Source organism: Triticum urartu, chromosome 7A (genome assembly GCF_056163025.1).
Source record: "Triticum urartu cultivar PI428250 chromosome 7A, HENAU_Tu73, whole genome shotgun sequence".
NCBI lineage: Eukaryota > Viridiplantae > Streptophyta > Magnoliopsida > Poales > Poaceae > Triticum > Triticum urartu.
In genome coordinates, this window is record NC_141879.1 from 85,947,924 (window position 1) to 86,020,012 (window position 72,089).

Below are 72,089 nucleotides of genomic sequence, written 5' to 3' on the forward strand. Positions count from 1 at the left end.
AGTAAGGCCCTGAAAAGAGAGCTTGATGAGATCAAGAAGAGGAAAGCTGAGGAAGCCTTACACAGGTTCCCCCGCACATCAAGTGTGCCTTCGTCCACGGGGCCATCATCTGAAAACTCGGAGATAGGATCTGGAATAGCAAGCACACAAACCCAGGCCAGGAACCCGCCCCGTTCCATCACAAAGGGGCGCCCAAAAGAGATAAGGTACAAATTAGGATTGGAGATTCAAGCAAAACACAAGAAAACAAAGAAAGGGACGGGCAATCCGTAAGCAAAATTGGGGCGCTGTGACATGGTCCTTGCGGACATTTTGTTTGGTAACCTAGATGTTGTGAATTTTTTCTAGAAATGGGAGACTGACTCTTGAGGGGCATCAGAAGTTGCAGGAAAATGCATTGAATGGGTAACTGCAGTTACCATGTTGTGTGTACTTGATCTGCCATGTTATTTGTGTTTAATCTGCCATGCTATTTCGTACTAAATATGCCATGATATTTTATACTGAATCTATCATGGTAAATATACTAGGTCTGCCATGTTAATTATACTCAATCCACCATGTCAAGTATAATGGATCTGCCATCTTGTTTATGCTGAATCTGCCGTGTTCTTTGTACTGAATCTGCCTTGCTAGCTGTACTGAAAGATGCCATGTTATTTGTAATGACTCTACATCGCGTATATTTTCATGATAATTCGACACGCTTTAGTCACACATGCTATGTTGTGTGCAATCTATGGGAAACAAAGTTGAAAAAGTGTAACGTGCATCAACCGCAGAAAAGGTTACAGCTACATGATCAAAACTACCATGGTAGCCGGTGCAGTTAGCAATGAAAAAGAAGAAGCAAAACAGCCAAATGAAAAACGATGATGACTTTTAATAACCATGTCTGATGAACTACAGTTGCCATGTTTTAGAACATAGTGCATGCATTCGAAGCAGCAACCTGGTGGTGCAAACGATGAAACCATAATAATAATGATAAACATAAAATGTATGTACTATCACGCCTGAAATAGGTTCACATCCACACAAAATATTACAGAAAATATTCAAATGTCACTCACGAACCACCACTGTGTACTAGGCTACTCGGGGTTGCAGTCATAGCATAGCACACGGACATAGTTTTTGAGAAGAACAAAAGGTAGTACCTTACATTCCTCGGCAACAGAATGTAAGGTATGCATCCGGTGTGTAACGCCACGTGATCACTTGTACTTCTTGATGACTTTCTTGACAGCTTCCTCCACAAACTCGCGTGCTCCAGGCCACTTGTTGAAATCTTCATTCGTCAACCATTTCCATGTGTAAAATTTCCGGAGCTCAATGACCGTTGCAGCTGTGATAGCGAGAACAAGTCTACCTTCCCACTTTGCAAGGTATTCCAACGTGTGAAAGCCACAGTCCGTCCTGCACAAGAAAAAGAGTCAGGTGAACTCACAAAAAGGACAGACATAGCAATGATAAACTTCAATTCAGATGTAACAACAAAGAGGGGTGGGATTGATGTAAATGGCACATGAAGGGGGGGTAGGAAATTACGTGTTCCCTTGATTCGTAGTCGCCACGTACTCAATCAGGAAATGTCTGATCTGGACCTTTGAGTTTTCGTAGTGACGGCTCCATGTCTCTTTGACGTTGTTGATGAAGAATTCAGCATGCGAAGTAAGGTCTGCATCGGCTGCCGAACGCATTGAATCAAGCACCTCAAAGCGTTCACTAGTGCAGAATCGGGCATTAGCACCGGTTCGTAAGGCCCTTTAGTGCCGGTTCGGTAACCGGCACTAAAGTGTGGGCACTAAAGCCCCCCCCCTTTAGTACCAGTTCAGCACGAATCGGTGCTAAAGGGCAACCACGTGGCATGAGCCAGCTCCGGGGGCAGGGAGCGCTTTAGTACCGGTTGGTGAAACCAACCGGTATTATAAGGTTGGGGGGGTTTGGGTTTATGATTTCTTTTTCATTTAATTTTGTATTTTCCATTTAATTTTTTTTGTTTGCTGGTATTTTACGATACTACACATTGTACACGTTATGCATATATATATATATATATATATAAATAGAATTTCTAGTAGAACCGATCATATATATATCATCAAATGTCTCACAAACCACCATATTAATTCACACATACACACATGTATATATATACAATTAGCTAGCTATATACAATTTCTCCTACATGTTGCCTTCGGAGCCAGTGGCATTAGCCTAATTGGTGCCTTCAGAGCACGATGATAATTGGAAGTGGTTCATGGGGGCGGTAGCGGGTAATGGTATTCTCCGTTCGGATCTATGACCTGGTCGAGTAAAAATCCCGCTATTTCCTCTTGAAGTGCTTGTACGCGCTCCGTTGGTAGGAGCTTCTCCCGCACCTCTGTGAACTGTTAAGAAGGAGATCAATATGCATGTGTATTAGTTGTGTGACTAGATATCGATAATGGTGTAAAAATTGTGAATAGTGTTCTGACAAACGTACCCATTCCTGTCTTTGAGATCTGCTCCTTTCGGACGCCATCATGCGAATGTTCTCGCAAATGCAGTATGCACACAGATCAGTCCCCTGCGCCTGCTCAAGGGCCTTTACGAGAATGGAATTTGATCAGATAATAATTAATCAAGCATGATAATTAAAGAGATGGCAGCTAGCTAGCTAGCTAGTACTACTTAATTACTTACCTTGGGTCGAAACCATTTCAGCTTTCGTTTCCATTGGCCTGGAGTGACGCTGATGAACCTTGCCTAAGCCCTGCCCGCCGACAAAGAAAATGAATAAAGGGGTTATTAAATAGTTCATATCAAGAAATGACGAACTAAATAGGCCGAGATATATAGTTCATAATGATTGAAATTACCTGTTGACTATCCCATACAAGATGTTGTAGTCAGTTTTTTTTGAGTAGTGAGTCCAGTATTTCAACTGTTCCTGCATCAACTTTAATGATACACAAGATCCAGTGAAATCTGCATGCACACACGTTTGCATGTCTTAATTAAGCGGGCATATGTAAGCAAAACATGTAGCTAGCTAGTAGGCAAAAACAGAGAATTTGTAGTACAAGACAGTGTGACTCACTGGAAGTTGTAAGGAAGTAGTATATCTTCATTGCTATTGAGGCGCTTCAAGAACTCTAGCATGCTGTCCTCTACACTTTTTTCATGATATGCATCTAATTTCCATGTGTATTCATTAACGGTGTTTGGGTCAATGAACCCAATGCCATAGCGTCCACCTTTTTTCATTTCATACATCTTCATCCTGCATAATACCACAGAAAAGAATATAGTGAGATAATTACAGGTAATGATTGATCAAAAGGATCACTACAGCTAGCTTGAGACTTAAATTACAGAAAGAAATCACTTACAGACAATAGCAACTGACGATAGATTTGTCGAGTGCGTCTTGATTGTATAACTGAAACAGTTCAGGATACTCAACGGCCACAGCTTTCTCATGGTAGTAATGATCCTTCTTGACATCCACCTTGAGGGATTCTCGATTGGAAATCTTGGTAATGTTCATGTACCATTGATGCAATTCATACATTCTCGTTGGGAGCTTCTTGACCTCGTCTGGCTCGACCAAAGGTTGGCCCCAGACATATTTCCATTTTATTTCCTCCTCTGTAAGCAGAGGCATGGGCTCAATCTCGAGGAGTTGTCCAACAGTGATCTTGAGGATTTTAGCCTGCCTTATATGCTCCTCGGTTATTACCACACTGCCCAGCTGGTGAGCGTTAATGGTTTGCCCACAATAATATTGGGCGCGTGTACTCTTATGTGTTGTTGGCACAACAAGAGGGGGGATTGATTGCGCCGCCTGTTCTCCTAGCTGGGGAACGGTTTTACCGCATTTTTTGCCAGCTGATTTGCTCGAGCTCGAGCTCGCCTCTTTCTGTAGACGTGCTCGATTTAACTTCCTGAGGTGGCGCTCATAGTCTGTGTCAACAGGCTTGGGAGCTGGTGGTGCAGCCATACGAATGAAGTGGTCAATCTTTTCCTCGGGCACTTTCTCCCTTGGCGGCGGTGGCGGTTTCGGTGCAAAATGGGCTTCCACCTCGGCCTTCGATATGGCTGTGTTTTCCTCCTCGGACTTGTCGTAAGGCCTCTGCGGAAGAGGCGCGAGGCTGCTTGGACCATATTGAAATCGCTTGCCTCCGCCTGTACCTCCCGTACTACCTCGACTTGTACCGCTACGCACCATAGCCGCGGCGGCTCTCTTCCGTGATTGCTGAGGCGGCGGAGACGGCTGACGTGGCTGAGTTGGACAAGGAGTGGCCTGAAGCTGTGCCGGACTTGGAGGAGGATTAGCCTGAAGTTGTGCCGGACTTGGAGGAGGAGTGGACGTCTGACGCTGTGTCGGACTTGGAGGAGGAGTGGCCTGACACTTTGCCAAACTTGGAGGAGGAGGAGTGGTGTCGGTGTCAAAACCGGTGGATCTCGGGTAGGGGGTCCCGAACTGTGCGTCTAGGCCGGATGGTAATAGGAGGTAGGGAACACGATGTTTTACCCAGGATCGGGACCTCTTGATGGAGGCAAAACCCTACGTCCTGCTTGATTAATATTGATGATATGGGTAGTACAAGAGTAGATCTACCACAAGATCAAGGAGGCTAAACCCTAGAAGCTAGCCTATGGTATGATTGTTGTATATGGAGTTGATTGCCTACGGACTACAACCCTCCGGTTTATATAGACACCGCATAGGGTTAGGGTTACATAGAGTCGGTTACAATGGTAGGAGATCTTGAATATCCGCATCGCCAAGCTTGCCTTCCATGCCAAGGAAAGTACCATCCGGACACGGGACGAAGTCTTCAATCTTGTATCTTCATAGTCCAGGAGTCCGGCTGAAGGTATAGTCCGGCTACCCGAACACCCCCTAATCCAGGACTCCCTCAGTAGCCCCTGAACCAGGCTTCAATGACGACGAGTCCGGCGCGCAAATTGTCTTCGGCATTGAAAGGCGGGTTCCTCCTCCAAGTCCTTCATAGAAGATCGTAAACACCAAGAGTAGTGTCCAGTTCTGCAAAATAAGCTTTCACATATTGCCATAGAGAGAATAATATTAACACAAATCAAATCTGCTGACGTATTCCGCAGTGCATCATCACACTACAGCCAAGTCCTTCACTCGAATCGTTTTCACTTTTCCACCTCAGCGTGTTTTGCGAGGCGGCTTCCTTGGCACGTCTTGTCAAAGCAGAGATCGTGTGCCCCCCTTTTACGGGATTCTCATCAATACGGACGTGGGTAACCCAATTGTGCCCGTTAGCATGTTTTCTCGATTAAAGGCAAGTCCCAAACGATTATGGGGAGGGCTCCTGGTATTCAACCTCTTATAAAGAGACCAGGGCCTTACTCCTTTTCTCCAATCCCAAAACAAGTTCGCCCGTCGCCTCGAGTTCCAACACCCTAGGCTCCAGATTCCGGGCGCCACAGACCTTCGACAATGTCCAGTTCCGACCTTCAAGGCCGATGGATGCCCTCCTCCGTCACGGAGGAGGACGTGCTAAAGTTGAGAGAGGCTAAGTTCTTGACCGCCGAAATTTCGCACAGGTTGCCTGCTCAAAGGCAGGCTATCCCCAGTCCCCAGCCCGGTGAGAGCGTAGTGTTCGTGTCTCACTTCCTTCGGGGGTTAGGCTTCCCGATGGACCCCTTTGTGAGGGGACTGCTGTTTTATTACGGGCTGGAATTCCACGACTTAGCTCCGGAGTCCATCCTCCATATCTCCTCGTTTATCGTTGTATGCGAAGCGTTCTTCCGTGTTACCCCTCACTTCGGCTTATGGCTCAAGACTTTCAAAGTGGAGCCAAGGATGATCAAGGGACGACATGCAGCGTGCGGAGGCGCTGTTATAAGCAAAAATGCTGATGCTCCATGGCCCGAGGGCTCTTTTCAAGAGGAGCTAGGCTTGTGGCAATGAGAGTGGTTTTATATCACCGCTTCCCGGAGCACCAAGTGGGTGGCGCTTCCTGCCTTTCGCTCGGGTCCCCCACCACAGCTAGCGTCATGGGTTAACAGAGGGTTAGATTGGGGTTTGCCCAAAGACGTGCCCCTGTTACAGGGCCGAATTAAGGATCTCTTGGAAGGAGACCTCAGCTTGGTCAAGGTGACACAGGTCATGTTGATTCGCCGAATATTGCCCGGCAAACGTCGCCCCCTTCGCCTGTGGGAGTTTAACCCAGAGGGACCGCGAGCTCTCCAGAACTTTATGGGCGCAACGCCCGCGGAGATGTATAGACTGTTCTTTGGATCACAAGAGATGTGTCCGGATTTAACCAAGGACGCAGGCCTAAGCTGCAATTGCCCGGATACTCAAGTAAGCAACCTTGTGCCCGGACCTTCTATCCGTATATTTGTCATAAACTTGCCCCTAAAAGAGCCGTCCTTTTAAACAGGAGTGGATAGCGAAGGCAAAGCTGATCAGGTGTCCGGCTCCCCTTCCTGAAACGAGGCCGGATCCCGTGCTAGTCAGGATGCTAGAGATAATGCCTTTGGAGGGGGAGGACAAGGAAGCTATGGCCTCCTCGAAGGAGGCTGCTCCGAAGGGAGGAACCGACAATTCCTCTCCTAAGGGGAAGAAGAGAGCCGCCTCTGACGACCCAGAAACCATGTCCTCGAAACGGGGGAGAAAATCCTCGTCAGAGGGTCCGACGCCGGGGAGTTCCTCGGCCGGACTACGCCCTCAAGGGGATCAGCCCTCCAGCGAGCCGTAAGTGGAGAAAAGATTTTCCTTTTGAGGGATGAGGGAAGTCCTTGATTTATATCTGAGAAGATTAACCGAACCTTTATATTGTAGCTCGGACCTCAGCCCTTCTCAGCAGAGCTCGTCTTCGGGGGATCTCCTTCCGGAGATGATGGAGAGCGGGACGCCTCCCCCTGCCGTGCCGCCTAGCAAGGGGGGCGACCCTGAGGTGTCGTCGCGGAGGGTTTCTCCAAATCCGACAGGGGCGGAAGGTGGCTATGCGGCCCCCCGAGGTTCTCCGCGTCCGGCCTTCGAAAGATGTCATGGGACGAGCCCGGCACCGTCTGGTGCTCGGCCGGAGGAGCTAAAGATTCTGCTGGGGCGAGCTTTTATCTCAGAGGAGCACCGCGCATTGATGGACAGGGTGATTGAAAGGATTTCATCCGTAGAGAGCGGATTGTATGAGGCCGTCAAAAGTTTACTGACGGGTTTCGAGGTGCATTAGATAATGTATACTTTTGTCAGTTGCGCATGAGTAAAATGCGCCCTGTGTAGATAGTAGCCCCTGAGACTCTGCGCGTCGTCAAGAAATGACGGCACGCGGAGGATCATAATCCTAGGTCTAACCTTTCGCCTTTGAATGTAGGCGGCAGGGTGTCCGGAATTGAGCCGGACTGAAGATTTTGCCGAACTAAAGCGGCAACTGGACGTGGCAGATGCCGACATCACGCTTGTCAATAAGCGGCTTGATGAGGGTCAAGGTACGTAATTCCTCGGGCGGCATCAGGTAAGAACAGTTTTATGCCTGTGTCTTACGATGTGTGTGCTTGACGCAGATGGTGCGGCCGCCGTGGAGAGTCTTAGGGCAGAACTTGCCCGAGTTAAAGAACAAGCCAGCGAAAGTGATGCGGCCACCAGGAAAGCCCTTGAAGAGCTGAGAGCCGAACAGGCTGCTCATTGCAGAAGCAAGGAAGAGATGGCCGAGATGGCCGAAAAGTTAAAAAGTGCTACAGACCATTGCAGACTTCTTGAAAAAGAAGACCAAGCGAAACAGACGAACTTAGAGAAGGCCGTTACCAATGCCAAGGACGCGCGCTGTGCGATGAGAGCTGCGAAGGAGGAGCTGCGTCAGGCCGAACAAATTGCGGCTGGAAAGCCCTTTATGCTGCGAAGGAAATTTTGTGATCCAAAGTTTGCTCCGTTGGACCGGATGTGGAGTGTGGAGGATACCTATCTGGACTTGGCAGCGAGTGCTGCTGATGCGACCGAACACTTTCGAGATCAGAAAGATCGCGAAGTGGAAAAGCTTTTCTGGTCGTAGTTTCACAATCCAGAGCGTCCACTGGCCATGGATGATCGTTTGGCTCAATGGGCCGAACTGAATAGGTTGTCTGGACTCGCCATGAAGTACGTCATGGGTCACCTGTGGCCGGGGAGATCGGAGCCGAAGAGTTATTTCAGCTTGGTGCAGCAATTCCTTGACGCGGTGCCGCGTATAAATGCAATGAAGAGGTCAGCATGCATAGAGGGTGCTACGATGGCTCTTGCCCGTGTTAAGACATACTGGGCAGAGATGGAGACCACCGTTGTTGCGTCCCGAGATTCGGACAAAAGCTGAGTACCCTCCGAGCACTATTTTTAGGAAGTTCTTGAAGGCGCTTGTGTAATAGAGACGCAGTGCCCGAAAGATGCTATGTTATGATAGCATATGTAATTATAAAGTAATATTTTGATAAACTGTAGTGGCCTTTTTTATACTTGTGCCTCCAAGTATTGGGAACACCTCCTGTGCGGCCGTTTTAAGATATATATATATAGAATCTGAAAGATGGCAGTCGTTGGCTTCAGCCCCCACGCACATAGTGCGGGGGTGCTCGCAGAAGATGCATTTTCACACTTAACCCAACGTCTTGGTCCTACAAAGGAGGTGATAGCGCAGCGGGCCAGGCAACCGGACTATAATGCTTTAACACTTTCACTTAGCCATAGGAGTTTGACAGTGAGACTATTTAGGTAGCCCCTTGGTGGCAACTGCGCTCGTCCGAGTTCGGGGCGCGTATGTGCCTGACCGGGAAGCGGCCCTTCGTTAAAGCGGAGGAATCCGATAGATTCCGATAGGTCATCGAGTGGTTGACCAGTCTCACGCTACATCATGACAGTCAGTTTTCGGCTTTCTCTACTGAGGTGCTCGCCCGGCCGAACCGGGGCACAATCACAGTAGTTTTCCTGGTGCTACCTTAGCCGATAGAGCGGAACGTAAGGTAGCCGAACTCAGGAGCCGGGCAACCCAACATTTGACCAAAGACATGACTCGGAGCTGATGCATATAATGCCAAAACTCGTGACGCCGAACACTCCCTAAGGTGTTCGGTCTTTATGAGTGCGGGCGAAATGACACTCTTTACTAAAAAAAGCCCCTAGTGTCCAGGTACGTGCAAAAATTCTGACGTGGCCACATGCCAAGACGCCAGCCTCCTCCTTGGTTATATTAGAAAGAAAAAACTAGGGGATGTGTAGCAACAAGAGACAGTAAAAAAGGTTTATGCAGGGTCTTAATCTAAAAAGAATCCTTTAGGACGGGTCCCTACTGCACGTCTGCGCCTGTGTCTCCGTTGTGCCGCATCCTGGACGGGCGCCGCACGACGTTCATCTGTAAAAGAGAGGAACTGAGTTGAAAACGGGTCGTGCCGAAAAAGTTTAAAATAAGCAAAGTATAAAGTAAGATATATAAGATTGAGCTTTATTGTCTCTTATTGTATATGCGTGGAGCCCCTAGTGCGGGGGTATATGGCTTCTAGGCCTGCATCAATGATGATTTTGCACCGAACTCGTCTATCCGCGTTCGTGGTATTGAATGACCTATTTCGAAGTTTTTTTGGCCGGTGAGGCCATTTTGCTGTTGGGCTGTCAAAGCGGCTACACAGTCCTCCACTTGGGGAGGCGCACTTTAGTGCTTCCCCTTCAAAGAGATGATGCCTCATGGACCGGGCATCTTAAGCGTAAGAGATGCATAATGCGGTATTGCGTTAAAGCGAGCGAAAGCTTCGCGTCCCAGTAGTGCTTGAAAGTGACTTGAGAACGGGACGACATGGAAGGTCAGCTTTTCGCGGCAGAGGTTATCGGCAGAGCCGAATATGACTTTGAGCTGGAGAAAACCCATACAATGGGTGTCCGGACCAGGTATTACCCCTTGAAAGGAGGTTTTGCTGCGGCGGATTCTTGCTTGGTTTATCCCCATGTGATGGATTGTATCCTGATATATCAGGTTTAGTCCACTGCCGCCGTCCATAAGGACATTTGAAAACTGGAGTCGCCAATTATTGGATCGAGTATCAAGGCAGTCCAGCCTACATTCTTGACATTCCTAGAATAATCTAGCTGATCGAAGATGATCAGTTTTGACAACCAGTGGCAGGACCCTTTGGGGATGGGCCGTGTGGTGCGTACCTTTACGGGCGGCGCACGTTTTTTTATGTGAAGTGAGTTCACTGTTTTTACTTCTTGTGGGAAGTACTTTTGTTTCCTGGTGCTCTGCTTTTGGGGTTCGTCCTCGTCTTCGCTTGGTGTGTCGAACCCCTTGTGTTCGGCATTCAGTCTGCCGGATTGTTTGAAAACCCAACAGTCTTTGTGGGTATGGTTAGCAGGCTTCCCGGGAGTACTATGTATCTGACATATCCTGTCCAGGATTTTATTTAGGTTGGATGGATCGCCCTTGTTATCCTGGGGGCGATTTTTCCTGATTTTGTCGTGAGCCTTTGAATCCGGCATTGACTGTCGTGCTCTTCGGACTTTTGTCCTTAGTCCAGCGACGGTCCTTGTTGCATCGTGGTTTTCCGTTTCCATCCCTAGTTTCGGATGTACTTGGGTCGCTGGGGCTGCACCTTGCCAACCAGCTGTCCTCCCCTGCACAAAAGCGGGTCATGAGGCTTGTTAGTGCGGCCATTGTTCTTGGCTTTTCTTGGCCGAGGTGTCTGGCGAGCCATTCGTCTCGGACGTTATGCCTGAAAGCTGCTAAGGCTTCGGCGTCCGGACAGTCGCCTATCTGATTCTATTTAGTGAGGAATCTATTCTAGAACTGCCGAGATGATTCTCCGGGTTGTTGAGTTATGTGACTAAGATCGTCTGCATCCGGAGGGCGGACATATGTCCCTTGAAAGTTTGCTCGGAAAGCATCCTCGAGCTCTTCTCGGCTTCCAATTGTGTTTTCGGGAAGGCTTTTAAGCCAATGCCGGGCTGGCCCTTTAAGCTTAAGGGGTAGATATTTTATGGCGTGGAGATCATCTCCTCTAGCCATGTGTATGTGGAGGATATAATCCTCGATCCTCGATCCAAACCCCAGGGTCTGTTGTTCCATCATATGCCTCTATGTTTACGGGTTTGAATCCCTCTGGGAATTCATAGTCCAGGACCTCATTGGTGAAACATAGGGGGTGTGCGGTGCCCCTGTATTTGGGTGTGCTGGATTCTGATGATGGCTTCATAGCGTTGCTTACGGGAGCTTGCTTTCTTGGCCCATAAATGGACCTGACTGGTCCATGATGCGAATCCTTAAGTGGGTCGCATGCCGATTTAGGTGCGGCGCCGCTTGCCGCTTTATGGGCTCGTCTATCCGACCGTGTGGCTTTTTCATTTTTTGAATGCGAGGGCTCTAGGGCCTCTTCGTCGAATTCAGGTAGTAGCCTTCTTTTTGGATAGCTTTTAGTGCGGCGACTGTCGCCGTACTTATCTGTGGTATTGATTACTTTGCTCCATCTAATCCGGAGTGCATCTTCCGCTGTTTTTAGCTTCCGCTTCTGCTTTTTTTAGGCTGAGTGCAGTTGCAACGAGCCTCTCGTGGAGATTCTTCTGCTCCATAGGTTTATTCGGTGTGAGGTCGTCCAGAATGCCGTTTTCGTCGGAGGAGGGATGTTCGGTTTCTCTATCCGTGTTGCCCTATTCGGACGGTTGCTCTAAGGCCTGTTCGTCGTCTACCGGCTCGTCCTACTCTATGGCTGGGTTTTTGTCGAGGCGGGGCTTGGGTCAGCGTTTACGCCGACGCTTTGATTTATTTTCGGGGGGTCGATCTCCCGTCCCATCCCCTTTTTCCTCGTTGTCGGTGTCAAAACCGACGGATCTCGGGTAGGGGGTCCCGAACTGTGCGTCTAGGCCGGATGGTAACAGGAGACAGGGGACAGTTTGTTTTACCCAGGTTCGGGCCCTCTCGATGGAGGTAATACCCTACTCCTCCTTGATTAATATTGATGATATGGGTAGTACAAGAGTAAATCTACCACGAGATCAAGGAGGCTAAACCCTAGAAGCTAGCCTATGGTATGATTGTTGTGTATGGAGTTGATTATCGACTAGCCTGGCCTCGGTTTATGTAATGCACCAGAGGCCCAGGATAACAAGAGTCCTAGCCGAATACGCCGGTGGGGGAGGAGTCCTTGTCTTGATCACCAAGTCTTGTGGAATCTTCCTTGTATGCGGCAGCCGTCCGGACTGGCCCATGAGTATATGGCCACGGGGGTCCTCGGCCCAATCTAACAGATCGGGAGATGACGTGTTGAGTACCCCCTAGTCCAGGACACCGTCAGTAGCCCCCTGAACCGGTCTTCAAGTTAGGGACGCTCCTCGATTGTTCCAAACTATTCTTCATCTTCGGTTGCCGGTCTTGAAAACTGGTTCAACAAATCTTCTCATCTTCTATCTTGAGGATCGCCGAAATGCATTCGACAAGTTTACACGTCGGGTATCCGAGGAGCCCCTTTAAGTTTCCGGCCTTTATTAATGCCTTGACATTTTTATGCCACACCTCAGGTTTGAAGTTTTTCCCGGGAGGCAGTGTCCTCTTGCGTCCGAGCTCTAACGCCGGACTGCATTCGAGGTATCTTTTGCGGCCGAGTACCAATGCCGGACCGCTTCCGAGCTCCAACGCCGGAATGTATCCGAGCTCCAACGCCGGACTATGTCCAAGCTCCAACGCCGGACTGTATCCGAACTCCAACGCCGGACTATATCCAAGGTGTCATATCACCTTGGTTCAAAAAAATTTAAGGAGTTTAGCCGATCTTAATGCCGGAAATGCCCTTTATGGAGCCAGCCACTAGCGCCCGAGCTTTATGCCGGACTGCTTCCGAGGTGGTGCACCACCCCGACTATGGGCCGATTTTTTGTCAATATTTTTTATTGGTGCAATTTATTCTCTGCCGAGATATATAGCCAGTAGCCCTCAAGGTGTGTATCGGTCTAAAACCCGAGATGCACATGAAGGATGACATAAGACCGCTGATCCCAGTAGCCGTTGAGACTCAGGTTGATTTGCAAAATCGGCCTGAGGATCAAGTCCTAGCTCGGCAGAATACTTCGGGACACAAAAGCGGCGTGCTCAGTCCTCAAGACTCAGGTTGGGTGCGGCCAACCAACCTGAGGATCAAAATCTCCTCGGAAACTATATTGCACATAAAAATTTTCTGCATTGGACAAGCAATGCAGTAGCCCTCGAGACACTGGTCGGGTGGCAACACCAGATCAGGGGATCGATGTGCCCCTTTAATATTTGTAAATAATAAGCCCGAAGCCCAGTAGCCCCCGAGCCTTAATGCGGGCACGGGTGGCCGAATTAAGGATCAATATCCATATTAAAAATCACAAATTATGTGTAATGACTCTATGTATCCAAGTACTTTACGTCATTAATGCTCGGATCTGCATTGTACAAAACTTTATTGACCGACCATCGGCTTCCACCTCCTTGGCCAGTAGCCGAGGAGTGTTTGTCCTACTTTATGAAGCCTTTATGAGGGCAAAGATTTACGACAAACAAGGCAATCTGGCCACACGGTTTTATAAACAAAGGTACGCAGAGAGATATGTTATATTGCTGTTTAACAGAAGAAATGTATTCGGTTCCTTTCTTTGGGTTGTCATGCTAAGCATGATCATGAAACCTCGGCTCGAATGTAAGAGCAAAATATCGAGGATTTAGTTTGGGAGGCTAGTTAATAGCCCCCGGTAGTGTTCGGCGACAGTCGAGGTCAAGTCGTAAACACTTCGGCCAATGTTATGAATGGCTCGTTATAGTCATCGGATCGCTGACCAGTTTACGCTTATTGTGATAGTCAGTTTTCGGCTTTCTCCACTAAGGTGAGCTGGAAGCACAATCGCAGTAGTTCTCCCTTTGCACGCCTAGCCGAACAAAACGGAACGTAGGAAGCAAGTGCAGGAGCCGGGCAACCCAACTATTGACCGAAGACACAATTCGAAACCGATGCATATATAGCAATATCTGAGAATGTTTTTGCCGAATCCCTAGATTAATGCTGGAAAAGCACAAATAGTTTAAAAGTGCCAAAAAAGCTTGGAAACCCAAGAAACGTCAGTAAAAACATGACGTCCGAACAATATCAAGTGTTCGGTGCCAATCCGAAAATTGGTCTTAGAAAAAAAGAGTGCTTCTGTCGTGCTTTAACATTACACATCCGATCTCAAGACTTCAAGCGGGTCAGCCTACGGCTGGCTATTGACCACACACTCACGTCGAAAAAGGAGCGATAGAAAAAGACTTTGCAACGACCAAGAAGAAAACACATTTACTATAAAATAGCTCATATAAATTTAAGAGCCCCCAAGTGACTTGGGTGAAAGAATGATTTCATGTACCGAAGTACTTATATCATATCTATGTTCAACTGAACTTTAAACGTGTCTTAGCCGACTGTCAGCTTCTCCCTCTTCGGTCAAGGACCGAAAAGTGTTATGTACTCCATCAGTCGAGAATATCGACGGTGTTTCCAATAACCAGGCAATCAGGCCATAAGGCTGTAACAGACAAAGCGCGCTCAGGGAACTTATGCTATATTACTACGAAGAGTAAGAAGCATCTTCGAAGAAAATAGTACCCCCACTGATACCTTTCTTTGGTGCTCATTGTTATTATGAGACTTGTGCAATAGATTTTTTGTACTCATGAGTTCCGTTGTGTGCCGACCATCATTGAATAACTATAAGAGCGCTAGTTTTCGGCTTCACCCAGTCTGAGGTCCGGCTCGGGCGACCCGATCGTGACAATCGCAGAGGTGCTCCCTTTACTCCCTAGCCGAACAATCGGGAACGTAGGGGTAAACACAGGAGCGAGGCAACCCAGCATGCAAGTCGCTTAAGTCAATGTGGTGCATATTGTGGCGTAATACACGAACAAGGAACGAAGCCGTACAAGTATAATCATATGCAACAGGAAAAGCTTCATAAAGGAAGCCCCCAAGTAAACGGGGTATTTGAATTTATGCGTCACAAACAAAGTTTGGACAAGGAAATTTTTTAGAAGCAACTTTTTTCCAAAAAAGTATAATGCTTGGTCGAACCAAACACAAGTTAGAAATTAAAGCTTTGAGCATGAAAGCGACTTAGCTGGTTAATGTGTTCGGTATTGATGACGCGGTCCGAGCTTGATGCGGGGCAAGGTTCCATCCCCCAAGCTGGTCCTGAGGTGGCGGAGCGGAGAGCTCGACACGCCGAAGTGGTGACATAGCACGGTCAATGCAGACCAGCAGAGTGACGCCGAAGTCCCTGGATCATTTTCCTGTGCACAAAAAATAGTGCAAACCGGAGATAATAGTAATAATGATAATTAAAAAAATGTGTTGCATAATAAATAATTTATGCAAAGTGAGGAATAGAAGAAATATGGCCTGGCGCCGCAGTCAATGTCGATGCAGGGCGTCGGCGTGATGTAGTAAAGGCATGGCAAAGCCAGAATTCACAGATCGGTCCGAGCTTCGGATGCGGCGTTCGCCGAACTATGTACGGAAACTGATCGAACCACCATGCGACCGTCATTAATGCGGTCACCATTTGATAGACCTGTGTACATATTATGGACAAACCAGAGTAATAATTCCTTGGGAAAAATGAACCCAAACAAACAAAAAATACTGGGATTAATAGCACCTGGTTTATTTGTTGTAGCAATCCGAAGGAAGGTGATTTCCAAAATTGGGACTCGCTCCGCACACCCATTGCCTGATGGGCGATAAAACGACGGCATGGCAATGCTGGTAAAGGTTGACTCGCCGAGGCAAAGCCCTCGGCCCAGCTAACGTGACGGAGCTGGTCGGCTAGTGACGCCGAAGTGTCCGGAGTAGATTGATGAAGAGATGGCGAAGCCCCCAGTCTAGCCGAGATGTCGAAGCCTCGACGTCAGCCTATGAGTCGAAGCAGGTCGGCGTGACGGACACCAGCTTGAAGAAGCAATAGTGCGGCCCTGTCGATGTAGGTCGTGACGTGGTTGATGCCGGCTTGATGAAGCGACCGTACGACGATGCCGGTATGCCCGCTCCGTGTAATCCGTGGGGCGGCGATGTTGATGATGATTTATCCTTCGCGATGCCGGACTCTTGTTCGGCTTGCCGAGATGATGATCCGAAGAAGTTGAGCTCGGCTAAAGTGACGACGTGTCTAGCGCAGGTCGGCAGCCGTGGAGTAATATTGCCGGACTGGTTTGACACCAGCATGATGTTGAAGATCATGTTCAAAAGATCTTACAGTTAGTGGGATGTGTTCGGGAACAAAACACAATACCCCATACAAAACTTCCTTCAAAAGGGATGTCCGAAATCCTGTTCATAAAAAAGATGAACTCGGCTCGGATTCGTTTTCGCGCAGAAAAACAGATCCGAAAAATGATGCACTAATCGGAAGGTTCCCGGAGTTTGGACGGTCGGATCGAGCCGAAATTTTGAGAGGTGGTAGATATAGGAATTCCGCAGCCGATCAACGGTTGGATCTTCCAAAGGACGTCCGAGCTAGAAGCTGGACACCACGCCCTAAACTCATCCAAATTCCCGTCCAGATTTGACAGGGCTCCGGTATATCGTGGATTGCCAGAGATTCCTCCATCGAAACTCGAAGAAATTTTCCAGGGTTGTTGTAGACTCAATCCCGCACAATTCCACCAAAGCGATCGTCAAAGCGATACTCCAGGAGGTGGTGGTGGCAGATACGAGTTCGTTGTCCAAACAAACAGCACGGTCGCTTGAGGGCAATATTGACGTTGAGCCCCCGAGCTCCATAGATGATTCCTCCGTGATCTTTATAGAGATCGGAGTTGATGTTTGATGAAGGCCCTCGTCCGGACATGGTGATCCGAACATGGGGTGCAATTCTTAGTCGAACCAAGGTGACCAGTCGAGCTGGTGACGAAGATGCCGAAGTCGCAGTTGATCTGCAGGCGAGCCATCGATCCTTTTGTCGATCATACAGCGGAACTCTCAATGAAAGCACCAATGTCGGTGTCAAAACCAACGGATCTCAGGTAGGGGGTCCCGAACTGTGCGTCTAGGCCGGATGGTAACAGGAGACAGGGGACACTTTGTTTTACCCAGGTTCGGGCCCTCTCGATGGAGGTAATACCCTACTCCTGCTTGATTAATATTGATGATATGGGTAGTACAAGAGTAAATCTACCACGAGATCAAGGAGGCTAAACCCTAGAAGCTAGCCTATGGTATGATTATTGTGTATGGAGTTGATTATCGACTAGCCTGGCCTCGGTTTATATAATGCACCAGAGGCCCAGGATAACAAGAGTCCTAGCCGAATACGCCGGTGGGGGAGGAGTCCTTGTCTTGATCACCAAGTCTTGTGGAATCTTCCTTGTATGCGGCAGCCGTCCGGACTAGCCCATGAGTATACGGCCACGGGGGTCCTCGGCCCAATCTAACAAATCGGGAGATGACGTGTTGAGTACCCCCTAGTCCAGGACACCGTCACTCGTTGTTGCTTCCTTTAGGGGTATCCACCATGTACACATTGTGAGACGAGGTGGCTGTCCAATGCCCTATGGGCGTTGGTTCGTCGGTATCTCCTGCATCGTCATCCATGCTGTCGATGTCTCCGGAGTCGAAGTTGAGCACGTCGTTTAAATTGTCGACAGTGGCTACCAAGTGGGTGGTGGGTAGGCTTTGAATTTCTTGATCGTCCGTATGCCATCCTCGCTGACCGTAGTCCGGCCAGGGCTCTCCTGATAAAGAGAGAGACTTAAGAGAATTCAGGATGTCACCAAAAGGCGAATGCTGAAAGATGTCTGCGGCGGTGAACTCCATTATCGGCGCCCAATCGGATTCGATTGGCAGGGGCGTGGGGGGTTCGGAGTCCGGGGAGGAGTCCGGATCCTCGGAGTCACGGGTCGTGCAGAGTGCGGGGCTAGCGTTCGGCTCGATCGCTTTTGGGATCGCAGCCCCCGAGGTGACGTCCAACCGCTCATCCTCGATTGGCGCAATAGGCTCCGAGTTAGGGGTTGGAACCGATGCGTGTGCGGCCTCCAGGACACTGTTCGGGGGTAGAGCAAGATCATGCCCCTCGAGATAGTGCGGCGCGCTTGGCCGTGGCTCGAGCCCGTCGAAGATCAAGTCTCCGCGGATGTCAGCCGTGTAGTTTAAGCTTCCAAACCTGACTTGATGGCCAGGGGCGTAGCTTTCGATCTGCTCCAGGTGGCCGAGCTAATTGGCCTGCAGAGCGAAGCCGCCGAAGACGAAGATCTATCCGGGGAGAAAAGTCTCACCCTGGACCGTATCGTTGTTGATGATCAAAGGAGCCATCGGGCCTAAAGGCGACGACACAGAGGAACTCTCAATGAAAGCACCAATGTTGGTGTCAAAACCGGCGGATCTCGGGTAGGGGGTCCCGAACTGTGCGTCTAGGCCGGATGGTAACAGGAGGCAGGGAACACGATGTTTTACCCAGGTTCGGGCCCTCTTGATGGAGGTAAAACCCTACGTCCAGCTTGATTAACATTGATGATATGGGTAGTACAAGAGTAGATCTACCACGAGATCAAGGAGGCTAAACCCTAGAAGCTAGCCTATGGTATGATTGGTGTATATGGAGTTGATTACCTATGGACTACAACCCTCCGGTTTATATAGACACCGGATAGGGTTAGGGTTACACAGAGTCGGTTACAATGGTAGGAGATCTTGAATATCCGCATCGCCAAGCTTGCCTTCCACGCCAAGGAAAGTACCATCCGGACACGGGACGAAGTCTTCAATCTTGTATCTTCATAGTCCAGGAGTCCGGCTGAAGGTATAGTCCGGCTACCCGAACACCCCCTAATCCAGGACTCCCTCAAGTGGCCTCATGCGTTGGTGGACTTGGAGGAGCGGGAGTCTGCTGACTCGGTGGCAGACTTCGACGAGGAGTCGGGTGACGCGGTGTCGGTGGCCTTCGAAAGACGATGCAATCCTTTCTCCATAGGATGATACGATGTATGGTCTCTCCCAATGTGTGCTCGTCATCACCTCTAGGAATGTCAAGATGTAGCCCCGAATATGGGTCCAACACCTCATCAACCAAGACACGAGCATAGCCCGCTGGAATCTGGTTGCAATGGAAGGTTGCCTCGGGGGGATTTGTAAAAGTAACGGCGTCCGCCACCTTCATGGATATGTTCTTCATTTTGAAGTGTAGCTCGCAGTTAGTGTTCTCCATGATGTCATCCACGTGGTATCTATCCAGCATTGCGTCGCCCGGGGCGGAACCCACGCTGCTTCTCGGCATGGATGGGGCGGTGTTATCCAATGCTGGATCATCCGCTAGCTGATGCAGCTGCTGAGACCCCCTTTGCTGGCTAAGTGAGTCAATCTGCTCCTGCTGCCGCTGGAATTTGACTGCCAAGTTCGCGTGCGCTGATTCTAGGCCTTGAAGGCATTCATAGTCCAGCTTCCTCTGCTCCTCCTCCATCTTCCTCTTCTTCTCCTCCATCTTCCTCTTCTTCTCCTCCGCAATCTTCTTTCTCGCACGGGTTCTGTAGTCGGCGTTCCAGTTTGAAAAACCCTCATACCACGGAATAGCGCCCTTGCCTCATGTTCTTCCCGGGTGTTCAGGATTTCCCAGGGCACGCGTAAGCTCGTCGTTCTCTCTGTTGGGCTGGAACACCCTCGATCGAGCCTCTTCTATTGCAACAAGTAGCTTATCGTCGGCTCCGTTCAGACATGCCTTCGTCGAAACTTTGCCTGTCTTCGGGTCCAACTCCCCCCCCCCATGCACATAGAACCAAGTCCTGCACCTGGGAGGCCAGCTCCTAGTAACCGGAGTGACACCTGCATCCTCCATCTCTTTCTCAGACTTATCCCACTTAGGCATTGCCACCGCATAGCCATCCGGCCCCAGCTTATGGAACTTATCCTTTTTTTCGGCATTCTTCTTGTTTATTCTCGACCGTTCCTTAGCTAATACCAAATCCTTGAATTTCAGGAAATCGTCCCAATGAGCACTTTGCTTCTCTAGTGTTCCCTTGAATACTGGAGTCTTCCTTCCTCCCTTGACGTACTTGTCCCATACACGATTCTTGTGGTTGTTGAAGGCAATCGCCATCTTCCTAAGAGCAGCGTCCTTGACTTTCTCCACATCTGCATTTGTGACATGATCTGGTAGGGTGAAATGTTCCATGAGAGTTTCCCAAAGCATACCTTTTTGTCTGTCATCGACAAAAGTAACATCTGGACGTGGCTTTGCTGGCTCTCTCCATGCTTGAAGGGAGATCGGGAGTTGGTCCTTCACAAGAACTCCGCACTGACGAATGAACATGTTCGCAATCTTCTTAGGCGCTAATGGTTCACCATTAGGTTTGATGGCCTCGATATTGTACTTTACGCCCTCCTTCAACTTTTTGTTCGGGCCTCGTTTCTTGTTGCCTGAAGATTTGCTCGATCCGGATGGCTGAAAGAAGAAAGATCAATTCGTTAATATATCTTCAAGTCATTTAAAACATGTGATGATCACCAGATGCCTGCTTATATAAATATATATACCTCGCCGGTCTTTGTTGTTTCAAGATCAACATTTTCTTCGTCATCATCATAATCATAGTTCATGACTTCATCAATTCGGTCGTCGCGATCGAATATCATATCACCCTCCCCGGTGTTGTTTAGAAATTTGGAGCCGTCATAATATTCTTCATTCTGATCATCATCTGGCCCGCGAGGATGGCGTATGATATCGAACAGGGTCTCTTCTCCCTCTCTGCCGGTATTGTCCGCCATAGCTTTTATTTAACCAATCCAAAAGAAATATAAAACAATTTAGTATTCAAATTACATCGTCTCGAATAATAGATATAATCTCGAATACATCGTCTCGAATAATAGATATAATCTCGAATACATCGTCTCGAATAATATATAATCTCGAATACATCGTCTCGAATATTATATATCGAATACATCACTGGCTAGGTAGCTAATAAAGATCGAATACTACAAAAGAATCTAGGCCACTCGTGGTTCCTGCGGCGCGGGCGGTGGACACCCAAAGAGAAGGAACCCTCACAGGATCATAGCTCAAGTGAGACCCCTGAAGAACCTGCCAAGTATTGGAGAACCTGCCACCCTCTAACACAACCATGTAGGGATGGACGTGCTCGTCCTCCTCCCTAACATGGCGACGTACCACCTCCGGCGGGACCGGCTCCCTCCGCACCGAAAGTGGCCCACGCGAACGCCACCAAAGGAGATCAGGCTCGACGACGGGACCCGGGGCCGGGTTCCTCATTGTAACGACCAAACCTCGAAGGATTTGAGTCTCTGTGCTTACCGTGCTAGTCCCTGGATCGAACTCGCTAGCACACACAGTATAGATGAATACCAGAATAGCAAGTGCATCATTTATTACAACGTTTGATCCAGAGTATATAAAATAAAACAATCTGCATAGCACTTGGCTAGCTTTATTCAATCAAACAGCGGAAAGTAGCAGAAAATAACGATGAGTCCCATCATAGCCCACTGGCGATGCTGAGTGCAGACTCGCGACCCTAATGGTACCTTACTCTTCATCTGAATATCATGCAACATGAGACGTCGCAGCCATATAGGTCAATACTTGGAATGTATTGGCAAGTTACACAGGGGTAATAATATAGCGTACCTACATGTATATGCATAGTATAACAAAGGAAGGCTTGAGGGTTTATTTTTGCAGAAAGCTGATTTTGTCCTCATAACTACCTAATAGTCATATTTTTATTTAGTTCTTTTATTACTACAATTAAATACACAAGGTTGAGTTGGCCAAATCAGCTCCAACCTACCCTTTTATTAAGTTGCCCACAAATATTATTAAGTGTCACATCTGTCAAGATCATCCAACAACTGTAATGGCATAGTGGCTCAAATTTACCCATAACGGGGGCACGGCTAATCATGATTAGTTTTAATACTCTACAGAGTTTTGTTCACTTTACCCACTGGACCCAATCCGAAGATTGAGACGAAGTCTTTCAGAAGAGGTACCCTTAACCACCTGACGGCCACATCCCACCTACATATGCTACATCTGTCGACACAGTCTGGGCAAGGGTTCCAACAATTGATCAACTAAGCCAGAGCCCATATAGCCAGTGGCCGCACATGGAAGCTACTAGTCACTAAGTCTGTCTGATCTTTTTGAACCTGGGTGGCATTCCACTTAGGGTGCACTCTCATGAGCGCATGGCCTTAGAAAAGGTGCAAGACCCCATGATGCCTTCCCTCAACACCAAGCAATACCACTTCCGCCCAGAGGTGAGTTAAATCCTTAATTACTACTCAATTTAGTTATATATATAATCCTCACATAAACTCAATGAATACACGAACCACCCCCGTCTGCAAAGCATAGCAACCTACAACTATCACGATTTGCAAAGACGGGAAGATAGCTCAACAGCATTGCCAACATATATAATACTCCTATACATGCATATATTCATAGTGTGATATAACTACATGCATAGAAAACAATAGGTAAAGGATGATCAACATGTAACTTGCCTTGGTTTTGGTTCAGAAAGTCACACTCCTGACAATAGCTCGCATCGCACTCCGTACAATCTACACGTTTCACACAATTCAACAAATCAATCATCGGAACACGAATAGAACCAAAACAAAACCAACAGCAATAAAATCATTTTTAAAACTCAACAACAGAATCTTAACATCACCTAAATTGCACTACGGTCACAACGCAAAAAGAAAGAATCGATTCCGATAAACGGTTTGAAAGTTACGGCCTCCGGAAGGTTTGATTTGGATTTGAACAAATTCAAATTTGAACAGTGCAAACATGTGCAAAGTTGGTACCGTGATAATGTGCTGATTTTTGTGAGATCATAGGAAAAAGAATTACCTAATTTGGACATATAGGTTAAAAGATATAGCTACTTGAAGTTAGAGGAAGAATCTGAAAAGAAATAAAACAGCAACAGAAAACTCCTGAGCGTTGTAGCGAACTCTTGTAGAAGCTCCTGTAGCGACATGCCACATGGCGGTTCTTGATTGGCCGGGCGCGTGTGCTCACCCAAAACAGAGAAAAAAACGGCGGCGGTAGTCGGGCGTCGGCGGCGGCGGCTCTCCGGTGGGTCTCCGGCGAGGGCGAAGTGACGGATGGTGTGGCGCAGAGCGGAGGAGGTAGTGGTGGTGTTCAACGGCGACGGGGCTCCCTCGAGCGGCGGTGGCGAGTTCCTGAACTCCGGCGAAGTCGGGCGTCGGTGGGGGCGTCGTTCTGCTGCGCTGCAGGTTAACCAGAGGTGTCAAGGAACGGGCAACCGAGTGGGCGTTCGAGAAGAACAAGCGGCGCAGCCGGGGGCGTCCTTACGGTGACAGAAACGGCCGGCGAAGACGGCGGCGGCGCGAGCTCCTCGGTGACATCCGATTTCCCCCGGCTCACGCGTGCGGCAACAGGGAAGATCGAGGAGGGGGTGCGGGGCTTCCCTGGAGTCTTTGACTCGCGCACGGCAGGTCGGGTGCTTGCTGGGTTGGCTAGGGCGTGAGCGCGAGTCGGGTGCGGCCTCGGCGTGCGTGCGCGCGGCGGTCGACCGGTGTCCGGCTCGGGGAAGAAACAGGGGCACGGGGTGGGGTCCGCTGGCAGCGGCTGAAGGCGCGGGGCGTGCGTGCGTGTAGCGTACCGCTTCGGCAGTGGGTAGGTGGGCTGCGGCGGCTCGGGTCGGCGGGCCGCGGGTGGGGAAGTGCTCTGCTGGGCCGCGGGCGAGAGCTGGCTGGCTGGCTGGCCGGCCGGCTGTTTTTTTCTTTTCTTTTACACAACTACAAGAACAGAAATAACTAAAATAAAAACAACAGAATAAAAACTAAATACAAATACGTAGACACACATTAAAATGTATACTACTAACATAAACTACAGGAACACTAGTTCCTCACCTAATGCAAATTTTGCAAATTCATTTTGATGCAAAAGGCCACACAAACAGTAAAATAACACACAATTAAAATATATTGGAGATTGCAAAAATTACCAGAACATATCAGATGAACTGGAAATAATATTCTGCACATTATGAACATTTTTAAAATAGGGGAGAAGTCATGTTATCTCCACTCCAAATAAATTGCCTTTGTTGCATAATGATTTGAATATTCTGAAAAAGCAAATAATGCAATAAAATATGATATGCATATGAATGATCTATTAACATCCTAATTTAGGAAAATTGGGATGTTACAAACCTACCCCCCTTAAGATGAATCTCGCCCTCGAGATTCGGGCTGGCTGGCAAATAGGTGTGGGTGATCCTGCCTGAGATCTTCCTCTCGTTCCCAGGTAGCTTCCTCCTTTGTATGATGATCCCACTGAACATTGCATAACTTAATTGTCTTGGTGCGAGGAACTCTCTCTGCTGTCTCCAGGTTCTTAACAGGCTTCTCCTCATATGTCAAATCACTCTCCAACTGAATTGCCTCAAGTGGCACCGTATCCCTTAATGGAACATCCATCATCTCTGCATGGCACTTCTTCAACTGAGATACATGAAACACATTATGAACTCCTGACAAGGATTCTGGCAACTCCAGCTGATAAGCTACCTCTCCTCTACGCTCCAAGATCTTGTAAGGTCCCACAAAACGTGGTGCTAACTTACCCTTGATTCCAAACCTCTTAATTCCACGAAGTGGTGAAACTCGAAGGTATGCACGGTCTCCTACCTCATATGTCGCCTCCTTACGTTTTGCATCTGCATAACTCTTCTGCCTAGACTGTGCTATCTTCAGCCTGTCACGAATCAACTTGACCTTCTCCTCAGCATCTCTGATCAAGTCTGGTCCAAAGAATTGACGCTCTCCAACCTCATCCCACATCAATGGTGTTCTGCACTTTCTGCCATACAATACCTCAAACGGTGCCATCTTTAGACTAGCCTGATAACTATTATTATATGAGAACTCTGCATAAGGTAAATTATCATCCCAACTGGACCCATAGTCCAAAGCACAAGCTCTCAACATATCCTCCAAAATCTGATTTACCCTCTCTGTCTGCCCATCTGTCTGTGGATGGAAAGCTGTACTGAACTCCAGCCTGGTGCCCAAGGATTCATGCAAATGACGCCAAAACTTGGATGTGAACTGAGTACCTCTATCAGACACTACCTTCCTTGGAACTCCATGCAGACAAACAATTTTAGACATATAAATTTTTGCTAGTTGAGCACTGGTATAAGTAGTCTTTACCGGGATGAAGTGAGCAACTTTAGTCAAACGATCAACAACTACCCAAATAGAATCATAACCTGACCGAGTCCTGGGTAAACCTATAATGAAGTCCATACCAATCTCATCCCACTTCCAATCAGGTATAGGCAATGGTTGTAACAAACCTGCTGGTCGCTGATGTTCTGCTTTAACTCTTTGGCACACATCACATGTTGCAATATATCCAGAAATTTCCCTCTTCAGGCTAGGCCACCAAAATCTTTCCCTCAAATCCAAATACATCTTAGTATTACCTGGGTGAATAGAATAAGGTGAATCATGCGCCTCCTGAAGAATCAACTTCCCGATATCTGCATCTTGAGGTACACAAATACGCTTCTCAAACCATATGGCTCCATGTTCATCCTCACGGAAACCTTCTGCCTTACCTTTAACCATATTCTCTTTTATCTCAGCAATCTCCTTATCATTCTTTTGAGCTTCTCTGATCCTGTCAAGCAAAGTAGGCTTTACCTCCAGTGTTGCTAAATATCCCTTAGGAACTATCTCAAACCTGAGATTCCTGAACTGTTCACATAACTCGGGTGGCATATTATCAATATTAATTGTATTTGCATGGCTCCTACGACTCAATGCATCAGCAACAACATTAGCCTTACCAGGATGATACTGCACATTCAAATCATAATCCTTAATAAGCTCCAACCATCTCCTCTGCCTGAGGTTCAAATCCTTCTGAGTAAAAATATACTTCAAGCTCTTATGATCAGTAAATATATCACAATGATTACCAATAAGATATGGCCTCCAAGTTTTCAATGCACGCACAACTGAGGCTAACTCCAAATCATGTGTAGGATAATTATGCTCATGATTCTTAAGCTGACGTGAAGCATATGAAACAACTTTACCTTCCTGCATTAAAACACTCCCAAGTCCTTGACGAGAAGCATCACAATATACCTGGAAGTCCTTATGTATATCTGGCAGAGTTAAGACTGGTGCTGTAACCAAACACTGCTTCAATTCCTGAAAGCTGGCTTCACATTCATCAGTCCAAACAAACTTCTTCTCCTTCTTCAACAATTCAGTCATAGGCTTTGCAATCTTGGAGAAGTTCTCAATAAACCTCCTATAATAACCTGCAAGGCCCAAAAAGCTGCGAATCTCTCCAACTGTCGTGGGTGTCTCCCACTCTGTAACTGCAGCAACCTTAGATGGATCAACTACAACTCCATTACCTGACACAACATGTCCAAGGAATGCTACCTCATCCAGCCAAAACTCACATTTGCTGAACTTGGCATACAACTGATGTTCCCTCAATTTCTCCAATACCAAACGCAAATGCACCTCATGCTCTTGCTTATTCTTGGAGAACACCAATATATCATCAATGAAAACAACCACAAATTTATCCAAGAACTCTATAAACACCTTGTTCATCATATTCATGAAGTATGCAGGGGCGTTAGTCAATCCAAATGACATAACAGTATATTCATACAACCCATACCTCGTAGTAAAAGCAGTCTTTGGAATATCTTGCTCATGAATCTTTAATTGATGATAACCAGAACGAAGATCAATCTTAGAAAACATAGTAGCTCCTTCCAATTGGTCAAACAGATCATTTACCATAGGCAAAGGATACTTATTCTTAATGGTTACCTCATTCAAAGAACGATAATCAACACACATCCTCAAGGTCCCATCCTTCTTCTCCACAAACAAAACTGGGGCTCCCCAAGGTGATGAACTTGGGTGAATAAATCCTTGCGCCTGCAATTCTCTTATCTGCTTCTTCAATTCCTCCAACTCTTGAGGAGGCATTCTATACGGTCTCTTTCAAATAGGTCCAGTGCCTGGTATTAAATCAATAAGAAACTCAATATCTCTATCTGGTGGCATACCTGGCAACTCCTCTGGAAACACATCTAGATAATCCCTCACAACTGGCACCTCTTCCAGGCTACCCCCTTAAGAGAGTTCACCTGCACCTGATTACACTTATACTTACACACATATTTGATCCTCTTCCCTCCTGGTGCACTGAGAGTAATAGATTGACTGGAACAATCAATGCGACCTTTATATAACTGTAACCAATCCATACCCAAAATAATATCCAGACCTTGTGACTTCAATATAATCAAATCCGTAGGAAACACATGCTTCCCAATAGATAAAGTCAACTGATGACAACCAACACCTGCTATCATCTCAGCTTCTGGGGAACTCGCTCTAATAGGCACACTAAGGGTTTTGGTCGGCAAGAATAGATGAGTTATAGATATAATAGGGCCAAAAACTATGTATATATAAATATATTCTACCCATATGCATAATATGATCTCGGAGTTGGTGCAAGCATCTCAGAGTTGGAACATTCGCTTTGATGAGATGATCAAAGCATTTGGGTTTGCGCAGACTTATGGAGAAGCCTGCGTTTACAAGAAAGTGAGTGGGCGCTCTGTAGCATTTCTCATATTATATGTAGATGACATACTTTTGATGGGGAATGATATAGAACTTTTGGACAGCATTAAGGCCTACTTGAATAAGAGTTTTTCAATGAAGGACCTTGGAGAAGCTGCTTATATATTAGGCATCAAGATCTATAGAGATAGATCAAGACGCCTCATAGGTCTTTCACAAAGCACATACCTTGATAAGATATTGAAGAAGTTCAATATGGATCAGTCTAAGAAGGGGTTCTTGCCTGTGTTGCAAGGTGTGAAATTGAGCTCAGCTCAATGTCCGACCACGGCAGAAGATATAGAAGAGATGAGTGTCATCCCCTATGCCTCAGCCATAGGGTCTATTATGTATGCCATGCTATGTACCAGACCTGATGTAAACCTTGCCGTGAGTTTGGTAGGAAGGTACCAAAGTAATCCCGGCAAGGAACACTGGACAGCGGTCAAGAATATCCTAAAGTACCTGAAAAGGACTAAGGACATGTTTCTTGTTTATGGAGGTGACGAAGAGCTCGTCGTAAAGGGTTACGTCGACGCTAGCTTCGACACAGATCTGGATGACTCTAAGTCACAAACCAGATACGTGTATATGTTGAATGGTGGAGCAGTAAGCTGGTGCAGCTCCAAGCAGAGTGTCGTGGCGGGATCTACATGTGAAGCGGAGTACATGGCAGCCTCGGAGGCAGCGCATGAAGCAATTTGGGTGAAGGAGTTCATCACCGACCTAGGAGTCATACCCAATGCGTCGGGGCCGATCAAACTCTATGTGACAACACTGGAGCTATTGCACTTGCCAAGGAGCCCAGGTTTCACAAGAAGACCAGGCACATCAAGTGTCGCTTCAACTCCATTCGTGAAAATGTTCAAGATGGAGACATAGAAATTTGCAAAGTGCATACGGATCTGAATGTCGCAGATCCATTGACTAAACCTCTTCCGCGAGCAAAACATGATCAACACCAGAACTCTATGGGTGTTCGATTCATCACAATGTAACTAGATTATTGACTCTAGTGCAAGTGGGAGACTGTTGGAAATATGCCCTAGAGGCAATAATAAAAGGATTATTATTATATTTCCTTATTCATGATAATTGTCTTTTATTCATGCTATAATTGTGTTATCCGGAAATCGTAATACATGTGTGAATACATAGACACCAACATGTCCCTAGTAAGCCTCTAGTTGACTAGCTCATTGATCAATAGATAGTCATGGTTTCCTGACTATGGACATTGGATGTCATTGGTAACGAGATCACATCATTAGGAGAATGATGTGATGGACAAGACCCAATCCTAAGCATAGCACAAGATCGTATAGTTCGTTTGCTAGAACTTTTCCAATGTCAAGTATCTTTTCCTTAGACCATGAGATCGTGTAACTCCCGGATACCGTAGGAGTGCTTTGGGTGTACCAAACATCACAACATAACTGGGTGACTATAAAGGTATACTACGGGTATCTCCGGAAGTGTCTGTTGGGTTGACACGGATCGAGACTGGGATTTGTCACTCCGTGTGACGGAGAGGTATCACTGGGCCCACTCGGTAATGCATCATCATAATGAGCTCAAAGTGACCAAGTGTCTGGTCACAGGATCTTGCATTACGGTACAAGTAAAGTGACTTGCTGGTAACGAGATTGAACGAGGTATCGGGATACCGACGATCGAATCTCGGGCAAGTAAAATACCGATTGACAAAGGGAATTGTATACGGGGTTGATTGAATCCTCGACATCGTGGTTCATCCGATGAGATCATCGAGGAGTATGTGGGAGCCAACATGGGTATCCAGATCCCGCTGTTGGTTATTGGCCGGTGAGGCGTCTCGGTCATGTCTGCATGTCTCCCGAACCCGTAGGGTCTACACACTTAAGGTTCGGTGACGCTAGGGTTGTAGAGATATGAATATGCAGTAATCCGAAAGTTGTTCGGAGTCCCGGATGAGATCCCGGACGTCACGAGGAGTTCCGGAATGGTCCGGAGGTGAATAATTATATATAGGAAGTGCAGTTTCGGCTATCGGGAAAGATTCGGGGGTCACCGGTATTGTACCGGGACCACCGGATGGGTCCCGGGGGTCCACCGGGTGGGGCCACCCATCCCGTAGGGCCCCATGGGCTGAAGTGGGGAGGGGAACCAGCCCATAGTGGGCTGGTGCGCCCCCCTTGGCCCACCCCCTGCGCCTAGGGTTGAAACCCTAGGGTGGGGGGGGCGCCCCACTTGCCTTGGGGGGTACTCCACCCCCCTGGCCGCCGCCCCCCTTGGGAGATTCAATCTCCAGGGCTGGCGCCCCCCTAGGGGGCCTATATAAAGGGGGGGAGGGAGGGGCAGCCACACCCTTAAGCCTTGGCGCCTCCCTCTCCCCTGCTACACCTCTCCCTCTCGCAGAAGCTCGGCGAAGCCCTGCTGCGGTGACTGCTGCATCCACCACCACGCCGTCGTGCTGCTGGATCTTCATCAACCTCTCCTTCCCCCTTGCTGGATCAAGAAGGAGGAGACGTCACGCTGACCGTACACGCGGAGGTGCTGTCCGTTCGGTGCTAGGATCTCCGGTGATTTGGATCACGTCGAGTACGACTCCCTCATCCCCGTTCTTTGAACGCTTCCGCTCATGATCTACAAAGGTATGTAGATGCAATCCGATCACTCTATGCTAGATGAACTCATAGATGGATCTTGGTGAAACCATAGGAAATTTTTTTATTTTCTGCAACGTTCCCCAACAGTGGCATCATGAGCTAGGTCTATGCGTAGTTCTCTTTGCACGAGTAGAACACAATTTGTTGTGGGCGTAGATGTTGTCAACTTTCTTGCCGCTACTAGTCTTATTTTGCTTCAGCGGTATTGTGGGATGAAGCGGCCCGGACCAACCTTACACGTACGCTTACGTGAGACCGGTTCCACCGACTGACATGCACTAGTTGCATAAGGTGGCTGGCGGGTGTCTGTCTCTCCCACTTTAGTTCGAGCGGATTCGACGAAAAGGGTCCTTATGAAGGGTAATTAGAAGTTGACTAATCATGTTGTGGCTTTTACGTAGGTAAGAAAACGTTCTTGCTAGAACCCTATTGCAGCCACGTAAAACTTGCAACAACAATTAGAGGACGTCTAACTTGTTTTTGCAGCAAGTGCTTTGTGATGTGATATGGCCAAAGTTGTGATGAATGATGAATGATACATATGTGATGTATGAGATCATGTTCTTGTAATAGGAATCACGACTTGCATGTCGATGAGTATGACAACCGGCAGGAGCCATAGGAGTTGTCTTTATTTTTTGTATGACCTGCGCGTCATTGAGAAACGCCATGTAAATTACTTTACTTTATTGCTAAATGTGTTAGCCATAGTAGTAGAAGTAATAGTTGGCGAGCAACTTCATGGAGACACGATGATGGAGATCATGGTGTCATGCCGGTGACAAGATGATCATGGAGCCCCAAGATGGAGATCAAAGGAGCTATATGATATTGGCCATATCATGTCACTATTATTATTTGATTGCATGTGATGTTTATCATGTTTTTGCATCTTGTTTACTTAGAACGATGGTAGTAAATAAGATGATCCCTCATAACAATTTCAAGAAAGTGTTCCCCCTAACTGTGCGCCGTTGCGACAGTTTGTTGTTTCAAAGCACCATGTGATGATCAGGTGTGATAGATTCCAACGTTCACATACAATGGGTGTAAGACAGATTTACACATGCAAACACTTAGGTTAACTTGACGAGCCTAGCATGTACAGACATGGCCTCGGAACACAAGAGACCGAAAGGTCGAACATGAGTCGTATGGAAGATACGATCAACATGGAGATGTTCACCGATGATGACTAGTCCGTCTCACGTGATGATCGGACACGGCCTAGTCGAGTCGGATCATGTTTCACTTAGATGACTAGAGGGATGTCTAATCTGAGTGGGAGTTCATTAAATTAGATGAACTTAATTATCATGAACTTAGTCAAAAATCTTTGCATAAATGTCTTGTAGATCAAATGGCCAACGCTAATGTCAACCTCAACTTCAACGCGTTCCTAGAGAAAACCAAGCTGAAAGACGATGGCAACAACTATACGGACTGGGTCCGGAACCTGAGGATCATCCTCATAGCTGCCAGGAAACAATATGTCCTAGAAGCACCGCTAGGTGATGCACCCATCCCAGAGAACCAAGACGTTATGAACGCTTGGCAGCAGCGTGCTGATGATTACTCCCTCGTTCAGTGCGGCATGCTTTACAGCTTAGAACCGGGGCTCCAAAAGCGTTTTGAGCAACACGGAGCATATGAGATGTTCGAAGAGCTGAAAATGGTTTTCCAAGCTCATGCCCGGGTCGAGAGATATGAAGTCTCCGATAAGTTCTACAGTTGTAAGATGGAGGAAAATAGTTCTGTCAGTGAGCACATACTCAAGATGTCTGGGTTGCACAACCGCTTGTCCCAGCTGGACATTAACCTCCCAGACGAGGCGGTCATTGACAGAATCCTTCAGTCGCTCCCACCTAGCTACAAGAGCTTTGTGATGAACTACAATATGCAGGGGATGGAGAAGACCATTCCTGAAGTATTTGCAATGTTGAAATCAGCAGAGGTAGAAATCAAAAAGGAACATCAAGTGTTGATGGTCAATAAAACCACCAAGTTCAAGAAAGGCAGGGGTAAGAAGAACTTCAAGAAAGACGGCAAGGATGTTGCCGCGTCCGGTAAGCCAGTTGCCGGGAAGAAGTCAAAGAATGGACCCAAGCCTGAGACTGAGTGCTTTTATTGCAAAGGGAAGGGTCACTGGAAGCGGAACTGCCCCAAATACTTAGCGGACAAGAAGGCGGGCAACACTAAAGGTATATGTGATATACATGTAATTGATGTGTACCTTACCAGTGCTCGTAGTAGCTCCTGGGTATTTGATACCGGTGCCGTTGCTCATATTTGTAACTCAAAGCAGGAGCTGCAGAATAAGCGGAGACTGGCGAAGGACGAGGTGACGATGCGCGTCGGGAATGGTTCCAAGGTCGATGTGATCGCTGTCGGCACGCTACCTCTACATTTACCTACGGGATTAGTTTTAATCCTCAATAATTGTTATTTAGTGCCAAGTTTGAGCATGAACATTGTATCTGGATCTCGTTTCATACAAGATGGCTACTCATTTAAATCCGAGAATAATGGTTGTTCTATTTATTTGAGAGATATGTTTTATGGTCATGCTCCGATGGTCAATGGTTTATTCTTAATGAATCTCGAACGTGATGTTACACATGTTCATAGTGTGAATACCAAAAGATGTAAAGTTGACAACGATAGTCCCACATACTTGTGGCACTACCGCCTTGGTCACATTGGTGTCAAGCGCATGAAGAAGCTCCATGCTGATGGACTTTTAGAGTCTCTTGATTATGAATCATTTGACACATGCGAACCATGCCTCATGGGCAAAATGACCAAGACTCCGTTCTCCGGAACAATGGAGCGAGCAACCAACTTATTGGAAATCATACATACTGATGTGTGCGGTCCAATGAGTGTTGAGGCTCGCAGAGGATATCGTTATGTTCTCACTCTCATTGATGACTTGAGTAGATATGGGTATGTCTACTTGATGAAACACAAGTCTGAGACCTTTGAAAAGTTCAAGGAATTTCAGAATGAGGTAGAGAATCAACGTGACCGAAAAATAAAGTTCTTATGATCAGATCGTGGAGGAGAATATTTAAGTCACGAATTTGGCACACACTTAAGAAAATGTGGAATCGTTTCACAACTCACGCCGCCTGGAACACCTCAATGTAACGGTGTGTCCAAACGTCGTAATCGCACTCTATTGGATATGGTGCGATCTATGATGTCTCTTACTGATTTACCACTATCATTTTGGGGATACACTCTAGAGACAGCTGCATTCACTTTAAATAGGGCACCGTCTAAATCCGTTGAGATGACACCGTATGAATTATGGTTTGGGAAGAAACCTAAGCTGTCGTTTCTAAAAGTTTGGGGATGCGATGCTTATGTTAAGAAACTTCAACCTGAAAAGCTCGAACCCAAGTCGAAAAAATACGTCTTCATAGGATACCCTAAGGAAACCATTGGGTATACCTTCTACCTAAGATCCGAAGGCAAGATCTTTGTTGCCAAGAACGGATCCTTTCTAGAGAAAGAGTTTCTCTCGAAAGAAGTAAGTGGGAGGAAAGTGGAACTTGATGAAGTATTACCTCTTGAATCGGAGAGTAGCGCAGCTCAAGAAAATGTTTCTGTGGTGCCTCCACCGATTAGAGAGGAGGTTAATGATGATGATCATGAAACTTCAGATCGAGTTACTACTGAACTTCGTAGGTCCACAAGGACACGTTCCGCACCAGAGTGGTACGGTAACCCTGTCCTGGAGATCATGTTGTTAGACAACGGTGAACCTTCAAACTATGAAGAAGCAATGGCGGGCCCAGATTCCAACAAATGGCTTGAAGCCATGCAATCCGAGATAGGATCCATGTATGAAAACAAAGTATGGACTTTGACAAACTTGCCCGATGATCGGTGAGCGATAGAAAACAAATGGATCTTTAAGAAGAAGACGGACGCGGATGGTAATGTTACCATCTATAAAGCTCGACTTGTCGCTAAGGGTTATCGGCAAGTTCAAGGGGTTGACTACGATGAGACTTTCTCTCCCGTAGCGAAGCTGAAGTCCGTCCGAATTATGTTAGCAATTGCCGCATACTATGATTATGAGATATGGCAAATGGACGTCAAAACGGCATTCCTTAACGGTTATCTTAAGGAAGAACTGTATATGATGCAGCCGGAAGGTTTTGTCGACCCTAAGAATGCTAACAAGGTATGCAACCTCCAGCGATCCATTTATGGGCTGGTGCAAGCATCTCGGAGTTCGAACATTCGCTTTGATGAGATGATCAAAGCGTTTGGGTTTGCGCAGACTTATGGAGAAGCCTGCGTTTATAAGAAAGTGAGTGGGCGCTCTGTAGCATTTCTCATATTATATGTAGATGACATACTTTTGATGGGAAATGATATAGAACTTTTGGACAGCATTAAGGCCTACTTGAATAAGAGTTTTTCAATGAAGGACCTTGGAGAAGCTGCTTATATATTAGGCATCAAGATCTATAGAGATAGATCAAGACGCCTCATAGGTCTTTCACAAAGCACATACCTTGATAAGATATTGAAGAAGTTCAATATGGATCAGTCTAAGAAGGGGTTCTTGCCTGTGTTGCAAGGTGTGAAATTGAGCTCAGCTCAATGTCCGACCACGGCAGAAGATATAGAAGAGATGAGTGTCATCCCCTATGCCTCAGCCATAGGGTCTATTATGTATGCCATGCTGTGTACCAGACCTGATGTAAACCTTGCCGTGAGTTTGGTAGGAAGGTACCAAAGTAATCCCGGCAAGGAACACTGGACAGCGGTCAAGAATATCCTAAAGTACCTGAAAAGGACTAAGGACATGTTTCTCGTTTATGGAGGTGACGAAGAGCTCGTCGTAAAGGGTTACGTCGACGCTAGCTTCGACACAGATCTGGATGACTCTAAGTCACAAACCAGATACGTGTATATGTTGAATGGTGGAGCAGTAAGCTGGTGCAGCTGCAAGAAGAGCGTCATGGCAAGATCTACATGTGAAGTGGAGTACATGGCAGCCTCGGAGGCAGCGCATGAAGCAATTTGGGTGAAGGAGTTCATCACCGACCTAGGAGTCATACCCAATGCGTCGGGGCCGATCAAACTCTTCTGTGACAACACTGGAGCTATTGCACTTGCCAAGGAGCCCAGGTTTCACAAGAAGACCAGGCACATCAAGCGTCGCTTCAACTCCATTCGTGAAAATGTTCAAGATGGAGACATAGAAATTTGCAAAGTGCATACGGATCTGAATGTCGCAGATCCATTGACTAAACCTCTTCCGCGAGCAAAACATGATCAACACCAGAACTCTATGGGTGTTCGATTCATCACAATGTAACTAGATTATTGACTCTAGTGCAAGTGGGAGACTGTTGGAAATATGCCCTAGAGGCAATAATAAAAGGATTATTATTATATTTCCTTGTTCATGATAATTGTCTTTTATTCATGCTATAATTGTGTTATCCGGAAATCGTAATACATGTGTGAATACATAGACACCAACATGTCCCTAGTAAGCCTCTAGTTGACTAGCTCGTTGATCAATAGATAGTCATGGTTTCCTGACTATGGACATTGGATGTCATTGGTAACGAGATCACATCATTAGGAGAATGATGTGATGGACAAGAACCAATCCTAAGCATAGCACAAGATCGTATAGTTCGTTTGCTAGAGCTTTTCCAATGTCAAGTATCTTTTCCTTAGTCCATGAGATCGTGTAACTCCCGGATACCTTAGGAGTGCTTTGGGTGTACCAAACGTCACAACGTAACTGGGTGACTATAAAAGTATACTACGGGTATCTCCGAAAGTGTCTGTTGGGTTGACACGGATCGAGACTGGGATTTGTCACTCCGTGTGACGGAGAGGTATCACTGGGCCCACTCGGTAATGCATCATCATAATGAGCTCAATGTGATCAAAGTGTTTGATCACGGGATCATGCATTACGGTACGAGTAAAGTGACTTGCCGGTAACGAGATTGAACGAGGTATCAGGATACCGACGATCGAATCTCGGGCAAGTAAAATACCGATTGACAAAGGGAATTGTATATGGGATTGATTGAATCCTCGACATCGTGGTTCATCCGATGAGATCATCGAGGAGTATGTGGGAGCCAACATGGGTATCCAGATCCCGCTGTTGGTTATTGGCCAGAGAGGCGTCTTGGTCATGTCTGCATGTCTCCCGAACCCGTAGGGTCTACACACTTAAGGTTCGGTGACGCTAGGGTTGTAGAGATATGAATATGCAGTAATCTGAAAGTTGTTTGGAGTCCTGGACGAGATCCCGGACGTCACGAGGAGTTCTGGAATGGTCTGGAGGTGAAGAATTATATATAGGAAGTGCAGTTTCGGCCATTAGGAAAGATTCGGGGGTCACCGGTATTGTACCGGGACCACCGGATGGGTCCCGGGGGTCCACCGGGTGGGGCCACCCATCCCGGAGGGCCCCATGGGCTGAAGTGGGGAGGGGAACCAGCCCATAGTGGGCTGGTGCGCCCCCCTTGGCCCACCCCCTGCGCCTAGGGTTGAAACCCTAGGGTGGGGGGGCACTTGCCTTGGGGGGTACTCCACCCCCCTGGCCGCCGCCCCCTTTGGGAGATTCAATCTCCAGGACCGACGCCCCCCAGGGGGTATATATAAAGGGGGGGGGAGGGGCAGCCGCACCCTTAAGCCTTGGCGCCTCCCTCTCCCCTGCTACACCTCTCCCTCTCGCAGAAGCTCGGCGAAGCCCTGCTGCGGTGACTGCTGCATCCACCACCACGCCGTCGTGCTGCTGGATCTTCATCAACCTCTCCTTCCCCCTTGCTGGATCAAGAAGGAGGAGACGTCACGCTGACCGTACACGCGGAGGTGCTGTCTGTTCGGCGCTAGGATCTCCGGTGATTTGGATCACGTCGAGTACGACTCCCTCATCCCCGTTCTTTGAACGCTTCCGCTCGCGATCTACAAAGGTATGTAGATGCAATCCGATCACTCGTTGCTAGATGAACTCATAGATGGATCTTGGTGAAACCGTAGGAAATTTTTTATTTTCTGCAACGTTCCCCAACAATAACGTTGTAATATAAAACAACATGAATGGTGGTCTCAGCACTAGCTCCTACTTAATTAACTGGTCAAGATAACTTGGGGGGGTTAACTAATAAACAGCAAGAAGTATAGCTGGTTTATAAAATAATTTTCGCTCCTATGGCTTTTCTAATCCATTTTCTAGGGTCGCGTCCTACAGTCAACACACTGCTCTGATGCCATCTGTAACGACCAAACCTTTTTGTCTGTCGTCGACAAAAGTAACATCTGGACGTGGCTTTGCTGGCTCTCTCCATGCTTGAAGGGAGATCGGGAGTTGGTCCTTCACAAGAACTCCGCACTGACGAATGAACATGTTCGCAATCTTCTTAGGCGCTAATGGTTCACCATTAGGTTTGATGGCCTCGATATTGTACTTTACGCCCTCCTTCAACTTTTTGTTCGGGCCTCGTTTCTTGTTGCCTGAAGATTTGCTCGATCCGGATGGCTGAAAGAAGAAAGATCAATTCGTTAATATATCTTCAAGTCATTTAAAACATGTGATGATCACCAGATGCCTGCTTATATAAATATATATACCTCGCCGGTCTTTGTTGTTTCAAGATCAACATTTTCTTCGTCATCATCATAATCATAGTTCATGACTTCATCAATTCGGTCGTCGCGATCGAATATCATATCACCCTCCCCGGTGTTGTTTAGAAATTTGGAGCCGTCATAATATTCTTCATTCTGATCATCATCTGGCCCGCGAGGATGGCGTATGATATCGAACAGGGTCTCTTCTCCCTCTCTGCCGGTATTGTCCGCCATAGCTTTTATTTAACCAATCCAAAAGAAATATAAAACAATTTAGTATTCAAATTACATCGTCTCGAATAATAGATATAATCTCGAATACATCGTCTCGAATAATAGATATAATCTCGAATACATCGTCTCGAATAATATATAATCTCGAATACATCGTCTCGAATATTATATATCGAATACATCACTGGCTAGGTAGCTAATAAAGATCGAATACTACAAAAGAATCTAGGCCACTCGTGGTTCCTGCGGCGCGGGCGGTGGACACCCAAAGAGAAGGAACCCTCACAGGATCATAGCTCAAGTGAGACCCCTGAAGAACCTGCCAAGTATTGGAGAACCTGCCGCCCTCTAACACAACCATGTAGGGATGGACGTGCTCGTCCTCCTCCCTAACATGGCGACGTACCACCTCCGGCGGGACCGGCTCCCTCCGCACCGAAAGTGGCCCACGCGAACGCCACCAAAGGAGATCAGGCTCGACGACGGGACCCGGGGCCGGGTTCCTCATTGTAACGACCAAACCTCGAAGGATTTGAGTCTCTGTGCTTACCGTGCTAGTCCCTGGATCGAACTCGCTAGCACACACAGTATAGATGAATACCAGAATAGCAAGTGCATCATTTATTACAACGTTTGATCCAGAGTATATAAAATAAAACAATCTGCATAGCACTTGGCTAGCTTTATTCAATCAAACAGCGGAAAGTAGCAGAAAATAACGATGAGTCCCATCATAGCCCACTGGCGATGCTGAGTGCAGACTCGCGACCCTAACGGTACCTTACTCTTCATCTGAATATCATGCAACATGAGACGTCGCAGCCATATAGGTCAATACTTGGAATGTATTGGCAAGTTACACAGGGGTAATAATATAGCGTACCTACATGTATATGCATAGTATAACAAAGGAAGGCTTGAGGGTTTATTTTTGTAGAAAGCTGATTTTGTCCTCATAACTACCTAATAGTCATATTTTTATTTAGTTCTTTTATTACTACAATTAAATACACAAGGTTGAGTTGGCCAAATCAGCTCCAACCTACCCTTTTATTAAGTTGCCCACAAATATTATTAAGTGTCACATCTGTCAAGATCATCCAACAACTGTAATGGCATAGTGGCTCAAATTTACCCATAACGGGGGCACGGCTAATCATGATTAGTTTTAATACTCTACAGAGTTTTGTTCACTTTACCCACTGGACCCAATCCGAAGATTGAGACGAAGTCTTTCAGAAGAGGTACCCTTAACCACCTGACGGCCACATCCCACCTACATATGCTACATCTGTCGACACAGTCTGGGCAAGGGTTCCAACAATTGATCAACTAAGCCAGAGCCCATATAGCCAGTGGCCGCACATGGAAGCTACTAGTCACTAAGTCTGTCTGATCTTTTTGAACCTGGGTGGCATTCCACTTAGGGTGCACTCTCATGAGCGCATGGCCTTAGAAAAGGTGCAAGACCCCATGATGCCTTCCCTCAACACCAAGCAATACCACTTCCGCCCAGAGGTGAGTTAAATCCTTAATTACTACTCAATTTAGTTATATATATAATCCTCACATAAACTCAATGAATACACGAACCACCCCCGTCTACAAAGCATAGCAACCTACAACTATCACGATTTGCAAAGACGGGAAGATAGCTCAACAGCATTGCCAACATATATAATACTCCTATACATGCATATATTCATAGTGTGATATAACTACATGCATAGAAAACAATAGGTAAAGGATGATCAACGTGTAACTTGCCTTGGTTTTGGTTCAGAAAGTCACACTCCTGACAATAGCTCGCATCGCACTCCGTACAATCTACACGTTTCACACAATTCAACAAATCAATCATCGGAACACGAATAGAACCAAAACAAAACCAACAGCAATAAAATCATTTTTAAAACTCAACAACAGAATCTTAACATCACCTAAATTGCACTACGGTCACAAATGCAAAAAGAAAGAATCGATTCCGATAAACGGTTTGAAAGTTACGGCCTCCGGAAGGTTTGATTTGGATTTGAACGAATTCAAATTTGAACAGTGCAAACATGTGCAAAGTTGGTACCGTGATAATGTGCTGATTTTTGTGAGATCATAGGAAAAAGAATTACCTAATTTGGACATATAGGTTAAAAGATATAGCTAGTTGAAGTTAGAGGAAGAATCTGAAAAGAAATAAAACAGCAACAGAAAACTCCTGAGCGCTGTAGCGAACTCTTGTAGAAGCTCCTGTAGCGACATGCCACATGGCGGTTCTTGATTGGCCGGGCGCGTGTGCTCACCCAAAACAGAGAAAAAAACGGCGGCGGTAGTCGGGCGTCGGCGGCGGCGGCTCTCCGGTGGGTCTCCGGCGAGGGCGAAGTGACGGATGGTGTGGCGCAGAGCGGAGGAGGTAGTGGTGGTGTTCAACGGCGACGGGGCTCCCTCGAGCGGCGGTGGCGAGTTCCTGAACTCCGGCGAAGTCGGGCGTCGGTGGGGGCGTCGTTCTGCTGCGCTGCAGGTTAACCAGAGGTGTCAAGGAACGGGCAACCGAGTGGGCGTTCGAGAAGAACAAGCGGCGCAGCCGGGGGCATCCTTACGGTGACAGAAACGGCCGGCGAAGACGGCGGCGGCGCGAGCTCCTCGGTGACATCCGATTTCCCCCGGCTCACGCGTGCGGCAACAGGGAAGATCGAGGAGGTGGTGCGGGGCTTCCCTGGAGTCTTTGACTCGCGCACGGCAGGTCGGGTGCTTGCTGGGTTGGCTAGGGCGTGAGCGCGAGTCGGGTGCGGCCTCGGCGTGCGTGCGCGCGGCGGTCGACCGGTGTCCGGCTCGGGGAAGAAACAGGGGCACGGGGTGGGGTCCGCTGGCAGCGGCTGAAGGCGCGGGGCGTGCGTGCGTGTAGCGTACCGCTTCGGCAGCGGGTAGGTGGGCTGCGGCTGCTCGGGTTGGCGGGCCGCGGCTGGGGAAGTGCTCTGCTGGGCTGCGGGCGAGAGCTGGCTGGCTGGCCGGCCGGCTGGTTTTTTTCTTTTCTTTTACACAACTACAGGAACAGAAATAACTAAAATAAAAACAACAGAATAAAAACTAAATACAAATACGTAGACACACATTAAAATGTATACTACTAACATAAACTACAGGAACACTAGTTCCTCACCTAATGCAAATTTTGGAAATTCATTTTGATGCAAAAGGCCACACAAACAGTAAAATAACACACAATTAAAATATTTTGGAGATTTCAAAAATTACCAGAATATATCAGATGAATTGGAAATAATATTCTGCACATTATGAACATTTTTAAAATAGGGGAGAAGTCATGTTATCTCCACTCCAAATAAATTGCCTTTGTTGCATAATGATTTGAATGTTCTGAAAAAGCAAATAATGCAATAAAAATATGATATGCATATGAATGATCTATTAACATCCTAATTTAGGAAAATTGGGATGTTACACTCATCAAGCGGCATGCCCCTCCAGGCAGCACCTCCCAGTGCCAGCCCGGCGGAGCCCAGTCCCGGACATGGGTCAGCCGGACGTCGTCGCAGAATGGTCGACGGCGAGGATGCGGGCCGGGCATCGTCGAGAACAAATACTATATGCCCGCAAAAAGTAACATTTTTTAATGATTGGATTTTGATAACTAAAATTTCTAACATTTCTATATAACTAACATTTCTATAACATTTCTAACAATGCTATATAACTAACATTTCTATAACATTTCTAATATTTCTATAACTAAAAAACAGAAAAAAAAATTATAACATTTCTATATAACTAACATTTGTATAAAATTTCTATAACTAAAAAAAAGAAAAATTTCTAACTTTTTTATAACTATTTCTATAACTAAAAAACAGAAAAATTTCTAACATTTCTATAAATATTTCTATAACTAAAAAACAGGAAAAAATATATAACTAAAAACAGAAAAACAAAGTGTGTGTGTGTGTGTGTGTGCTCACCGGCGAGGCGAGAGGCGACGGGGGGCGGCGACGGGGATGGCGACGGGCGGCGACGACGGGGATGGCGACGATGGGGACAGGGACGGGGTGGCGATGATGGGGACGGGGACGGGGCGGCGACGACAGGGACGGGGACGTGGCGGCCGGGGACGACGCGGGACGGGCCGGGACGGGGCGGCGGTGACGACGGGGACGGGGACGGCCGGGGCGGCGACGACGGGGACGGGGACGGGGCGGCGACGAGGGATATGGAGACGGGGGCGGCAGGCGACAGGGCAGAGGAGAAGAAGCAGATGAGAAACTGAATATTTTGAAGTGTTTTCTTATATAGGATGGACCTTTAGTACCGGTTGGAGCCACCAACCGGTACTAAAGGCCTGTTTTGGCCAGGCCAAGCGGCGGGAAGCGCGCCCCCTTTAGTACCGGGTGGTGGCTCCAACCGGTACTAAAGGCCCCCCCTTTAGTACCGGTTGGTGCCTCAACCCCGTACTAAAGGGGGTGCGCTGGCGCAGGTGCGGTGCGGCAAGTTTAGTCCCACCTCGCTAGCCGAGGGGCGTCCGCACTGGTTTATAAGCCCCCGTGCGGTAGCTCTCTCGAGCTCCTCTCCAAAGCAGGCCTACTGGGCCTACATGTTCCGTGCTGCCCTGTGGGCCTACTGGGCCTTTGCGGGCCTGCATCCTGGCCCAACAACACGTTGGGTTTCTAGTCGTATGCAGGCCGCTCTGGCCCAGTAGGCGGGCTTTTTTTCTTTATTTATTTTTGTTTTATTTATTTTTGAGTTGCTTTTTTTCTGTATTTAGAGTTTCTTTGTACAAAAAATTACAAACTTTCTGTTAGTGCCCGTAGTTTTCAAATTTGAATAGTTTAAATTTTGAATTATTTGAAATTAGTGTGAATCACTAGTTTGTGAATAACTTAACTTTAAAAATCAGTAAAGGCATGAAAGAATTTGTTTGCACATAAAATTTCTTCGCGTTTCAAATGCCAAAACAGATAACTACCCTAACTATTACAGAGATTCCCTCCTGGGTGTGAAACACAAAAGAAAGTGATGATAGTGAAGCCGATCACATCCCAGATCTTTGGGTGTGAAACGTTTTCTTCGTGTGTGTCCCTTTGCGCCGTAACCATGGAAAATCTTCATCATTTAACGGGTTGCTCGGGTCAATATTCACTGTGAATGGAGCAATTTCATCAAACTTTTCATAATCTTCTGACATATCTGTCTTGTCATCACTCCCACGATGTTTCTCTTCCCAGAAAGAACTATGTGCCGCTTTGGCTCATCATACGATGCATTCGCTTCCTTATCTTTTCTTTTTCTCGGCTTGGTAGCCATGTCCTTCACATAGAAAACCTTGCCACATCATTGGCTAGGACGAATGGTTCGTCTGCATATGCAAGATTGTTGAGATCCACTGTTGCCATTCCGTATTGCGGGTCTTTTGTTACCCCGCCTCGTGTCATATTGACCCATTTGCACCGAAACAAAGGGACCTTCAAACCACGTCGATAGTCAAGTTGCCATATGTCATGTATATAACCATAATATGTTTCCTTTCCCGTCTTGGTTTCTGCATCAAAGCGGACACCACTATTTTGGTTGGTGCTCTTCTTATCTTGGGCAATCGTGTAAAATGTATTACCATTTATCTCGTACCCTTTCAAAGTCATTATATTCGAAGATGGTAACTGGGACAGCAAGTACAGGTCATCTTCAATAGAGGCGTCATGCATGGTACGTGTCTGCAACCAGCTGGTGAAACTCCTGGTTTGTTCACGTGTAATCTAGTCATCAGACCGCTCCGGGTGTTTGGAGCGTAGCAAATTCTTGTGTTCATCCATATACGGAGCCACCAAGGCGGAATTCTGTAGAACTGTGTAGTGTGCGTGAGAGAATGTCCGTCCATACATATTATTTGTTCCCCTCCTAGCGTGCCTTTTCCATCCAGTCTGCCCTTATGCCGCGATTCAGGAACACCAATCGGCTTAAGGTCAGGAATAAAGTCAATACAAAACTCAATGACCTCCTCATTTTCATGGCCCTTGGAGATGCTTCCTTCTGGCCTAGCACGGTTATGAACATATTTCTTTAAGACTCCCATGAACCTCTCAAAGGGGAACATATTGTGTAGAAATACAGGACCCAAAACGTTAATCTCTTCGCATAGGTGAACTAGGACGTGTGTCATGATGTTGAAGAAGGATGGTGGGAACACCAACTTGAAACTGACAAGACATTGCACCAAATCATTCTCTAACCTTGGTATGATTTCTGGATCGATTACCTTCTGAGAGATTGCATTGAGAAATGCACATAGCTTCACAATGGCTAATCAAACGTTTTCTGGTAGAAGCCCCCTCAATGCAACCGGAAGCAGTTGCGTCATAATCACATGGCAGTCATGAAACTTTAGGTTCTGGAACTTTTTCTCTGCCATGTTTATTATTCCCTTTATATTCGATGAGAAGCCAGACGGTACCTTAATACTGAGCAGGCATTCAAAGAAGATTTCCTTCTCTTCTTTGGTAAGAGCGTAGCTTGCATGACCCTGATGTATGCCGTCTTTTCCGTGCATACGTTGCTGGTCCTCCCGTGCCTCAGGTGTATCTTTTGTCTTCCCATACACGCCCAAGAAGCCAAGTAGGGTCACACAAAGATTCTTCGTCACGTGCATCACGTCGATTGCGGAGCGGACCTCTAGGTCTTTCCTATAGGGCAAGTCCCAAAATATAGATTTCTTCTTCCACATGGGTGCGCGTCCATCAGCGTCATTCGGAACAGGTTGTCCACCAGGACCCTTTCCAAAGACCACCTTCAAATCCTTGACCATATCATGTACATCAGCACCAGTACGGTGGCGAGGCTTCGTCCGGTGATCTACCTCACCTTTGAAATGCTTGCCTTTCTTTCTTACGGGATGCCTGCTCGGAAGAAATCGACGATGTTCCAGGTACACATTCTTCTTGCAATTAGCCAAATATATACTGTCGGTATCGTCCAAACAGTGCGTGCATGCGCGGTATCCCTTGTTTGTCTGTCCTAAAAGGTTACTGAGAGTAGGCCAATCATTGGTGGCCACGAACAACAACGCCTTTAGGTCAAATTCTTCCCCCATGTGCTCATCCCACGCACGTACACCTGTTCCATTCCACAGTTGTAAGAGTTCTTCAACTAATGGCCTTAGGTACACATCAATGTCGTTGCCGGGTTGCTTAGGGCCTTGGATGAGCACTGGCATCATAATGAACTTCCGCTTCATGCACAACCAAGGAGGAAGGTTATACAAACATAGAGTCACAGGCCAGGTGCTATGGTTGCTGCTTTGCTCCCCAAAAGGAGTAATGCCATCTGCGCTTAGACCAAACCATACGTTCCTTGTGTCATCTGCAAACTCCTTCCCGCACTTTCTTTCGATTTTTCTCCACTGCAACCCGTCAGCGGGTACTCTCAACTTTCCGTCTTTCTTACGGTCTTCTCTTTGCCATCGCATCGCCTTGGCATGCTCTTTGTTTTGGAATAAACATTTCAACCGTGGTATTATAGGAGCATACCACATCACCTTGGCAGGAATCTTCTTCCTGGGGCGCTCGCCCTCGACATCACCAGGAGCATACCGGGCAAGCGTTCAAATCCTCGTACTCACCACGGTAGAGGATGCAATCATTAGGGCATGCATGTATCTTCTGCACCTCTAACCCTAGCGGGCAGACAGCCTTCTTTGCTTCGTATGTACTCTCGGGCAATTCGTTGTCCTTTGAAAGCATATTCTTTATCATTACCAGCAACTTTCCAAATCCCTTGTCAGATACACCATTCTCTGCCTTCCATTGCAGCAATTCCAGTGTGGTGCCCAGCTTTTTCTTGTCACCTATGCAATTCGGGTACAACAATTTTTTGTGATCCTCTAACATGTGCTGCAACTTCTTCTTCTCCAAATCACTTGCGCAGTTTCTCTTTGCATCGGCAATGGCCCGACCTAGATCATCAACGGGCTCATCTGATGCCTCTTCTTCAGCTTCTTCCCGCATTGCCGGCTCAGCTTCTTCCCACATTACCGGCTCAGCTTCTTCCCCCATTGTTGTATCATCGTATTCTGGGAACCCATGGCCAGGATAGCTGTCGTCGTCCTCTTCTTCTTCATTGTCTTCCATCATAACCCCTCTTTCTCCGTGCTTGGTCCAAACATTATAGTGGGGCATGAAACCGGACTCAAACAGGTGGACGTGAATGGTTCCTGACATAGAGTAATTGTGACCATTCTTACAGCCAACACATGGACAAGGCATAAAACCATCCGCCCGCTTGTTTGCCTCAGCCGCAAGCAGAAAAGTATGCACGCCATTAATGAACTCGGGAGAGCATCGGTCATCGTACATCCATTGCCAGCTCATCTTCAATACACAGCACCGAAAACACAAAATTAATACAATACATAAAGTTCATACAACACTTAAATGCAACAAACAAATAACTCTCTAGCTAAAGCATTTAAATGCAACAACAAATGCGATCAAGATCGCAACTAAGGTAACAATTGATCCAACAGCATAATGATACCAAGCCTCACTATCAATGGCATATTTTCTAATCTTTCTCATCTTCAAGCGCATTTTCTCCATCTTGATCTTGTGATCATCGACGACATCAGCAACATGCAACTCCAATTCCATCTTCTCCCCCTCAATTCTTTTCAATTTTTCTTTCAAATACTCGTTTTCTCTTTCAACTAAATTTAACCTCTCGACAATAGGGTCGGTTGGAATTTCTAGTTCACATACCTCCTAGATAAAAATATCAATGTCAACTTGATGGTCATAATTTGTCATAAACACGAAATGCAAGCAATAGTTTTAAAAGAGAATATACCACATCCGAATCATAACAAAGGACGAGGGCCGACGGGGACGGATATCAAAACCATGGCACTATGTATTGTTGGGGAACATAGTAATTTCAAAAATTTCCTACACACAAGCAAGATCATGGTGATGCATAGCAACGAGAGGGGAGAGTATTGTCCACGTACCTTCGTAGACCGAAAGCGGAAGCGTTATAACAACACGGTTGATGTAGTCGTACGTCTTCACGACCCGACCGATCAAGCACCAAAACTACGGAACCTCCGAGTTCTTGCACACATTCAGCTCGATGACGATCCTCGGACTCCGATCCAGCAAAGTGTCGGGGAAGAGTTCCGTCAGCACGACGGCGTGGTGACGATCTTGATGTTCTACTGTCGCAGGGCTTCGCCTAAGCACCGCTACAATATTATCGAGGATTATGGTGGAGGGGGGCACCGCACACGGCTAAGAGACGATCAACTTGATCAACTTGTGTGTCTTGGGGTGCCCCCTCGCACCCGTATATAAAGGAGCAAGGGGGGAGGCCGGCCGGCCCTTGCAGGGCGCGCCAAGAGGAGGAGTCCTCCTCCTAGTAGGAGTAGGACTCCCCTCTTTCCTACTCCTACTAGGAGGGGGAAAGGAAGGGGGAGAGGGAGAAGGAAAGGGGGCGCCCCCCCCTCTCCTAGTCCAATTCGGACCAGAGGGGGAGGGGGCGTGCGGCCCACCCTGGCCGCCCCTCTCTCTCTCCACTAAGGCCCATAAGGCCCATTACTTCTCCCGGGGGAGTTCCGGTAACCCTCCGGCACTCCGGTTTTCTCCGAAATCACCCGGAACACTTCCGGTGTCCGAATATAGTCGTCCAATATATCAATATTTATGTCTCGACCATTTCGAGACTCCTCGTCATGTCCGTGATCACATCCGGGACTCCGAACAACCTTCGGTACATCAAAACATATAAACTCTTAATGAAACTGTCATCATAACGTTAAGCGTGCGGACCCTATGGGTTCGAGAACAATGTAGACATGACCGAGACATGTCTCCGGTCAATAACCAATAGCGGAACCTGGATGCTCATATTGGCTCCTACATGTTCTACGAAGATATTTATCGGTAGGACCGCATAACAACATACGTTGTTCCCTTTGTGATCAGTATGTTACTTGCCCGAGATTCGATCGTCGGTATCTTAATACCTAGTTCAATATCGTTACCGGCAAGTCTCTTTACTCGTTCCTTAATACATCATCTCGCAGTTAACTCATTAGTTGCATTGCTTGCAAGGCTTAAGTGATGTGCATTACCGAGAGGGCCCAGAGATACCTCTCCGACGATCGGAGTGACAAATCCTAATCTCGAAATACGCCAACCCGACATGTACCTTTGGAGACACCTGTAGAGCTCCTTTATAATCACCCAGTTATGTTGTGACGTTTGGTAGAACACAAAGTGTTCCTCCGGCAAACGGGAGTTGCATAATCTCATAGTCATAGGAACATGTATAAGTCATGAAGAAAGCAATAGCAACATACTAAACGATCGGGTGCTAAGCTAATGGAATGGGTCATGTCAATCAGATCATTCAACTAATGATGTGATCCCATTAATCAAATAACAACTACTTTTGTCTATGGTCAGGAAACATAACCATCTTTGATTAATGAGCTAGTTAAGTAGAGGCATACTAGTGACACTCTGTTTGTCTATGTATTCACACATGTATTATGTTTCCGGTTAATACAATTCTAGCATGAATAATAAACATTTATCATGATATAAGGAAATAAATAATAACTTTATTATTGCCTCTAGGGCATATTTCCTTCAGTCTCCCACTTGCACTAGAGTCAATAATCTAGATTACACAGTAATGATTCTAACACCCATGGAGCCTTGGTGCTGATCATGTTTTGCTCGTGGAAGAGGCGTGGTCAACGGGTCTGCCACATTCAGATCTGTATGTATCTTGCAAATCTCCATGTCTCCCACCTGGACTAGATCCCGGATGGAATTGAAGCGTCTCTTGATGTGCTTGGTTCTCTTGTGAAATCTGGATTCCTTTGCGAAGGCAATTGCACCAGTATTGCCACAAAAGATTTTCATTGGACCCGATGCACTAGGTATGACACCTAGATCGGATATGAACTCCTTCATCCAAACTCCTTCGTTTGCTGCTTCCGAAGCAGCTATGTACTCCGCTTCACATGTAGATCCCGCCACGACGCTTTGTTTAGAACTGCACCAACTGATAGCTCCACCGTTTAATGTAAACACGTATCCGGTTTGCGATTTAGAATCGTCCGGATCAGTGTCAAAGCTTGCATCAACGTAACCATTTACGATGAGCTCTTTGTCACCTCCATATACGAGAAACATATCCTTAGTCCTTTTCAGGTATTTCAGGATGTTCTTGACCGCTGTCCAGTGATCCATTCCTGGATTACTTTGGTACCTCCCTGCTAGACTTATAGCAAGGCACACATCAGGTCTGGTACATAGCATTGCATACATGATAGAGCCTATGGCTGAAGCATAGGGAACTTCTTTCATCTTTTCTCTATCTTCTGTAGTGGTCGGGCATTGAGTCTTACTCAACTTCACACCTTGTAACACAGGCAAGAACCCTTTCTTTGCTTGATCCATTTTGAACTTCTTCAAAACTTTGTCAAGGTATGTGCTTTGTGAAAGTCCAATTAAGCATCTTGATCTATCTCTATAGATCTTAATGCCTAATATGTAAGTAGCTTCACCGAGGTCTTTCATTGAAAAACTTTTATTCAAGTATCCCTTTATGCTATCCAGAAATTCTATATCATTTCCGATCAACAATATGTCATCCACATATAATATCAGAAATGCTACAGAGCTCCCACTCACTTTCTTGTAAATACAGGCTTCTGCAAAAGTCTGTACAAAACCAAATGCTTTGATCACACTATCAAAGCATTTATTCCAACTCCGAGAGGCTTGCACCAGTCCATAAATGGATCGCTGGAGCTTGCACACTTTGTTAGCTCCCTTTGGATCAATAAAACCTTCTGGTTGCATCACATACAACTCTTCTTCCAGAAATCCATTCAGGAATGCAGTTTTGACATCCATTTGCCAAATTTCATAATCATAAAATGCGGCAATTGCTAACATGATTCGGACAGACTTAAGCATCGCTACGGGTGAGAAGGTCTCATCGTAGTCAATTCCTTGAACTTGTCGAAAACCTTTTGCAACAAGTTGAGCTTTGTAGACAGTAACATTACCGTCAGCATCAGTCTTCTTCTTGAAGATCCATTTATTCTCAATTGCTTGCCGATCATCGGGCAAGTCAACCAAAGTCCACACTTTGTTCTCATACATGGATCCCATCTCAGATTTCATGGCTTCAAGCCATTTTGCGGAATCTGGGCTCACCATCGCTTCTTCATAGTTCGTAGGTTCATCATGATCTAGTAGCATGACTTCCAGAACAGGATTACCGTACCACTCTGGTGCGGATCTTACTCTGGTTGATCTACGAGGTTTAGTAACAACTTGATCTGAAGTTTCATGATCATTATCATTAACTTCCTCACTAACTGGTGTAGGTGTCACAGAAACTGGTTTCTGTGATGTACTACTTTCCAATAAGGGAGCAGGTACAGTTACCTCATCAAGTTCTACTTTCCTCCCACTCACTTCTTTCGAGAGAAACTCCTTCTCTAGAAAGTTTCCAAATTTAGCAACAAAAGTCTTGCCTTCGGATCTGTGATAGAAGGTGTATCCAATAGTTTCCTTTGGATATCCTATGAAGACACATTTCTCCGATTTGGGTTCGAGCTTATCAGGTTGAAGCTTTTTCACATAAGCATCGCAGCCCCAAACTTTAAGAAATGACAACTTTGGTTTCTTGCCAAACCACAGTTCATAAGGCGTCGTCTCAACGGATTTCGATGGTGCCCTATTTAATGTGAATGCGGCCGTCTCTAAAGCATAACCCCAAAACGATAGCGGTAAATCAGTAAGAGACATCATAAATCGCACCATATCTAGTAAAGTACGATTACGACGTTCGGACACACCATTATGCTGTGGTGTTCCGGGTGGCGTGAGTTGCGAAACTATTCCGCATTGTTTCAAATGTACACCAAACTCGTAACTCAAATATTCTCCTCCACGATCAGATCGTAGAAACTTTATTTTCTTGTTACGATGATTTTCAACTTCACTCTGAAATTCTTTGAACTTTTCAAATGTTTCAGACTTATGTTTCATTAAGTAGATATACCCATATCTGCTTAAGTCATCTGTGAAGGTGAGAAAATAACGATATCCGCCATGAGCCTCAACATTCATCGGACCACATACATCTATATGTATGATTTCCAACAAATCTGTTGCTCTCTCCATAGTACCGTAGAACGGCGTTTTTGTCATCTTTCCCATAAGGCACGGTTCGCAAGTACCAAGTGATTCATAATCAAGTGGTTCCAAAAGTCCATCAGAATGGAGTTTCTTCATGCGCTTTACTCCGATATGACCTAAATGGCAGTGCCACAAATAAGTTACGCTATCATTATCAACTCTGCATCTTTTGGCTTCAACATTATGAATATGTGTGTCACTACTATCGAGATTTAATAAGAATAGACCATTCTTTAAGGGTGCATGACCATAAAAAATATTACTGATATAAATAGAACAACCATTATTCTCAGATTTAAATGAATAACCGTCTCGCATCAAACAAGATCCAGATATAATGTTCATGCTCAATGCTGGCACCAAATAACAATTATTTAGGTCTAAAACTAATCCCGAAGGTAGATGTAGAGGTAGCGTGCCGACCGCGATCACATCAACTTTGGAACCATTTCCCACGCGCATCGTCACCTCATCCTTAGCCAATCTTCGCTTAATCCGTAGTCCCTGTTTCGAGTTACAAATATTAGCAACAGAACCAGTATCAAATACCCAGGTGCTACTGCGAGTATTAGTAAGGTACACATCAATAACATGTATATCACATATACCTTTGTTCACCTTGCCATCCTTCTTATCCGCCAAATACTTGGGGCAGTTCCGCTTCCAGTGACCAGTCGGCTTGCAGTAGAAGCACTCAGTTTCAGGCTAAGGTCCAGACTTGGGTTTCTTCTCTTGAGCAGCAACTTGCTTGCTGTTCTTCTTGAAGTTCCCCTTCTTCTTCCCTTTGTCCTTCTTCTTGAAACTAGTGGTCTTGTTGACCATCAACACTTGATGCTCCTTCTTGATTTCTACCTCTGCAGCTTTTAGCATCGCGAAGAGCTTGGGAATTGTCTTTTCCATCCTTTGCATATTATAGTTCATCACGAAGCTCTTGTAGCTTGGTGGCAGTGATTGGAGAATTCTGTCAATGACGCTATCATCCGGAAGATTAACTCCCAGCTGAATCAAGTGATTATTATACCCAGACATTTAGAGTATATGCTCACTGACAGAACTGTTCTCCTCCATCTTGTAGCTGTAGAACTTATTGGAGACTTCATATCTCTCAATCTGGGCATTTGCTTGAAATATTAACTTCAACTCCTGGAACATCTCATATGCTCCATGACGTTCAAAACGTCGTTGAAGACCCGGTTCTAAGCCGTAAAGCATGGCACACTGAACTATAGATTAGTCATCAGCTTTGCGCTGCCAGACGTTCATAACATCTGGTGTTGCTCCAGCAGCAGGCCTGGCACCCAGCGGTGCTTCCAGGACGTAATTCTTCTGTGCAGCAATGAGGATAATCCTCAAGTTACGGACCCAGTCCGTGTAATTGCTACCATCATCTTTCAACTTTGCTTTCTCAAGGAACACATTAAATTTCAATGGAACAATAGCACGGGCCATCTATCTACAATCAAACATAAACAAGCAAGATACTATCAGGTACTAAGTTCATGATAAATTTAAGTTCAGTTTAATCATATTACTAAAGAACTCCCACTTAGATAGACATCCCTCTAATCGTCTAAGTGATTACTGTAGGGTTTCGTAGTAATTTCAAAAAATTTCCTACGCACACGCAAGATCATGGTGATGCATAGCAACGAGAGGGGAGAGTGTTGTCCACGTACCCACGCAGACTGACTGCGGAAGCATTGACGCAACGTAGAGGACGTAGTTGTACGTCTTCTCGATCCGACCGATCCAAGCACCGTTACTCCGCCACCTCCGAGTTCTTAGCACACGTACAGCTCGATGATGATCCCCGGGCTCCAATCCAGCAAAGCGTCGGGGAGGAGTTCCGTCAGCACGACGGCGTGGTGACGATCTTGATGTTCTACTGTCGCAGGGCTTCGCCTAAGCACCGCTACAATATGATCGAGGTGGAATATGGTGGCAGGGGGCACCGCACACGGCTAAGGAACGATCTCAAGGATCAACTTGTGTGTTCTTTGGGGTACCCTGCCTCTGTATATAAAGGACTAGAGGGGGGAGGCTGGCCGGCCAAGGGAGGGCGTGCCAGGAGAGTCCTACTCCCTCTGGGAGTAGGATCCCCCCCCCCCCAATCCTAGTTGGAATAGGATTCCTTGAGGGGGAAAGAGAGAGAGGGGCCGGCCACCTCTCCTAGTCCAAATAGGACTAGGGGAAGGGGGGAGGCGCACAGCCACCTTGGGCTGCCCCTTTCTCCTTTCCACTAAAGCCCACTAAGGCCCATATAGCTCCCGGGGGGTTTCGGTAACCTCCCGGTACTCCGGTAAAATCCCGATTTCACCCGGAACACTTCCGATATCCAAACATAGGCTTCCAATATATCAATATTTATGTCTCGACCATTTCAAGACTCCTCGTCATGTCCGTGATCACATCCGGGACTCCGAACAACCTTCGGTACATCAAAATGCATAAACTCATAATAACTTTCATCGTAACGTTAAGCGTGCGGACCCTACGGTTCGAGAATAATGTAGACATGACCGAGACACGTCTCCGGTCAATAACCAATAGCGGGACCTGGATGCCCATATTGGCTCCTACATATTCTACGAAGATCTTTATCGGTCAGACCGCATAACAACATACGTTGTTCCCTTTGTCATCGGTATGTTACTTGCCCGAGATTCGATCGTCGGTATCCAATACCTAGTTCAATCTCGTTACCGGCAAGTCTCTTTACTCGTTCCGTAATACATCATCTCACAACTAACATGTTAGTTGTAATGCTTGCAAGGCTTATGTGATGTGCATTACCGAGAGGGCCCAGAGATACCTCTCCGACAATCGGAGTGACAAATCCTAATCTCGAAATACGCCAACCCAACATGTACCTTTGGAGACACCTGTAATGCTCCTTTATAATCACCCAGTTACGTTGTGACGTTTGGTAGCACACAAAGTGTTCCTCCGGCAAATGGGAGTTGCATAATCTCATAGTCATAGGAACATGTATAAGTCATGAAGAAAGCAATAGCAACATACTAAACGATCGGGTGCTAAGCTAATGGAATGGGTCATGTCAATCAGATCATTCAACTAATGATGTGATCCCATTAATCAAATAACAACTACTTTTATCTATGGTCAGGAAACATAACCATCTTTGATTAATGACTAGTTAAGTAGAGGCATACTAGTGACACTCTGTTTGTCTATGTATTCACACATGTATTATGTTTCCGGTTAATACAATTCTAGCATGAATAATAAACATTTATCATGATATAAGGAAATAAATAATAACTTTATTATTGCCTCTAGGGCATATTTCCTTCAGTCTCCCACTTGCACTAGAGTCAATAATCTAGTTCACATCGCTATGTAATTAACACCAATAGTTCACATCTTTATGTGATTGGTTCACATCTTCATGTGACTAACACCCAAAGGGTTTACTAGATCCAATAATCTAGTTCACATCGCTATGTGATTAACTCCCAAAGAGTGATCATGTTTTGCTTGTGAGAGAAATTTAGTCAACGGGCCTGCCAAATTCAGATCCGTATGTATTTTGCAAAATTCTATGTCTACAATGCTCTGCACGAAGCTACTCTAGCTTATTGCTCCCACTTTCAATATGTATCTAGATCGAGACTTAGAATCATCCAGATCTGTGTCAAAACTTGCATCGACGTAACCTTTTACGACGAACCTTTTTGTCACCTCCATAATTGAGAAATATTTCCTTATTCCACTAAGGATAATTTTGACCGCTGTCCAGTGATCTACTCTTAGATCACTATTGTACTCCCTTGCTTAACACAATGTAGGGTATACAATAGATCTGGTACACAGCATGGCATACTTTATAGAACCTATGGCTGAGGCATAGGGAATGACTTTCATTCTATTTCTATCTTCTGCCATGGTCGGGCTTTGAGTCTTACTCAATTTCACACCTTGTAATACAGGCAAGAACTCTTTCTTTGACTGTTCCATTTTGAACTACTTCAAAATCTTGTCAAGGTATGTACTCATTGAAAAACTTATCAAGCGTCTTGATCTATCTCTATAGATCTTGATGCTCAATATGTAAGCAGCTTTACCGAAGTCTTTCTATGAAAAACTCCTTTATGCTTTACAGAATAATTCTACATTATTTCCGATCAACAATATGTCATTCACATATACTTATCAGAAATGCCGTAGTGCTCCCACTCACTTTCTTGCAAATACAGGCTTCACCGCAAGTCTGTATAAAACTATATGCTTTGATCAACTCATCAAAGCGTATATTCCAACTCCGAGATGCTTGCACCAGTCCATAGATGGATCGCTGGAGCTTGCATATTTTGTTAGTACCTTTAGGATTGACAAAACCTTCTAGTTGTATCATATACAACTCTTCTTTAATAAATCTATTAAGGAATGCAGTTTTGTTTATCCATTTGCCAGATTTCATAAAATGCGGCAATTGCTAACATGATTCGGACAGACTTAAGCATAGATACGAGTGAGAAAACTCTCATCGTAGTCAACACCTTGAACTTGTCGAAAACATTTTGCGACAATTCTAGCTTTTTAGATAGTAACACTACTATCAGCGTCCGTCTTCCTCTTGAAGATCCATTTATTCTCAATTGCTTGCCGATTATCGGGCAAGTCAACCAAAGTCCATACTTTGTTCTCATACATGGATCCCATCTCAGATTTCATGGCCTCAAGCCATTTTGCGGAATCTGGGCTCACCATCGCTTCTTCATAGTTCGTAGGTTCATCATGATCTAGTAGCATGACTTCCAGAACGGGATTACCGTACCACTCTGGGGTGGATCTCACTCTGATTTACCTACGAGATTTGGTAGTAATTTGATCTGAAGTTACATGATCATCATCATTAGCTTCCTCACTAATTGGTGTAGTAGTCACAGGAACAGATTTCTGTGATGAACTACTTTCCAATAAGGGAGAAGGTACAATTACCTTATCAAGTTTCTACTTTCCTCCCACTCACTTCTTTCGAGAGAAACTCCTTCTCTGGAAAGGATCCATTCTAAGCAACGAATATCTTGCCTTCGGATCTATGATAGAAGGTGTACCCAACATTTTCTTTTGGGTATCCTATGAAGACGCACTTCTCCGATTTGAGTTTGAGCTTATCAAGATGAAACTTTTTCATATAAGCATCGCAACCCCAAACTTTAAGAAACGACAACTTTGGTTTCTTGCCAAACCATAGTTCATACGGTGTCGTCTCAACAGATTTAGATGGTGCCCTTTTAACGTGAATGCAGCTGTCTATAATGCATAACCCCAAAACGATAGTGGTAGATTGGTAAGAGACATCATAGATCGCACCATATCTAATAAAGTACGGTTATGACGTTCGGACACACCATTATATTGTGGTGTTCCAGGTGGCGTGAGTAGTGAAACTATTTCACATTGTTTTTAACTGAAAGCCAAACTCGTAACTCAAATACTCTTCTCTACGATCAGATCGTAGAAACTTTATTTTCTTGTTACGATGATTTTTCACTTCACTCTGAAATTCTTTGAACTTTTCAAATGTTTCAGACTTATGTTTCATCAAGTAGATATACTCATATCTGCTCAAATCATCTGTGAAGATCAGAAAATAATGATACCTGTCGCGAGCCTCAATATTCATCGGACCACATACATCAGTATGTATGATTTTCAACAAATCTGTTGCTCGCTCCATTGTTCCGAAGAACGGAGTCTTAGTCATCTTGCCCATGAGGCATGGTTCGCAAGCATCAACTGATTCATAATCAAGTGATTCCAAAAGCCCATCAGCATGGAGTTTCTTCATGCGCTTTACACCAATATGACCTAAACGGCAGTGCCACAAATAAGTTGCACTATCATTATTAACTTTGCATCTTTTGGTTTCAATATTATGATTATGTGTATCACTATGATCGAGATCCAACGAACTATTTTCATTGGGTGTGTAACCATATAAGGTTTTCTTCATGTAAACAGAACAACAATTTATTCTCTTACTTAAATGAATAACCGTATTACAATAAACATGATCAAATCATATTCATGCTGAACGCAAACACCAAATAACACTTATTTAGGTTCAACACTAATCCCGAAATTATAGGGAGTGTGCGATGATGATCATATCAATCTTGGAACCACTTCCAACACACATCGTCACTTCACCCTTAACTAGTCTCTGTTTATTCTGCAACTCCCGTTTCGAGTTACTAATCTTAGCAACTGAACTAGTATCAAATACTGAGGGGTTGCTATAAACACTAGTAAAGTACACATCAATAAGATGTATATCAAATATACTTATGTTCACTTTGCCATCTTTCTTATCCGCCAATCACTTGGGGTAGTTCCGCTTCTAGTGACCAGTCCCTTTGCAGTAGAAGCACTTAGTCTCAGGCTTAGGACCAGACTTGGGCTTCTTCACTTGAGCAGCAACTTGCTTGCCGTTCTTCTTGAAGTTCCCCTTCTTCCCTTTGCCCTTTTCTTGAAACTAGTGGTCTTGTTAACCATCAACACTTGATGTTTTTCTTGATTTCTACCTTCGTCGATTTCAACATCATGAAGAGCTTGGGAATTATTTTTGTCATCCCTTGCATATTATAGTTCATCACAAAGTTCTACTAACTTGGTGATGGTGACTAGAGAATTCTGTCAATCACTATCTTATCTGGAAGATTAACTCCCACTTGATTCAAGCGATTGTAGTACTTAGACAATCTGGGCACATGCTCACTAGTTGAGCGATTCCCCTCCATCTCTTAGCTATAGAACTTGTTGGAGACTTCATATCTCTCAACTCAGGTATTTGCTTGAAATATTAACTTCAACTCCTGGAACATCTCATATGCTCCATGACGTTCAAAACGTCTTTGAAGTCCCGATTCTAAGCCATTAAGCATGGTGCACTAAACTATCAAGTAGTCATCATATTGAGCTAGCCAAACGTTCGTAACGTCTGCATCTGCTCCTGCAATAGGTCTGTCACCTAGCGGTGCATCAAGGACATAATTCTTCTGTGCAACAATGAGGATAAACCTCAGATTACGGATCCAATCCGCACATTGCTACTAACATCTTTCAACACAATTTTCTCTAGGAACATATCAAAATAAACATAGGGAAGCAACAACGCGAGCTATTGATCTACAACATAATTTGCAAAATACTACCAGGACTAAGTTCATGATAAATTTAAGTTCAATTAATCATATTACTTAAGAACTCCCACTTAGATAGACATCCCTCTAATCTTCTAGGTGATCACGTGATCCAAATCAACTAAACCATGTCCGATCATCACGTGAGATGGAGTAATTTCATTGGTGAACATCATTATGTTGATCATATCTACTATATGATTCACGCTCGACCTTTCGGTCTCCGTGTTCCGAGGCCATATCTGCATATGCTAGGCTCGTCAAGTTTAACCTGAGTATTCCGCGTGTGCAAAACTGGCTTGCACCCGTTGTAGATGGACGTAGAGCTTATCACACCCGATCATCACGTGGTGTCTGGGCACAACGAACGTTGGCAACGGTGCATACTCAGGGAGAACACTTCTTGATAATTAGTGAGAGATCATCTTAAAATGCTACCGTCAAACTAAGCAAAATAAGATGTATAAAAGATAAACATCACATGTAATCAATATAAGTGATATGATATGGCCATCATCATCTTGTGCTTGTGATCTCCATCTCCGAAGTACCGTCATGATTTCTATCGTCACCGGCATGACACCATGATCTCCATCATCTTGATCTATATCAATGTGTCATCACATGGTCGTCTCGCCAACTATTGCTCTTGCAACTATTGCTATCGCATAGCGATAAAGTAAAGCAATTATTTGGCGCTTGCATCTTATGCAATAAAGAAACAACCATAAGGCTTTTGCCAGTTGCCGATAACTTTAACAAAACATGATCATCTCATACAACAACTTATATCTCATCACGTTTTGACCATATCACATCACAACATGCCCTGCAAAAACAAGTTAGACGTCCTCTACTTTGTTGTTGCAAGTTTTACGTGGCTGCTACGGGCTTAAGCAAGAACCAATCTCACCTACGCATCAAAACCACAACGATAGTTTGTCAAATAGACTCCGTTTTAACCTTCGCAAGGACCGGGCATAGTCATACTTGGTTCAACTAAAGTTGGAGAGACAGTCGCCCGCAAGCCATCTATGTGCAAAGCACGTCGAGGGAACCGGTCTCAGGTAAGCGTACGCGTAAGGTTGGTCCGGGTCGTCTCGTCCAACAATACCGCCGAACCAAAGTATGACATGCTGGTAGGCAGTATGACTTGTATGGTAGTATGACTTGTATCGTCCACAACTCACTTGTGTTCTACTCGTGCATATAACATCAACATAAGTAACCTAGGCTCGGATGCCACTGTAGGGTTTCGTAGTAATTTCAAAAAATTTCCTACGCACACGCAACATCATGGTGATGCATAGCAACGAGAGGGGAGAGTGTTGTCTACATACCCACGCAGACCGACTGCGGAAGCGTTGACGCAACGTAGAGGAAGTAGTCGTATGTCTTCCCGATCCGACCGATCCAAGCACCGTTACTCCGGCACCTCCGAGTTCTTAGCACACGTACAGCTCGATGATGATCCCCGGGCTCAGATCCAGCAAAGCGTCGGGGAGGAGTTCCGTCAGCACGACGGCGTGGTGACGATCTTGATGTTCTACTGTCGCAGGGCTTCGCCTAAGCACCGCTACAATATGATCGAGGTGGAATATGGTGGCAGGGGGCACCGCACACGGCTAAGGAACGATCTCAAGGATCAACTTGTGTGTTCTTTGGGGTGCCCTGCCTTTGTATATAAAGGACTAGAGGGGGGGAGGCTGGCCGGCCAAGGGAGGGCGCGCCAGGAGAGTCCTACTCCCTCTGGGAGTAGGATTCCCCCCCCCCCCCCAATCCTAGTTGGAATTGGATTCCTTGAGGGGGGAAAGAGAGAGAGGGGCCAGCCACGTCTCCTAGTCCAAATAGGACTAGGGGAAGGGGGGAGGCGCACAGCCACCTTGGGCTGCCCCTTTCTCCTTTCCACTAAAGCCCACTAAGGCCCATATAGCTCCCGGGGGGTTCCGGTAACCTCCCGGTACTCCGGTAAAATCCCGATTTCACCCGGAACACTTCCGATATCCAAACATAGGCTTCCAATATATCAATCTTTATGTCTTGACCATTTCGAGACTCCTCGTCATGTCCGTGATCACATCCGGGACTCCGAACAACCTTCGGTACATCAAAATGCATAAACTCATAATAACTTTCATCGTAACGTTAAGTGTGCGGACCCTACGGTTCGAGAATAATGTAGACATGACCGAGACACGTCTCCGGTCAATAACCAATAGCGGGACCTGGATGCCCATATTGGCTCCTACATATTCTACGAAGATCTTTATCGGTCAGACCGCATAACAACATACGTTGTTCCCTTTGTCATCGGTATGTTACTTGCCCGAGATTCGATCGTCGGTATCCAATACCTAGTTCAATCTCGTTACCGGCAAGTCTCTTTACTCGTTCCGTAATACATCATCTCACAACTAACATGTTAGTTGTAATGCTTGCAAGGCTTATGTGATGTGCATTACCGAGAGGGCCCAGAGATACCTCTCCGACAATCGGAGTGACAAATCCTAATCTCGAAATACGCCAACCCAACATGTACCTTTGGAGACTCCTGTAATGCTCCTTTATAATCACCCAGTTACGTTGTGACATTTGGTAGCACACAAAGTGTTCCTCCGGCAAACGGGAGTTGCATAATCTCATAGTCATAGGAACATGTATAAGTCATGACGAAAGCAATAGCAACATACTAAACGATCGGGTGCTAAGCTAATGGAATGGGTCATGTCAATCAGATCATTCAACTAATGATGTGATCCCATTAATCAAATAACAACTACTTTTGTCTATGGTCAGGAAACATAACCATCTTTGATTAATGAGCTAGTTAAGTAGAGGCATACTAGTGACACTCTGTTTGTCTATGTATTCACACATGTATTATGTTTTCGGTTAATACAATTCTAGCATGAATAATAAACATTTATCATGATATAAGGAAATAAATAATAACTTTATTATTGCCTCTAGGGCATATTTCCTTCAATTACATGATCCATATCAACTACACCATGTCCGATCATCACGTGAGATGGAGTAGTTTCAACGCTGAACATCAATATGTTGATCATATCTACTATATGATTCACGCTCGACCTTTCGGTCTCCGTGTTCCGAGGCCATATCTGTTATATGCTAGGCTCGTCAAGTTTAACCTGAGTATTCCGCGTGTGCAACTATTTTGCACCCGTTGTATTTGAACGTAGAGCCTATCAAACACGATCATCACGTGGTGTCTCAGCGCGAAGAACTTTCGCAATGGTGCATACTCAAGGAGAACACTTTTACTATGATAATTTACTGAGGGATCATCTTATAATGCTACCGTCAATCAAAGCAAGATAAGATGCATAAAAGATAAACATCACATGCAATCAATATAAGTGATATGATATGGCCATCATCATCTTGTGCTTGTGATCTCCATCTTCGTAGCACCGTCATGATCACCATCGTCACCGGCGCGACACCTTGATCTCCATCGTAGCATCGTTGTCGTCTTGCCAATCTTATGCTTCTACGACTATCGCTACCGCTTAGTGATAAAGTAAAGCATTACAGGGCGATTGCATTGCATACAATAAAGAGACAACCATATGGCTCCTGCCAGTTGCCGATAACTTAGTTACAAAACATGATCATCTCATACAATAAAATTTAGCATCATGTCTTGACCATATCACATCACAACATGCCCTGCAAAAACAAGTTAGACGTCCTCTACTTTGTTGTTGCAAGTTTTACGTGGCTGCTACGGGCTTAGCAAGAACCGTTCTTACCTACGCATCAAAACCACAACGATAGTTTGTCAAGTTGGTGCTGTTTTAACCTTCGCAAGGACCGGGCGTAGCCACACTCGGTTCAACTAAAGTTGGAGAAACTGACACCCGCCGGCCACGTTTGTGCAAAGCACGTCGGTAGAACCAGTCTCGCGTAAGCGTATGTGTAATGTCGGTCCGGGCCGCTTCATCCAACAATACCGCCGAACCAAAGTATGACATGTTGGTAAGCAGTATGACTTATATCGCCCACAATTTACTTGTGTTCTACTCGTGCATATGACATCTACGCATAAAACCTGGCTCAGATGCCACTGTTGGGGAACGTAGTAATTTCAAAAAGTTATTTGCCCGAGATTCGATCGTCGGTATCTTAATACCTAGTTCAATCTCGTTACCGGCAAGTCTCTTTACTCGTTCCGTAATACATCATTTCGCAACTAACTCATTAGTTGCATTGCTTGCAAGGCTTAAGTGATGTGCATTACCGAGAGGGCCCAAAGATACCTCTCCGACGATCGGAGTGACAAATCCTAATCTCGAAATATGCCAAACCAACATGTACCTTTGGAGACACCTGTAGAGCTCCTTTATAATCACCCAGTTACATTGTGACGTTTGGTAGCACACAAAGTGTTCCTTCGGTAAACGGGAGTTGCATAATCTCATAGTCGTAGGAACATGTATAAGTCATGAAGAAAGCAATAGCAACATACTAAACGATCGGGTGCTAAGCTAACGGAATGGGTTATGTCAATCACATCATTCTCCTAATGACGTGATCCCATTAATCAAATGACAACTCATGTCTATGGTTAGGAAACATAACCATCTTCGATTAACGAGCTAGTCAAGTAGAGGCATACTAGTGACACTCTGTTTGTCTATGTATTCACACAAGTATTATGTTTTCGGTTAATAGAATTCTAGCATGAATAATAAACATTTATCATGATAGAAGGAAATAAATAATAACTTTATTATTGCCTCTAGGGCATATTTCCTTCATGTATAACAAACATCGTACGGGTAAGATAATTATACGAGTAACTATATATCCAAATCACACAAACATCAATTTTTTATATAAAATTTCATGAACAAGAAGCTCACCACAAGGTGGTGCCGGCGACGGGACGGTGCGGGCGATCGACGGTGGTTACGACAGAGATTTAGAAGGCACGAAGTAAACCACACCTACATATGCAAACTAAGTGTTATTTTGACCTCAATTTGCATATAAATCAAATACTACCACATATAATTCCTCCCAAATTACTAAAACCCACAATTAATCACTATATAAACCAATGCAAGAGCTAATCTAGCAATGAGAGATGAAAGGACAAAGTTGCTAACCTTTGTGATCATTTGAATGGATGGGGGCCTGCAAATCTTGACAAATTTGGGGCAAATTTTGTGATGAACTCGAGAGGAAGAAGGAAAGAACAAAGGAGATGGAGAGGGGAAAGGGGGAAGACCAGAGTGCTGGTGTACGAAGGGTTTATATAGGACGACCTTTAGTACCGGTTCGTGCCACGAACCGGTACTAAAGGTGTTGGAGGGGCCCCACTTTGACAACATCCTGCCACCACTTTCATTAGTACCGGTTCGTGGCACAAACTGGTGCTAAAGGTTCGCCATGAACCGGTACTAAAGAGCTCCTCCCGCCTAGCCGTTGGAACCGGCACTAATGGACACATTAGTGCCGGTTCTGTTACAAACCGGGACTAATGTGTCTCACATTTGACCCTTTTTCTACTAGTGGTTGGTTCTTCGGGTCAAGACAGATCGCGTAGTGGTGACCACACTTGTCGTGTGGGTCGTGTGGTGCAAGCTCCTGGAACATGGGGAACAGGACCTGCATGTAAAAGTGAAGGAAATGAGAAGCAGAGTTCACATGAAGAACAATAGAGGGACAAAAGTAGTAGAATCACGTAGAATGTTTAGTTATAGTGGGTAGTTGAAAGAAAGTTGTCATCCATGTATGAACAAAATTTGCCGTGTATTTTACTTCGAAGTTGCCACATAGTTTGCACGGGACGCAAAAATCAAAAAGTTAGTTTGCACGGCAGCTGATGCCGCATGGAACATCTGCCACATAAACAGAGTGCAGATAATGGCAAAAAACCATACCACGTGAAAAAAGTGCAAATAGGGAAGGAGTACTCACATATTTCTTCAGTGTGAGCTTGAATTGACCGTGTTGAGCAAAATTCTTCCTCAGGATTTTGTGGTGGAAGTCACCATCCCATATTTTGCAGGCCACACTGTAATGCATGATTGTTTTGTCGGGAGACATATCCATATGCTTGTTAATGTAGTCAATCCCGCATGCAACTACATTCGTCGACATTTTACCGTTTGGCCTCACGGACTCGGCAAGATCACCCAGGTCGACGTACGTCGCTTCGCATTGAATGACCTTGGTTCTGTCCAAACATGAGCTGTATGAAAATGATATAACATGAAAGAATCATGTCTACTAAGTAAAAAAGGAAGAACTAAAACGTAAGCGGATCATATATAGAAAGTAGAAAAAATATGAATGGTAGAAAGAGCAAAGCAAAATGTGGTCATTACGCTTTCAGCTCCTTCATGTGCTTGCTGCTGGCCCTCGCATTTCCAAATCACTTACAATATCGTACAGCTGGGTCTGTTCCTTTGTGGCCCTGACTTCGGGCTCGTAGTCTTCCGCGGGAGGTGGGTGAACTACCCTCTGCTGCCTCACAGAACTAGGGGTGGCACTCCTAATGGTATCCTCAGATACCGTATCTGCAGGCACATTTGAACTTGATTGCCCCTGACCTCGTGAGGACCTCCTCTACAATGTTGCCTCCTCGATCCTGTGGTTAGCTTCATCAAGTGACGGTGAAATCTCCTCAGGGGTGCCTCCAAGGATCAAAAAAGTGGGTTAGGATACCTGGAAAACAAAACAAATGGAATGTGAAAAGATAGGGTGCATGATGTGAAATGTAGGTACAAAAGTAGGGAGTTGCGATGTGGAGGCAAATCCAGTTGCCATGTGTAGTGCACTGTAGTTGCCATGTGACAGCAACTACAGTTGCCATGTTGTGTTAACTCCAGTTGCCATGTGCTTGCCGAATGGAAAATGCAGCATGGAAACAAAAATACAGGTGACATGGTGCAGCAAATCCAGTTGCCATGTGTATTGCACTGTAGTTGCCATGTGACAACAACTACAGTTGCCATGTTGAATCAACTTCAGTTGCCATGTGATTGCCGAATGTAAAATGCAGCATGGCAACAAAAAAATGTAGGTGACATGGTGCAGCAAATCCAGTTGCCATGTCATCACATAAAAGTTGCCATCACAAGTGAGAACCCCCAAAAAATGCTTGGGACAAAAGTCAGACTACACAGATGTATACAAGAAAATGATAAGCACATAAGAAATGTACCTTGGACGATTGGCTCTGCGAACTTGACAGCCTTCCTGCCCTCGACCATTGGCTGCGCCATCATTGCGGGCATGCCTCCTGGGAAAGCAAAGGCAACTGGCATAGGATCTGGCACCACTGGTTGATCTTGACTGATGCCAATGCTGAAGCTCGGTGGGGTGAAGGCCATTGGGTGCCTCTCATGCCTACTGGCCGGACCGCGAATAACTTGCGGGGCAGAATCCAAGGGTGAAAGGTCAACAAACATATCTGAATCGACCGCTACAGAATGATCGGGCTTATTTGTAGGGCGGGGCGTGTTGTCAGCGGTATCAGCATCAGCTTCCTTAACAATCTTCTTATTTGGGCTGTAGGGGACACCAACATTGACTGGGAGCCTAGAAGTGCGCATATTTAAGCTGGGGATTTCCACTGCGGGTAAAGGTGCAGTCTGCTCCGGGCGTTCACCTGCGTCACTCGTGCCCGGCTTGACACCTGCATCAGTTGTGCTCCGGTCTTCCGGTTTCTCCATCACATTGCTTTTGGCAGGTGGCGGGAACAGTGTGGACGCAGGAACATAACCAGACTCATCTCTGCTGCTCCTAGTTACAGCTGGTGCATTGGGTATGTCTGTTGATTGCTTGCGGGGGCTACGACGCCTTGGTGGAAGACCAGCACGCGAAACAGTCGCCTTAGCAGTATCTGCACTGACAGGAGCTGGAGCTGTTGTGCCAAGACTCTCACCTGTAGATGGCATATCATTATTAACTGCCGCCTCAGCCACTTCTGTCGTGGACACAGGAGTGCCACCACGCATGCGCTTGGAATCAGTGTCAGATGAGCGGGAATCTTCCTTGCTTATGTTGGTCTCGGGAGCGTCCACTTCAACGCTTGCTGATGGGGTGGCATGGCTCACAGTAGCATCCTTCATTGCCAGAAGAGTTGGCAATATTTCAGCTGTCCTGATAGATACCGACTCGTCACTCCCCGATGTACTGATGCCTGTTGTTCTAACCTGCACATCTGCAACCAGCGGAGATGGTCGGCCACTTGCGTCACAGTTAGTGGGAACAGTTGACGGTGCAGCAGCAGTTTTGTCAACTGGCGCCTCATGAACATCTGAGTTGCCCCCTGTTGACAACTTTGAATGAAGGCGTTCGAGTGGGTCCCTAATGATATGCTTGGCCCCGCGTGTAGTAGTCTTCTTCACCCTGCAAAAAAGAAAGCACATGAAAAAGGTATTAAAAATGAAAAAAAAAATATTTGCCATGGTATAAATCTAAAAAAAATGAAAAATGGGTGTAAAAGCTGGTAGTTGCCATGTAAGGGGAATATGAGTTGCCATGTGGCATAGTTAGCAGTTGCCATGCAAATCCAGCAAGAGTTGCCATGCTAGCCAACTTGAAGAATGATAAAAATGTTTGATCTGCCAGGAATGCAATTTCAAAACTAGGTATGGGATGAGCACACAAGCCAATGGAAAGATGGCAGTTGCCATGTAGGTACAATAAGAGTTGCCATTTGGCCTAGATAGTAGTTGCCATGTAAAAAACAAGCAGGAGTTGCCATGCAGTTAAAAAGGAAGGAAATCATTAGAAAAACAGCAGTTGCCATGTGGGGACGATGACAGAAGCCCATGTGGCAAGCTGAACGGATGCATTGAAAAATCAAAAATATAGCGCTATGTCAATGAAAGCACATGGAAAACCTACTTCTTGACTGGCTTTCTCAGGTCTGGTAACACGACAGGATCCCCGGTGTTGGACGTCGTCGTACGGGGAGGTGACCTGGTGGAAGGGGTGTCACTAGCAATGGGGGCACCTTTCTTCAACCGAGCAGAAACACGGGTTGGCGTTGGTGCCTATTTCTTCGTAACTGCTCGTCCACCAGCTGTCGCCTCACTGCACGTATAAGATGGAGGAAAAAAAGGTGGCAATTGTCAGACAGCAAACTCGTTGCCGCGCTTAGCAAAAACAAATGCAAAAAGGGATCAGTCTATTCCAAAAATATAGACAAAACAAAAAAACTAAAATTAAAGTCAAACCTCCTCCTAACAGCTACGGGATCGGTCCTAGACCTCTTGCCAGGAGAACCCTGCCCAACATCCTCTGGAGCCCTCCCCCTCTTTGATGGCAACACCCCCTCGCCTCTCACAGCCGTATGTTCTTTGACTTTCTCTGGTGGGGGGACATCTGGTGCATCCTTGCCCTTCTTACCACCTGCACGAACTTCAACATGTTCATCATCATCGTTGTCCTGTTGCACGTTCTCCATGTCATCGTCGTCATCCTTGCTGAGACCAGCGTCTCCATCTAGTTCATCTTGTGTGTCAGCAAGCTCTTGGGAACTGTTGTAGTCATACCGGCCACGGCAACCAGTTGGCCGATGTGTCTGTTCTGGGACAAATGTAGTGAACTGCCTCGCAACCGCGTCGCTGTCGGAGCCATTAAGGGACGTCCACCCCTCAACCAACTTCTCGAGCAAGCCGGTCATTCCGGATGCAAACTTCCCAATTAGATGCTCAACAGGTGCCCTCGCCTGTGCACGAAACAAGAAGCAGCAATAACCAACCATATTACAGTCACTTGCACGACATCAAAAATAATCCAAGGCAACCATAGATATATATCTTTGATTACCTCAGTAGGGCAAGACGGAGCTGAGTGCACGTCCATCCACTTTCCAAAGTTTTGAGGCCCCCCAAACACGCTATAGTCTATAGCATGCTTGGCCATCAGCTGGAAAAAACCAAAAAAAATAGCTAGGATGTAAGAGAGAGAATGATGAACACTGACTAGCAGTTCATGTGTTGCAAAATATAACAAAAAAAGAAGACGCGAATATAAGTTTCAGCATGAATGACAGAGTTGCCATGTGGAGTGAGACATGGATACCATACGCAGACAGTCATGGCTAAGAAAGGTAGTCATCTCTTGTTAACCACAGACGGTTGCCACATGACGAGATGTTATGCCGCAAAAATTTGTAAGAATGCCGTGTAGAGAAAGAAACCAGAACTAACCTGCAGTTTTCCATATTTGGTATCAGTTACCCTGTCTGCAGCAAGCACAGCCTTGACAGCATCGATAGTCCACGCAGAAACAGCAAACTTGTGCGTAGGCGGAGGGCCTCCTGTCCCAGTGAAATCCACGGTGGACAGATCAAGCCAGTCGACGTACATGAGCTGATGTATAACAATTTTAAAAAGAAAGAAATATCAGTTGCGATCATGGTATTTTGCGAAAAAACAGGATAATATATGTTCCTACGATCATCAAGTTGAAGTGCATGAAAAGAGAAAAAGAAGAAGTTGCCATTTTTTTGTGCTAGTTGCCATCATAGTGTGATGGCAGTTGCCATATTGTCATGATGGCAGTTGCCATCATAGTATGATGGTAGTTGCCATATTGTCATGATGGCAGTTGCCATATTGTCATGATCAGGTTGCCATGCATGAATAAAAGGTGTTAAAAAGAGTGTTCACAGAAAGGACTGGTAAAAAAATACCATTAAATGCAGTCGACAACCCTTCTGGTACATCTTGCTTGAGAATGCATCATGCAGGAAGTCGGCAATGAACTTACACCAATTCATGTTCTTCACATCTTTCAGTTTTGCCTGCACCGCACAATTTTCAGGACAACGAGTTGCCGCATCAGAAATCAAATGGAAAAAAACATCAAAAAACACTGGCAGTGACTAGCTTGCACATGACATCGGAGCAAAAAACTTGAAGGAAAATAATGTAGTAAAGATAGATCATTCACCAGGATGGGGAAGCATTTGTTGCTTGGGCGAAGAGAAGTGGTCGGCGCGAAAACGGCTGAGATGAGGTACATGAGTAGTTTCATCTTGAAAACCTCGCCATGGGTTGTCATGGCTTGCAGCGAATCTGCCAGTACAGACGTGTTCGGCATGGATTCCAACCGAGGAAACAAACGGGGGAACAACGCTTCCTCGATCTTGTTATTGACCTCATACGGGACTTTGATTTGTCCACGGGGCACACCCAAAGTGCAGAACACGGATTCCTCGTTCAACGGCAGTCTTCCATGTCCCGGAATCACAAATTCCCTAGAGGCGGGGTCGTAAATCTCACCAAGCCAGTCGCATACAGGGTTGACTAGATTCATGCACCAGACATTCATCAGAGCCTGCATACCCATCTCAGCAGCAGCTCCCTTCTGATCATTGGTAAATCTGTCAGTCAATGAAGTCATTCGTTCCTGGGAGGCCCTGTTGCGAGTACGTTTCTTCTTCTGCAAAAAATAGACAAATGATCAGTTGTTGCCATGTTTTCACTATCATGAAATTTTAGTTCATGACAGACGACTGCAAGCTCGAGGTGGCAACCAATAACATATGCAGGAGGAAGAGGGTGTGTGGACAGTTACCTCATCGCCCTCTTTTCTCCGTCCAGTTGCCCGATTCTGCTGTGGTGGATCCATGAAATCATCATCATCATTTTGATGATCGCCGCGAGCCATTCTGCTGAGGTAAGAACAGACCAAATTGTCACGGTGAAAATGAAAATGCAGGAAGTAAGCAGTTGCCACCTAACAGAATGTCCTTGCCGCATGGGCTCGAGTGAAAATGTCAACTAGTGAATGCAAAATATCACATGAACACGCACGCACCCCCCTATGATTGTCGAAAACATAAATGTGGCAATTAAGCACATTGGTTACATTTGAAAAAAATGTACATATCATAAATGCACTTAAAAAGAAAATGTTGAAGTTGCCATGTTAGCACAAGATAGCACGAAAGAAAGTCACAAAATCCTCCACTGCACAAACCTAAGATGTGGCAGCTCACACCTTGTCCTCATATAACAATGACTTGCCATGTGTTCAATGGCAAAAATGTGCTAGGTTGAAATTGTCATGTTAAAATGCAACACAGAATTCAAAAAAGCGATGAAAAACATCTAATGAACAACCTGAAATTGCCACAGTGTGTTCAGATATCACAAGTCATCATGGCAAAACACGAAAATTGCGTCTGCCGTACAATGAATTTGCCACATTATACTGACTGTAACATGGCAACAGACATGCTGTGTTCAGAAAAATACTTGCCACATGGAAAGCATATATATGGCATCTGGCACAATTGATGTGCAAATTAGTTGCCATGTTATGCAGCCAATTTGCCACATTATCCTGTCTACAACATGGCAACAGCCACAGTGTGTTCACAGTCTATTTGCCACAAGAATATACTATCCAAGTGGCAACAGACACAGTTGATGTGCAGATTAGTTGCCATCTAGTGCAATTGGTTGCTGAAACTGCAGTGACTACCGATTTACTACACTTTACCATTCCTACAGTGTGGCAACTATCACAATCATTCAGCAAAAATTAGTTGCCACATGGAAAGCATGTTTGTGGCAACTATCACAGTCATTCAGGAAATTAGTTGCCACATGGAAAAGCATGTTTGTGGCAACTATCACAATCATTCAAGAAATTAGTTACCGCATGGAAAAGCATGTTTGTGGCAACTATCACAGTCATTCAGGAAATTAGTTGCCATACAGTCATGATAGTTACTCAAACCACCACGTTTGCCTTCATACTACATTTTGAAAAACAACTAACAAGATCTAGGGTTCAATGGCAACTATAATGACTTGAAATTCATCCCCAAAATTCTCCCCGAACTGATCGCAAATACCAATTCGAAGCAATGCGCAACTATCATATCGGAAAACAACGGCCCAATCCCAAGGCACAACCAGTGTGTGTCTTCGGACAGGGAGAACCACGCCGGCGAGACCGCCACTGCGGCGGCGACAAAACTGCCCAGTGCCACCGAAAACGGCAAACACAGGACTCCGCCACCGGCGGGAATGCCGGCGCATCGCCAAATCGCCTGAATCTCTACGAATCTCGAGCAAAGCATCGAACACGGAGGGAAGGGGAGAAAAATGCAGGCAAGGATTGTGAGAGTGGGAGCGAGCATTACCTTCAATCTGTAGGCGCTCCGGCGAAGCCGCTCCGGTCCGGCGAGCACCACCGACGGCCGCGAACGCCGTCGACTCTTCCGCCTCCGCCGTCGCCTTCTCCCCTCGTCTTCTCCTCCAATCGTCTGAAATGTGAAGTGGGTTGTGCGAGTAACTGTGGGGATGAGTAAATGGAACCGTGAGGGGGAGGCGGGCGAAGTGCGCGACGTGTTTGACGTCAACCACGGTCGGCGCGTGACGTGCGGGCGCATAGCAGTTCCACCGCACGCCCCCGAGTGGCAACCGCTGACCGCGGGGGAGGGGGGGCAACCAACGTGCAGGCGAACTATGTCACACACCACACACGCGCCTTGTCCTACGTGGCACAGAAAATCAGCCAGATTGCGCCAAGATTCG

The 72,089-nt window shown here is 45.9% G+C and overlaps 1 protein-coding gene across 1 annotated transcript; it reads right to left on the bottom strand.

Annotated features, from left to right (window-relative positions):
- Positions 1-1,217: 1,217 nt before the first annotated feature.
- Positions 1,218-26,091, bottom strand: LOC147958074 (uncharacterized). The gene is made up of 3 exons (XM_087531943.1): positions 25,464-26,091; positions 24,257-24,776; positions 1,218-1,419 (listed from the first exon to the last, which is right to left on the bottom strand). Exons 1-3 carry the CDS (start codon positions 26,089-26,091, stop codon positions 1,218-1,220), a joined length of 1,350 nt encoding a protein of 449 aa, XP_087388069.1.
- Positions 26,092-72,089: the final 45,998 nt, after the last annotated feature.

Bases quoted from the DNA above. Each gene is read 5' to 3' on its own strand.
- LOC147958074 (XM_087531943.1), bottom strand. From the start codon at position 26,091: ATGCAGGAAGGTAAAGTTGTTTCATATGCTTCACGTCAGCTTAAGAAT. The intron at 24,777-25,463 runs GTAATACTAAGA...TCTTTGGACCAG, and splicing joins ACCTTATTCTATTCACCCAG to ACTTGATCAGAGATGCTGAG. The intron at 1,420-24,256 runs GCAGGATCACCC...TTTCTTGTGCAG, and splicing joins GAACGAGAGGAAGATCTCAG to GACGGACTGTGGCTTTCACA.